General features: G+C 42.2%; 2 protein-coding genes, 1 long non-coding RNA gene and 1 other non-coding gene across 16 annotated transcripts in view; 1 reads left to right on the top strand and 3 right to left on the bottom strand.

Annotated features, from left to right (window-relative positions):
* Window positions 1-6,280, bottom strand: part of LOC137346654 (uncharacterized) — a 12,849-nt gene extending 6,569 nt beyond the window's left edge. For 3 of the 4 annotated variants that reach the window (XR_010968740.1, XR_010968742.1, XR_010968743.1), the window contains exons 1-3: window positions 6,231-6,280; window positions 476-592; window positions 81-129 (exon numbers count right to left, since the gene is read on the bottom strand). This is a non-coding gene — a long non-coding RNA (uncharacterized lncRNA). Of the gene's footprint in view, window positions 1-80; window positions 130-475; window positions 593-6,156 lie in introns of all 4 variants that reach the window. The other variant, XR_010968741.1, reaches the window with a different exon arrangement.
* On the bottom strand, window positions 319-450 carry LOC137346889 (small nucleolar RNA SNORA40). Its single transcript, XR_010968814.1, has one exon. It is a non-coding gene; the product is annotated as a small nucleolar RNA SNORA40 (small nucleolar RNA).
* Window positions 6,281-17,440: 11,160 nt separating the features above from the next.
* LOC137346652 (TATA box-binding protein-associated factor RNA polymerase I subunit D-like) lies at window positions 17,441-34,138 on the bottom strand. Of its 7 annotated transcripts, XM_068010297.1 has the most exons (7): window positions 33,536-33,988; window positions 32,606-32,674; window positions 32,111-32,469; window positions 28,852-29,245; window positions 24,539-24,711; window positions 21,915-21,972; window positions 17,441-19,531 (listed from the first exon to the last, which is right to left on the bottom strand). In XM_068010297.1, the coding sequence occupies exons 3-7, from the start codon at window positions 32,407-32,409 to the stop codon at window positions 19,346-19,348; spliced, it is 1,110 nt and encodes a 369-aa protein (XP_067866398.1). In that variant the 5' UTR covers window positions 32,410-32,469; window positions 32,606-32,674; window positions 33,536-33,988; the 3' UTR covers window positions 17,441-19,345. The 7 variants fall into 7 exon arrangements, with proteins under 7 accessions (XP_067866398.1, XP_067866397.1, XP_067866396.1 ...); XM_068010296.1 differs by lacking the exon at window positions 33,536-33,988 and adding an exon at window positions 34,045-34,138 and having other exon boundaries at window positions 32,111-32,674; XM_068010295.1 differs by lacking the exon at window positions 33,536-33,988 and adding an exon at window positions 34,000-34,023 and having other exon boundaries at window positions 32,111-32,674.
* Window positions 34,139-35,763: 1,625 nt separating this feature from the next.
* Window positions 35,764-55,358, top strand: c30h11orf54 (chromosome 30 C11orf54 homolog). Of its 4 annotated transcripts, none has more exons than XM_068010289.1 (8): window positions 35,764-35,871; window positions 37,033-37,131; window positions 42,133-42,206; window positions 43,124-43,225; window positions 48,309-48,485; window positions 50,735-50,884; window positions 53,136-53,249; window positions 54,612-55,358. In XM_068010289.1, exons 1-8 carry the CDS (start codon window positions 35,811-35,813, stop codon window positions 54,783-54,785), a joined length of 951 nt encoding a protein of 316 aa, XP_067866390.1. In that variant the 5' UTR covers window positions 35,764-35,810; the 3' UTR covers window positions 54,786-55,358. The 4 variants fall into 4 exon arrangements, with proteins under 4 accessions (XP_067866390.1, XP_067866393.1, XP_067866392.1 ...); XM_068010292.1 differs by lacking the exon at window positions 54,612-55,358 and adding an exon at window positions 53,416-54,601; XM_068010290.1 differs by lacking the exon at window positions 35,764-35,871 and adding an exon at window positions 36,598-36,750.
* The last annotated feature ends 15,936 nt before the right edge of the window (window positions 55,359-71,294 follow it).

The raw sequence follows: 71,294 nt of genomic DNA, 5'->3' as shown, positions 1-71,294 counted from the left end.
GCTTTCTAGTAACTTTTAGGTGAAAAATGCATATATAAATAAAATCATCCTCCAACTTTATAGGATAGAAATGTCCACACCTTAAGTTATCCTGTTGCAAGGCCAGTCACTTGTGCTCGAGTCCACATTCTGTTTTTAAATAGAGGAAAAGAAAATGCATCAGGTTTTATGAAGAATTTGCATGCTAGCCCCACTCAGCAGACAGGTTATGATCTGCCAATTTTTGGGAAAGATTTTACATCAACTACACTAGAAAATTAATTTTTTTAAAACCTAGAAAGTTTTAATATGTAGTATGTTAAAGGAATGCAGCTAAATCATGTCCCTTCTTAATAGTAACACAACTGGTGAATTGTGACCAGTTATGGGTTGCAAAGAAGAGTTTACTTTCAGCACTTAACTCCAGGTTTCTGCCCATTTAGATAAAGACAAAACCTTGATCGATGTGCTGATCATAAAATCCTGAAGCTCTCACCTGCATCTTATTTTGGTTATCACCATTGCTCAGTTTCTTACAGAAATTGGTCTTGTTCAGGTACATGAATTCAACCATTTCCTGTTCAGAGAATTGTTGAAGTCCAAGTCCAGCAAGCTGAAATAAGATACAACCTCCATCAGCTTTCAGAAGCAAATCTAATGTTCAAGCATAATTAATCTCATCTTTCAGAAGAAAGCACCCATCATGAAGCTTGACACTATCCAGAACAAAAAGTCAACTTGATTGGCACCCATCGACCACCTTAAAAGATTTACTCCCTCCACCACCATGTCTGTAGCGTGCACCACTCCAATGGGGACTGCAACGGCTCAGGAAAGGGGGTGAACAAACAGCAGTAGCAGGAGAGGACTGCTACCCGATCTGCAGACAGAGAGTGTGATGACATCACCGCATGCAGGTGCAAACCAGTAAACAGCCAATAAAGTCAGCAGCAGGAGAAACTGACAGATGCAATGCTAGCCAAATACACATGTGCAAAGATGCTTGGCTGATTGGCATCAGGAGTTAGTGTCCTTGAACAAGCATCACATTTGCTACTTTCCAATCCTCTGGAACCTCCCCTGTATCTAGGAAGATTGTAAGATTATGGCAAGCTCTTCCACCATCCCCACTCCCCTTAGCAACCTGGGATGCAAGACATCCAGACTAGACAACCTACCCACTCAAAGCACACAGCCAGTCTTTCCAGTACATCCAGTTTTCACCCCATCCCTTACTTTGAACATCTCCACTGCATGATATTTTGTCAGCATCTATTTCCTCAGCAAACAAAGTGCTTACATATTCCAGCCTTGCAACTCAAGCATACATCACCCTCTTTGCCCCTAAAGAACAAACCCCATCTCTTACTACATTTACATACTGGGAGAAGATTTGTTTCCTTTTCTGTTAAAGGCCATTTTATTCTCATTCCCTTTGAGTGTCTAATTTTCCTCTTCACTTCCCCTCTCAATCTGGCCTGGGTCTCATTTGAAGAATTCACCTGACATGCATCTTTCCATTTCATCATATTCTCTATCTACCTCACCAGCCAAGGGGAGATCTGACTTTAGTCCCACTATTTTCCTCTTTATTGAAATGTACTTGATCACAACCTTAAAACATCACCCCCTTGAAGAGAATCATTGTGCCATCAGCTTTTCCTGTCAAACCTTTTGGTTCCATTTTACCCTGGCTAGATTTCATCCCACTGAAGTTAGCTCTCTTCCAACTTAGAAGTTCTAAGTCAGATTGTCCCTTGCTCTTCTAAACGTGAGATGTTCCAAGACACTTTGTACGTTGGAAACAGGATGTGCTTGAGGGGGTGGTGATCCATTTGGTTTGAGTTGAGAAACAGTATGATTGTGCTACTGGGGGTATTCTATAGTCTGTAATAGTGATCGAGATGGAAGAGTAAATCTGCAGGGAAATTAGATGTGCAAGACCTATAGAGTGGTGTTAGTGGGGGACTTTATCCCAATCGGAATTGGAGTAATGTTAAAGGGTAAGGAGAGAGGCATTTCTGAAATGCATTCAGCAGAACTTCTTTGCCCAGTGTTCTCAATCTGACGAAGGAGGCATTACTACATTAGGTGCTGGGGAAATGGGTGGACCATGTCTTCCCTAATCAGTACTGCCACCCCACCTTACTTTCCTATCTTTTCTGAAATACTCTGTATCCTTTATTAAAGTGCCCAGTCCCCATCATTTTTAAGCCATTTTCATTACTGCCACTACATCACATTCCACATGACTATCTGTGCTTGTAGCTCACCAAGCTGATTCACCTTTGTGCACTTACATGCATGGTAAGCCAGTCTTTGTATTCCCCGAAGTCTGCTCCTATCCAATATGGTACTTCCTTCTCGCTCACTCCTTAATTCACCTTATTTCTCTTTTCTACTTCTATATGCTGGTGTCCCCCCAATTTAGTTGAAATCCTCCCCAACCACACTAGTGGTGAACCTCCCCATTAATATTGGTCCCAGTCACATTTATTTGCAATCAATCCATTTTGAATAAGTGCCTCATGCCTCAGAACTCAGCGATTTAACATCCGCAGCACTTAAAGCAGCCAGAAGTACTGCACAAAGAACAGCTAGGCGTTGCGCAAACGACTACTGGCAACACCTATGCAGCCATATTCAGCTGGCCTCAGACACCGGAAACATCAGAGGAATGTATGATGGCATGAAGAGAGCTCTTGGGCCAACCATCAAGAAGATCACCCCCCTCAAATCTAAATCGGGGGACATAATCACTGACCAACGCAAACAGATGGACCGCTGGGTTGAGCACTACCTAGAACTGTACTCCAGGGAGAATGCTGTCACTGAGACTGCCCTCAATGCAGCCCAGCCTCTACCAGTCATGGATGAGCTGGACATACAGCCAACCAAATCGGAACTCAGTGATGCCATTGATTCCCTAGCCAGCGGAAAAGCCCCTGGGAAGGACAGCATTACCCCTGAAATAATCAAGAGTGCCAAGCCTGCTATACTCTCAGCACTACATGAACTGCTATGCCTGTGCTGGGACGAGGGAGCAGTACCCCAGGACATGCGCGATGCCAACATCATCACCCTCTATAAAAACAAAGGTGACCGCGGTGACTGCAACAACTAACGTGGAATCTCCCTGCTCAGCATAGTGGGGAAAGTCTTTGCTCGAGTCGCTCTGAACAGGCTCCAGAAGCTGGCCGAGCGCGTCTACCCTGAGGCACAGTGTGGCTTTCGTGCAGAGAGATCGACTATTGACATGCTGTTCTCCCTTCGTCAGTTACAGGAGAAATGCCGTGAACAACAGATGCCCCTCTACATTGCTTTCATTGATCTCACCAAAGCCTTTGACCTCGTCAGCAGACGTGGTCTCTTCAGACTACTAGAAAAGATCGAATGTCCACCAAAGCTACTAAGTATCATCACCTCATTCCATGACAATATGAAAGGCACAATTCAACATGGTGGCTCCTCATCAGAGCCCTTTCCTATCCTGAGTGGTGTGAAACAGGGCTGTGTTCTCGCACCCACACTTTTTGGGATTTTCTTCTCCCTGCTGCTTTCACATGCGTTCAAATCCTCTGAAGAAGGAATTTTCCTCCACACAAGATCAGGGGGCAGGTTGTTCAACCTTGCCCGTCTAAGAGCGAAGTCCAAAGTACGGAAAGTCCTCAGAGAACTCCTCTTTGCTGACGATGCTGCTTTAACATCTCACACTGAAGAATGCCTGCAGAGTCTCATCGACAGGTTTGCGTCTGCCTGCAATGAATTTGGCTTAACCATCAGCCTCAAGAAAACGAACATCATGGGGCAGGATGTCAGAAATGCTCCATCCATCAATATTGGCGACCACGCTCTGGAAGTGGTTCAAGAGTTCACCTACCTAGGCTCAACTATCACCAGTAACCTGTCTCTAGATGCAGAAATCAACAAGCGCATGGGTAAGGCTTCCACTGCTATGTTCAGACTGGCCAAGAGAGTGTGGGAAAATGGCGCACTGACACGGAACACAAAAGTCCGAGTGTATCAGGCCTGTGTCCTCAGTACCTTGCTCTACGGCAGCGAGGCCTGGACAACGTATGCCAGCCAAGAGCGACGTCTCAATTCATTCCATCTTCGCTGCCTTCGGAGAATACTTGGCATCAGGTGGCAGGACTATATCTCCAACACAGAAGTCCTTGAAGCGGCCAACATCCCCAGCTTATACACACTACTGAGTCAGCGGCGCTTGAGATGGCTTGGCCATGTGAGCTGCATGGAAGATGGCAGGATCCCCAAAGACACATTGTACAGCGAGCTCGCCACTGGTATCAGACCCACCGGCCGTCCATGTCTCCGTTATAAAGACGTCTGCAAACGCGACATGAAATCGTGTGACATTGATCACAAGTCGTGGGAGTCAGTTGCCAGCATTCGCCAGAGCTGGCGGGCAGCCATAAAGACAGGGCTAAATTGTGGCGAGTCGAAGAGACTTAGTAGTTGGCAGGAAAAAAGACAGAGGCGCAAGGGGAGAGCCAACTGTGCAACAGCCCCAACAAACAAATTTCTCTGCAGCACCTGTGGAAGAGCCTGTCACTCCAGAATTGACCTTTATAGCTACTCCAGGCGCTGCTTCACAAACCACTGACCACCTCCAGGCACGTATCCATTGTCTCTCGAGATAAGGAGGCCCAAAAGAAGAAGACCTCAGAACTGGTCCTAATGACCCCAAGAATCTGAAGCCCTCCCTCCTGCACCATGCCTCAAGGAATGCTTTGATCCTCCCTAGCTTCCTACTTCTACTCTCACTGGCAAACGTCACTATCAGTAATCCAGAGATTACTGCCTTAGAGTTCCTCATTAGCTCCTCAAAGTCTGACTGAAGGACCTCAATACATGCCCTCTGACATTGATATGGACATATACCGCAACTGCTGATTCACTCCTTCGCCCTGCAGAATATTCTACACCCCGTGCTTCCTTCACCTTGGCACCATGTGGGACTTACGACGACTGTTACAGAAACATGTTCTTCCACCTAACTATGGAATCTCAACTGCATTTCTGCACTTTGCCATTTTCCCTCCTGTGCAGTCCCTCACCCATTGGCACCATAGACTGAACTGCACTTCAAGGTGTTGTCACACCCAGCAATTTATGTAGGTACTGGTTTGAATGTGGCACACACTCTGAAGACTCCTGTACTTCGTACCCTTTCAGATGGCCACCCATCTACTGTCCTGAATTCTCACTGCCTGTGGGGTGGCCACCTCCTAGAATGTACAATCCAGGAAACAATCATCCTCCCTGATAATTTGCAGTGACTCCAGCTGCCCCTCAAGCTCAGGCAGCTGGAGACACCATACACACGTGGGCATGAAAGACATCGGACATGTCCTGAAGTTACCACGTGCAGCAGTAATTGCAAGCTCAGCTGCTCATCCACGATCTAAAACATTGAAGCTTTTAATTTCACCCAATGTCCTTGATTAGAGAGAAAAAAAAAATACAAAATTCCGAAAGTTAACAGCAACCCCGGCGCTGGAGCCAGCGGAACAGGCGGGACTCTGGATTTGTTACAGGCCTCATTATCATCAATGCAATAACCAGTCTGCAGAGATGGAAGCAGTGCCTGTCTTACTATCGCCGCGCTCAAAGGAGGAACCGTGTCCTTTAACAGACGCGACCCTGAAGCTAAAAAGACGCGGCCTCGATCGCGATAATAAAGCACCGCCGCGCCCCCGGAACAGAAGCCGGGGCTTGCTGAAAGGAGAGTAACCGCGGCTGGTGCAGGAATGGCCAGGAGGTCGAGAACAAAGGGACACGCGCGGAGCCACCGATCGCCTCGTGTCTAACGGAGACGCTCTCTCTCTCCCTCCCATCCCCCCGTGGTCGCCATGGAGACCCTCTCTTCCTCCCCCCCCCCCGTGGTCGCCATGGAGACCCTCTCTTCCTCCCCCCCCCGTGGTCGCCATGGAGACCCTCTCTTCCTCCCCCCCCCGTGGTCGCCATGGAGACCCTCTCTTCCTCCCCCTCCCCCCGTGGTCGCCATGGAGACCCTCTCTTCCTCCCCACACCCAATTCTCTCTTCCCTCCGTGGAGACTCCCCTTTACCCGGTGAGATAGGGACGGGAAGCACCAGCCGCAGTCACGGAGTTGAGAATTTGCCGCAGTTGCGGGTTATAAACACCGTGGTCTCACTCTGCACCGGAAGATGCCTCTCGGACTGGGCCCGGGAATCAGGCCGCTTGCTGGAAGCTCCGCTCCACACTTACCATCCACTCCGCCGCCGCCCGTAGTGAGAGAGAACGTGAGGAGCCGCCTCCGGCCCTTTTATAGCCGCATGGAGCCGCCCAGTCTCCGCCTCCAAACCGCCGTGCCCCGGTATTTTACTGTTTTATCATTAAAATCGCCCAGGCCCAGGCCCCAAGCCCGCATTTTCATCCTTAAAACTCTTTTTATTTTTTCTAAAAAAAACCAACATGTTTTATGTGCTACTCTCACCCGCCCCTTTCCCGCGCAGCCGCACTTGGCTGAATTCAGCCAATGCTGGATGTTTGTGCTGCCTGTGGAGATTTAATTTCTCTAAAGATAATTCTCTTCAATCATCCTACATATGCCAACTTAGAAAAACTAACACGGAGCCAAAAAACCCCTCAAAAAGTAACCTTGATGCCACAGTTCAACTGAATGTGCTGTAATTTAGTCAACATTTGGATACTTTATTGCAGACAAGGAAACTTAGAAGTATTCAAACCACATAGTTTTAAAGTTTCATTTAATTTATAAATTAGTGAAAGGAGATTTGCTGAAGGAATAATATGTTTCCAGCAAGGTCTGCTGAGGCACGCCTAATATCATGAAAAAAATGATTTTGATCCTTTATTTGGAGCTTTTGCAACATTACCATTCAAATGTTGTAATGTCTTGCATGCCAAAATACTCCCCTGGAATTGTTGCCATTATTTTAACTATGGAAATAAAAGCAGTTGTTGAGGTGCAATGCAAATTTGCAGGGTGCAATCTCTCTCATTGGTGAAATATGGTTAATTTATGAACTGAAAATTTTCACCACACACATCCAAACTAGACATTTTTACAAAGTAAATTTGTTTTATGCATATTTAACTATTTTTATTTTTAAGTAGCTAAGAGAGATAAATGTGAGTCAATGCAAGTGAATAAAATAATCAAGTTCAGATAATAAATCACTAAACTTTGAACAATTTGCTGTGCATTTCAAACAATCTTTGTTTCTTTAAGAGTTAAAAAACATGATTAGAAGTTACTGTATTAGAGTCCCTACAAATACTTTCATTTCCATGTTTGAAATCCCTTCCAGGAAAGACAGTTTTTGTTATAAAATGCTTGGGGGTTAGAATAATAGCCAGTTAATATTTCTGCTAAAATAGCAATAGAAAAATGACTTACAAACTCCAGTTTGAGCTGATTAGGTCAAATGGCCTGTTTCTGTGTTGTAATTTCTTTGAAATGATCAATGACTGATTTCGAGCGTACACTGTTCTTTTGAGCACCAAGCCACATGAGGATATATTCGGACAGATGAGGTAGGTTTTAAGGAGCGTCTTAAAGGAGGAAAGAGAGGTTGAGGGAAGGAATTCCAGAGTTTTAAGCCTGGACAGTTGCTCTTTTTTTTAACAGGGAGTAAGAATCATTATACACATTAATCATTAAGAAAAAATGGTAAAGTACACAAGGAAGTGCTTCTTAGGAACAGGTGCAGTGTTTTATTCTGTGCTCACACATGGATTTCAATCTGTGATTTACAATATATTATACTGTTCATTTATGATTACTATCTGCCCTCCCATTTCCCTATGGAAGTTGACCACTCTAAACAGATTTAGGGCTCTCTCCATAAACTGAAAATAGCTTTCAAAGTTAGAGAACATAACAGGCTACAGGCAGGTCAATCTCCACGGTCATCCAGCTAGGTGGGACTGCACTAACCTCGTTCGATTCCAGTTTATCTAATCGTAGACAGAGTATCACTTGCAATGGCTTCTCTTCCTGCTCCTGCACTGATAGCTCTGGTGTCCCTCAAGGATCTATCCTTAGTCCCCTCCTATCTCTTGTGTACATGCTGCCCCTTGGCGACATCATCCAAAGCAAAGCATTAATTTTCACATGTCCACTGTTGACACCCAGCTCTATCTCACCACCACCTCTCTCAACTCCTCCACTGTTGCTAAATTATAACAGCAGAAATTTCCTGCAATTAAATATTGGGAAGACTGAAATCATTGTTTTTTGGTCCCTGCTTCAAACTCCGTTTCCCTAGCTACCGACTCCATCCCTCTCCCTGGCAACTGTCTGAGACAAAAGCAGACTGTTTGCAATCTTGGTGTCATATTTGACCCCCGAGATGAGATCCTGATCACACATTTGTGCCATCACTGAGACTGCCTACTTTCACCTCCATAACATTTAGATTAGAGATTAGAGATACAGCACTGAAACAGGCCCTTCGGCCCACCGAGTCAGTGCCGACCATCAACCACCCATTTATACTAATCCTACACTAATCCCATATTCCTACCAAACATCCCCACCTGTCCCTATATTTCCCTACCACCTACCTATACTAGTGACAATTTCTAATGGCCAATTTACCTACCAACCTGCAAGTCTTTTGGCTTGTGGGAGGAAACCGGAGCACCCGGAGAAAACCCACGCAGACACAGGGAGAACTTGCAAACTCCACACAGGCAGTACCCAGAATCGAACCCGGGTCCCTGGAGCTATGAGGCTGCAGTGCTAACCACTGTGCCACTGTGCCGCCCTGCTTAATTCCTGCCTCAGCTCATCTGCTGCTGAAACCCTCGTTCATGCCAACACAGTCCTGCACATTCTACTCTCCATAAATTTGAGGTCATCCAAAACTCTGCTGCCTGTACCCTAGTTGCACCAATTCCCTTTCACCTAGCACCCCTGTGCTTGCTAACCTACATTGGCTCCTGGTCAAGCACCATCGTGATTTTAAAATTCTCATGCTTGTTTTCAAATCTTTCCATGGCCTCGCTCCTCTGTAATCTCCTCCAGCCCCACAAACCTCCAAGATATCTGTCCTTATCTATCTCTTCCCTCTTCAGCACATTCGATTTTAATCACTCCACCTTTAGTGGCTGTGACTTCAGATGCATAGGCTCTTAAGCTCTGGAATTCTCTCCCTACACCACTCTGCTTCTGTACATCACTTTCCTCCTTTAAGACGCCCCTTAAAACACACCTCTTTGACCAAGCCTTTGGCCATCTGACCTAATATCTCCTTATGTGGCTTGGTGTCATATTTTGCTTCATATTGTTCCTGAGGTATCTTAGGTATTTTATTATGTTAAAGGTGCAATGTAAATATAAGCTGTTGTTATTATATAACTTCTTTGGGGAAAACATTAAATAAACACCCCTGTAGCTGTGACTCAAAAATTATCACTAACCACAAAACCTGTCTGCTTCAGGTTTATTTGCCACCAACAATGCAACAAAATAATATCTGATCCTAATAGCATCCCATCCCATCATGCATGGTTCCAACAACCTTGAGCCCCAAACTCCAAAAAATTTAGTTCTGAAAGAATCCAAAGCTGCACTCCAATTGATCTGCTTGGCTCGGACACACTCTCGTCCTGTCTTCCAACTGATCTGATTGGTATGAACAATTTCCAATCTCAGTGGAAAGCCATATTTTTATTTGATTTTCTGATATGTATACATGCTGAAAGAAGTTTATAAAATAATGAAATGGCCGGGTAGTGTGTTGATTGATAGATTATTTCAGATTGACAGATTGAGGAGGATTGAATTGTGCAAGAGACATAGAATGGATGTTAAGCAGTTCTTCTTTTTCCAGAGTAGCATTGTCAGCTGGTACTGACTGTCTACATCCCTTCAAGAGGGAGCTAGACCAGTTCTTGACTATGGCAGAGATCACATCATATAGATGGTAATTGGTTCTACAGATAACACATGATCATTGTGATCTCATGGACTGACTTTGATCGCCCAAGAGGAATTTTCCAGTGTATTTTTTTCCCCTTATAAGCCCAGGGATTTTTCTCTGTTTCTTGACTCTCCCAGGAAATTAAATGGTTTGAGGGATGGGGGAAGGGGTAAGTGTCTTGCCATGATGCTCCAGCCATCATGATTATGGACTAGCTGTTTTTTTCCCCGCCCATCATTTTTGTATGAAAAACTGACTCAATTTAGAAGACTGACAGCATGTGTGTCCTCCTGTCTCGAAAGCTCATACTCTTGCTGGATTAATGTTTCATAGATGCCAAGTTCCCTTTGGCACTTTCCAAGCATGGCCATTCTTTCCACTTGAGCCCAAAGTGTATCAATAGGAGGATATTACTGCGAAGCTCAATCTTATTCTTTGTCCTTTCCAGTTGAAGTCTCTGGACAGTAATCAAGAGCTATAACCCTGGTTGATGTTTCCCTCTCTACCACCAGAGGTGCTTAAGCTAATTATATGCAGCCTAGTTGAGACAAGTGTTACGTCTGAGGCAGGAGCTATGCTCTGTCAATTCAGTCCCATCACTCCCAACCGGAAAACAGCCAAAATAAAAACACTCGAGTAACCCCCGGAATAAAACAGACCAAACCAGGTATCTTTAGACAACAACAAATTAACTATTTATTAAAACTAAATCTTAAACACTATTAAGATAAACCTATGTCTAAATACCTTATAACTTCTTATTTTAACCTAACTCCCCCATTAACACACATACATTCAAAAATCACAGTTAACCAGTTTTAAAAGTGATTTTTAAAATTAAAATGATGTTTTAAAAGTTAGCTGTGTCTTAAGAATAAATAAATAAGTCTTTATGGGTTACATTCCTGATGGGTGAGATATCCTAGTGTGAAAATAATCAATTGCTACCCAAAGACTCCATACAGATTTGATGAAATAGTCTGTTCTCGATAAGCATCCAAAACACTTCGGCTGCAACAAGCATCAAACAGTTCTTTTAATGATGAGCACAGCAATAGGTCAACTTGAATTTTAAAACCGACAGTCGAAACTTTACTTCAGTAATACAAACGGTCTCTTCAAAGGGTTAGTTCCTCCTTAGGAAATTAACTTGGCCTGTAGCTCCTTGTAGAATTTTTGCTGGGAGCAAATAGACAGCTGTTTAGTAGCACGCTTCGCTGGTGAATCTCTCAAAATCTGGTTTCAGCCAGTTTTTGCCAGTTTTACACATAATCAAATTGTAACATTATACCATGTGACTTCTCTCCTGCTGTGGCCTAGGTAACAAATGCAGCTGGCACACTGTGCCTCAGAAATCCAAAAGCTTCTCTTTTAAGATGTATCTGGACAGATACATGAATGGGCAGGAAGCAAAGTGATACAGACCCTTAGAAAATAGGCGACATGTTTAGATAGAGGATCTGGATCGGCACAGGCTTGGAGGGCCGAAGGGCCTGTTCCTGTGCTGTAATTTTCTTTGTTCTTTTGTTCTTCTCTCTCTGTCTTAAAGGTACACTGTTTTTAACAGAGTCTTAAAGGCACATTGTTTTAATCAGAGGAGGAAAAAATACACAGATCCACGACATAAGGTAGAAACTATTTTCTTAAAATCAATATGAGGAGTTCAGAGAAGGTTTACTAGACTAATACCTGGAATGGGCAGGTTATCTTATGAGGAAAGGTTGGACAGGCTAGGCTGGTATCTGCTGGAATTTAGAAGAGTAAGAGGCAACTTGATTGAAACATAACATTCTGAGGGGTCTTGACAGGGTGGATGTGGAAAGTATGTTTTCTCTTGTGGGAGAATCTAGAACGAGGGTTCACTGTTTAAAAGTAGGCTGCATTTGCTGACAATGCTACCGCTAGGGGGCGCTGTTGTGGCACATGCGCAAATGCAGCATGTGCCACTAAAACGTCACAGACTGTGACTTTAGGCAGCTGCCAGGATTAAAGATGGCGCTGCTCAAATAATCACACGGAGGCAAACCTAACAAACACATGTCAGCACACAATGGTGGAGTGAGAGAGCGAACGAGCTGGCCGGGGAGCGGGCCTGGGAGGGAGGGGGGAGGGGGGAGGGGGGAGCAGAGCGGGCCTGGTAGAAGCGGAGCGGTCGGCGAATGGGCGAGCGAACGGCCCGGTGCAGGAGGGGAGCGGGCCTGCGGGGAGCGGAGCAGCCGGCAAGTGGGCGAGCGAACGGCCCAGTGACGGAGGGAAGCGGAGCGGCCGGAGACAGCAGCGTGAGGGGGGCGGGGGAGGGGGTGCGTTTTTCTACGCATGCGCCATAAATTTGCAACGGCCAAAGACTTACCCGCACCCGGGAACACCAAGGTCTTCGGCCGCTTGCTCCCCACGGCTCTCTACGGCCTCTCGCTTCCAGCCCTCTCCATCCAGCCGTTCTCTCCAGCTGCAGATCCCCCATCCAGCCGCTTTCTCCCCTACTTCTCAACTGTACTTCAGGCATTGCAGCTCTCTGGTCCCTGCCTTTTGCATCCCTCTCTTCAGGAGCTTCTGAATTTAACTCCCTCCCACTATCCCCCCACACCCCCTCTCTACCCCCACCTCCCCCTCACACCCCCTTCCCCCCACACCCCCTCTCTACCCCCACCTCCCCCTCACACCCCCTTCCCCCCACACCCCCTCTCTACCCCCACCTCCCCCTCACACCCCCTCTCTACCCCCACCCACCCCACTCTCCCCCAACCCCCCTGTACCCCCACCTCCCCACACCCCCTTCCCCCCACACCCCCTCTCTACCCCCACCTCCCCCTCACACCCCCTTCCCCCCACACCCCACTCCCCCCCAACCCCCCTCACCCCACTCCCCCTCCCTCTTCCCCCTCACAACCCCCTCCCCCTCACAACCCCCCCTCTCCCCCACCCCTTCACAACCCCCTCCCTCTTCCCTCTCCCCCCCACCCCTTCACAACCCCCTCCCTCTCCTCACAACCCCCTCCCTCTTCCCTCTCCCCCCCCCTTCACAACCCCCTCCCTCTCCCCCCCACCCCCTCATACCCCCCCCACCCCCTCATACCCCCCCCCCCCCCAAGGACCACACCGCAGTTGAATATCTGAAGTGCAGTTGCAAAGTCGGGAAAATAACATCAAAAACCTCAACAATTCCAGGTTTAATTATTGAGAAATTTTGTTCAGTGCATTAAACATTCGAGGCACTGTTGTGCATGGATACATGAGTGTTGTGTTGCCAGCATTCCTGTGAGACAGACAGGCCGAGTCTCTGCTGTGCAGAACTGAAGAGATTGTTCCTGGAGAGCCTTGTGGTGAATGAACGTGTGGCTCTCTATTCCACTACTGTATTGTCCATGTGAAAAAGGCAGTCACAAGAGTCTGAGCTCAGTCTATTCTTGGTGAATGTTCCCCAAACACATCCCAATGTGCACTCCCACTTCATCCATAAATGCAAGGTTCCTTTCCGTATCGTGACAAGCTCCGCAGCATGATCTAGTTGCCTTCGTTGCTTGAATGCTGACCTTAAGTCTCAAGGATTGTTTTCTCAAGGGCATGTGTTACGTGAAATGAAATAAGGAAAGAACATCAGTGTCAGAGCTTCCCTCCCTCCAATGAAATTACTGTTGAGCATGCTTTATGCTCTGCAGGATAGGCATATACTGATAACACCGCCAATGAATCACTTAGTACCCAACTCAGCTGTAGGAGTCAGGATGATGTTACTGCTCCTATCTCGTGATGGTTCAATGCTGCTCTCAGGGAAAACATGAATGATGTGAGGGTGCTGGAAAAAGAAGTTTTCAGAGCAACTGACAACAGGGACTGGAGCACATGCAATGTCCCAGACAATGGAAATATTTTCAGAGCAATTTACAACAGGGACTGGAGCACATGCAGTGCCCCAGACAATGGAAATATTTTCAGAGCAACTTACAACAGCAGAGCAACTTACCTTGGAGCAATCTCCTCTTTCTAATAAAAATGAAGCAGACTGAAATCTCCAAAACGACTAAATAATTGCGAGAAAATGCCCGACAAAACCTCTCCTCCTTCCACTTTCAGAAACTCGCGCCGAAGCTTTCACGCATGCGTGAATATCAGAAGATTGACGCATGCGTGAATACCCGTTGGCGTTGCATAAAGCGCATGAGCAGAGGCCGACCAGGCGCGTTGCCCGAAGAAGCACACGTCACGCGATGACATCATTGGTGCATGCGCTAACCAGTCCTGGCAAGCCGGAACGCAGTGCATACGCAGAGAGCAGGAGACCGTCTGCGCATGTGCGCACCGCGGCGCAGCCTGATGACGTCAGTGGCGAGCTGCGTTGTCAGGAATCACTTTGTTAAAAATAAGGGGTCGCCCATTTAAGACAGAGATGAGAAATTTTTTCTCTCAGAAGGTCGTGAGTCCTTGGAACACTCTTCCTCAAAAAGCGGTGGAAGCAGAGTCTTTGAATATTTTTAAGGCAGAGGTAGATAGATTCTTGATAAGCAAAGGGGTGAAAGGTTATTGGAGGTAGGCGGGAATGTGGAGTTGAGTTTACAATCAGATCAGCCATGATCTTGTTGAATGGCGGGGCAGGCTCGAGGGGCCGAGTGGCCTACTCCTGCTGCTAATTCGTATGTGAGTTGTAGAAAATACAGCATAAATATGACACATAATGTAAAATAAAAGCCCACTATTTAACACTTTATCCAGAAATACTCTGTATCTCACCTTAATCTGGAATGGATAATAAATGACCTGGCCAGTTCAAGATTGCAGGAGTTAGAATGAATTATTTCGAATTCGCCTAATTATCCAAATTCAAATTTCTCTAATGCGAGGAAATGATATACTCTCTCTTACAACATGAAAGGATTACTCAGGATCAAAGGAAATGATGATGACCGGATCCACCAATACCCTGCATGCCAGAATATTAAAGAATCTTTACATGTTGTCCAACTGTAAGATATTATACAGTCTAAATGGCTTAGTATTGCAGGGTAGTTAACATATTATGCAAAGGAACAAAGTTTGTAAATGCAATGGAGCGCTAAGAATCGCTAATAGGGTAATTGAGATGAAACAGCACAAGGGAAGTTTGTGTAAAGTGTAGCTAACTCTATGTATAATTAACTTGAAAAAGTATTAGAGAGGGCTAGATGCATATTAGATAATCTTAGAATTAGATTTAGAAAATCACAAGGTGAACAATGTGTAGGGATAGTGCAGAGTTAGTCAAGTAAATACATTATAATCAAAAAAATACAGCGATTAAGTTCAGTTTAACATGATAAAGAATGCAGAATTCAGTGACCATGAGAAGTATGAAAAAGATTTGGGCCCTAGTCTAGTTTGTGCTGAAAGCAGTCATGTGACTTCTGTTGAGTCAGCATGAGCAACTGTTGCAGACAAAGAAACTGTACAAATAGGTGTGTTTCAAGAACAGGTATACAGCAGGCTAAGTAGCCCCTTAGGCTAACTCCATATTAGGAACAGCCTGGAATGGTGATGCTCCTAGCCCCCGATGACTGTTCTGCTAATGAGTGTATAGATGTATCGCGTACTTGTAATATTCATGTATGCTGTCCAATAAAATCTGTCAAGTTGACCTGACATCTTGGGCTGAATTTTACCAACCCCTCGAAGTCGGGGGTCTTGGCGGGGGGGCCTGTAAAATACTTGTGGGAGTGACCCGCCACGACCTCGACGCTGAGAAGGCCCCGCCGCATTTTACTGGTGGTGGGGCCTTCATTTGAATATTAAAATTCATTTAAAAAAAATATGAAAACCAACTTACCTTGTCCTGGTGGCCGTCTCATGCAGATATTACGGCCGCAACTCACGCACCTTCGGAACTCTATTCGGAGTTCCGAGGCGAGACACTGGTGAAGAGGGTGGAGAAGTGAAAATTTCAGGGCGGGAGGGGTGGGGGAGTGGTGACAACTGATTCAATTGGCTGAGGGGATGGTGGGAAGGGGTTGAAGGGAAAAGTTACAATGTTCGGGGGGCAAAGTTGATGATTAGGAAGAAGTAGTTTTTCCAGTGTATAACTAACATTAAATGGGGAGGAGGGATCTGTGAATAAAGTTTTCCATTTTACTTTGCTCAAAATGTGACTTTAAAAATTTAAAGTACCGGTTAGGGCTCGAAGCCCTTTAAAAATGGCGCTGGCGACTGCGCGGTGGTGCCGGATGCCGTTGTGGCCGCTCTGCCCCCTCCAGTTAAATGAACCCCCACGCGAAATGTCGCGGGTTTCAGCGACGGCGCATCCGCGCCTGAAGGCCGCAGGCTTCAAAGCGCTTTGCTGTGATTTGCGGCGCGCTAATAAAATTCAACCCCTTGGGTCTTAACCTTTATTCACAGAAATGCGAATCACTCCAACAAGCACCTATCTTTAGGAAATCTTGTTTGATCTGAGCCAATCATGAATGGTAAAACTTTATTTTCCAAACATGGAGCACCGAGCAAAGGGATTGTGATCAATAACAAAGACAAAAAGCACTCTACTTTTAATGGCTGCAGTATATGCGAGGGATTAATGTCAAAACATGCATTATGCAGCACCTTTCATGTTCGTAGAATGTCCCAAAGACCTTTGCAGTCATCTGGCAAATTTCTTTCATAAGCCTCAACACCAATGGGTGACAATCACAATATTCTTCACACACAAAGGAATGAAATGGCTATTCAGTGATCAGTGATGTACTGAATATGACATCAGACTGATGAGTAGTAAAAGGATAAAAATGATTTAGCTCTTTTAAGACTTATCCGTTTTCAGATTATTTGATTAAAGCCAGTGTTGAATCTTGATTGATCTTCATAATCCAAGACTTCAGTCGATGAGACACAAGAGACCAAAATCCTTACACATAAGATCGACTGAGATTTTCACAGGTTCAGAAGAAATTCCAGCCTCTACAATGCAGGATTGATGCTGGAAGGCCAGCTCAAAAAGTATTGTAAAAGTAAAGCTTTGGGTGAAGACAACTGAGTAGGTTTGTGGTGACAGAAGGAGAAAAATGGGTTGCGTGAGGTATTGTTGTGGGAGTGCGCAGAAAGCATTTCCTGACTTAGCTTGAAATAGCAGGCTGGAAGGTTGAGGGACTGGAGGTGGGAAGTGAATAGTTTCTAGATAATTAAATAGCAACATCAAAGGCAATAGTGAAAGTCTGGCAGATGTGTGCACAGCAGTTTCAGTCAACTTCCAGAACTTTTTCTGAGGAGAGTAAATAAGTTGGGTAGAATTAATGGCATTGGATATGGAATTACAGTAGATACAGCTAAAGCAGATTGTGTGCGATTTGTGGAAAGAACAGGTTTGATGGAGCAAATAATCTTTTCTCATTCCATTAATTACTCATGTTTTCTTACTCATATTTTAACACAGGAATGCTTTATGTATAGGTGTGGAATGCCACAGAATCTCAAGAAAAAAAATATAAACTAAATAAGCACATTACACTAATCAGTATAAACAAAAAGCAACATAGCTAATCCAAAGGACAAAATTGAAACAGTTTTTTTTAAAAGTGTATATGCTTTATGGATGTCTGTACAAAAATAAAACATTTTAAACATTCACTCCCTCCACCACCGATGCACAGTGGCAGCAGTGTGTACCATCTACAAGACATACTGCAGCAACGCAAAAAGGCTCCTTCGACAGCACCTTCCAAACCTGTGGCCTCTACCAACTAGAAGGACCAGGGCAGCAGATGCATGGGAACACCACCACCTGCAAGTCCCCTCCAAGTCACACACCATCCTGACTTGGAACTATATCGCCGTTCCTTCACTGTCGCTGGGTCAAAATCCTGGAACTCCCTTCCTAACAGCACTGTGGGTGTACCTTCCTCACATGGACTGCAGCGGTTCAAGAAGGCAGCTCACCACCACCTTCTCAAGGGCAATTAGGGATGGGCAATAAATGCTGGCCTAGCCAGTGACGCCCACATCCCATGAATGAGTAAAAACAAATTATCACTTAACTATCACTTTTCTATATAAAGGCATGTGACATCTTAACAACACTCTGACACTACAACTGATATGGCTTCGTTTAAATATAACAATTCCAAATTGAAAATGTTGACAGTTGTGTACTATGTACTGCATTGAAAAGTAAACAGCTAAAAAGGAGAAAAGTATTTAGGTGGAGTCTTCAGAATTAAAATACTTCCACTCTTCCCCCACTGAGTCTCAAAACCACATTCTAAAAATGACGTCTCAGGTATAAAAGAAAGGCCCTCTACTATATTATGTGTATGATGCATACACAAATAAAAAACTCAAAAGTTAATAATCCATTTATTAATTATTAATAGACTAGGTATGGTGCTCCTCAGTAACATTCAACAAAATAAAATACAGCGTCACGAATTCAAATCATGTGGATCAGTAACAGGAGCCTGTTATCTATTGCTTTCCATCACAATGCCAGCAAAAAAAATTCCATCAATCTAATCCAATCTCCAATTTTCAGTGCCAGTTTTCAATCCAACTTCTGCCAAAATAAATCTCCTTTTGAAATCATAGTCGTCAAATATTAAATGCAAGGTCAAAATTAATTAAAATGTTAGATTTGGATCCTTAATCTCTTACATTTGCTTTTCAAGATATTAGTTTTAGGACATAGTTTTTGTTGCTACCCCTGCTTGTCCAACCTCTAGTTTGCACATCACTACATTGCATGTTAGTTGCGTATAGAGCGAGTACATTCTTCACCTTGCACAAGGTTCACTCCAGCATGACAATTATATACTTCAGTTGCACAATATTCTTACTACTACTATGTTCTCGACAATAGAATGCCCTCAAAATCAATGCAACACAACTTTTTCCAGACAGTCTAACCAACAAGAAGTTATTGATTTCAATTATGAACACCCACACATTGCATTGGCAAGCCACCTCAAGCCAGAATATTAACTGAGTGCAAACATCATATATATTCATAAACTTCTACAGTCCAGCAACTATTCTGTTCATTCTTAAATAATAGCTTATGATGGTTAGCCAGTGAAATAGTCATTCCCACTAGAATTTATTCTTTTTCTTTTTAGATAATGATAAATTTATATCATTGTTAACCTGTTCCACTGGGTCTTTCTGCTCTAGGGTAACATTTCTTGCAGAGATACTGTTATAAAGGACCTGGCGCATCATTGATTCACATTCCATTCCCTCTGAAACTTTTTTTTCCTTTCTGTGATAATGATCTGTATTCTCTGTTCTGCCACATCCTTTTTGAGTGCTTACTGGTCTTGGAATTCTTCATAAAAAAAGGAAGCCTGTGTTCTCTCATCTTCCAGTTCATCTGATGGCACACAGGTAATTTGTAGACTGGCTGGGTTAAGCAATGGACTATCTGGGGTTGCCTGGTCTGCCAACTGTTCTGGCAAAATTCATCTAGTTTTGTGCTTGAAATGCTTAAGTAGAAGGAGATTTTGCATTGCCTGGTTTTTTTAGTTGAACTGTTACCCGTTTATTTTTAGCATTGTCTTTACTTTTTCCATTGGTTATACGTTTGCCTTTAGTTTTGCCATTGGAGTTTTTTTTCCTAAGGCACTTTTTCTTTTTCTCAAACCTCTTTTCTGTTATGAAGCAGCTGTTATCCTAAAAATAAAACAAACATTATGAACATAGAACAAAATAGCTGTCCACCTACATTCCCAAATATTATCTATGAACATTAAAATTTGAGGTATTAGTGCGTCAATAGGCAGATTGAGGACCGTAAGGGATAGACAACAATATCAGGCTCGGGGATCAGGAATCAGAACCAGCTATGGAGCTTTAATGAGTGTCATTAAACTCCTACTCCTGCTCCTAATTCGTATGTTCGTATAATAATCAATCTCAAGGCACCAAAAATTGCCACAATGTTATGTGTATGATACAGGTACATTTAAATGTTTGTAAATCATCTAATATAAATATTAGCATAACTGAACATGCAGTGAAATAAAATCCAAAGTTTCTCCAGTTCAAATTGTCATTCACGAGTAAAAGTTTGCAATCTGGGACAGACTGCCAATGAACAAGTGCAGTAAAATTTAATGTAATATTTTCAACAAACATTTTTTAATTTGATGTGGCAAAATAAATCTTTGATTAAATTTTAGTTATAAACTTAATTATGCATCTATTGATTGGTATATTCTCCAGATGGTGATAACAAGTCTGAAATTTGTTATTACTCAAGTTTTGAGAAATAAATTTTCAGATGTACTTTAAGGCAATGGTTTGGAAAGTTTTCTATCGGGGCAGCCTCTTGCAACTCTCTTAGGGACTCCCATGAAAATTATACTGTGAGGGACCCTTTACCTCAAGAGTCAGCCATCTAAACACTGTTAAACAGTGCTGGAAATGTCTTTTTTCATGTATAGGCAAATAAATAAATATGGTAATAAGTCAACAAGAATAGAAGAAAAAATACAAGATACTGAATTCAAGACGTATCCAGTCTAGACAGACAGAAGTCTTAAGACCATGTGGACCCCAGTTTGAAAACATAATTTAAGATGCGATCTTGAATTTTCACAGCTCCAGTGATTATTTTATTACACTAGACTTCCAAATCAAAAGCATTTCAATATCAATTTCTTGCACTATCCTCTGACTCTTGCTTCCCCTCTTCGGATCGCCCAAAATGAGGTGAAATATTGTCGCACTCGAGAAGGTTACAGAGGTAGCAAGGGGCGAGGCCATAGCAGGATTTAAACAGAGAAATGAGAATTGTAAATTTGAGGAGTTGGGGGGAATGGGAGTAAATGCTGGTCAGTGAGGACAGGGTTAATGGGTGAACAGGACTTGCTGCAGGATGGGAAATGGGCAGCAAAGTTTGGGACGAGCTGAATGATCTTCCTGTGATGAAAGTGTTTACCAAAAAGCAGCCTTAAAAGAAATGGGGTGAAGCAAAAAAAAGTTGAGAAGCCAAAAGATTATGGGCTTGATTTTGCATTCCCGTCATTGGGAGTGGCAGTGGGCCTGGAACATGGCGGCCATCCCCCACGCGACATGGGCCGTCGCAATTATGCGACGGCCATTTTACATGTACATGGCAGCCGCCCCCCCTCCCCTCCCCCAATCGCTTGGCGGGGCGACCTTGGTAATGCCGTTCACAGCGTCACCAGTTGAAGGTGGCCTGTGCAATTTTTGAAAGGCTCTGTAAACAGCACACCATAACGCAGAGTTTACCCCTTTCCCCCCCTTACTCATTAGAATGCAAAGTTCACCCCTCCCACCCCCCCACTCATCAGAGTGCAGAGTTAACCCCTTCTCCACTTCAGTGGCGTCAGCTTTCCCTGGATGGGCAAGTGAAGGTGAGTGCCGCACATTGCGCTGAAGATCGGGAACTGAAGGTAAGCTTGCTGTGATTTAGATTTTAATTCATGCAAATATGTAATTTAAATATGCTAACTCGGGTCCCGTTGCTGAGTGGCGGAGGGGCCGCCCAGGAGCTTCCCCGCTGCTGGGTAGATCCGGCCCGGCAATCCTGGCATCAGGTTTCGTTGCGGCCGCTGCCGCTCCAAATTATTGCCATCCCACACCCCCGGAACCCGACCTCAGGCTGGGAACAAAATCTAGCCCCATGAAAGGGACAGTTCTTCAAATACAAAATTGTTCTGGCTGGCTTGCTTTGGGCCATTGTATAAAGATGACAGTGCAGAGCACTCACAGATTACATTTACTGAAACTTTGACACTGGCAGGTCTTACAAATTCCAGTACTTGAGTGTCTATTTGATGCCTTCTCTCTTGGTATGAACATTTAAATAAATGTTCTTCAATAACTTTGAGTTTTTTTTTTAAGGTGGGCGATAAAACGAAATTACAGATAGATACACTAAGGGAGTTCATTCATAAATCTGGTACATACCTTTGGTTTGAGAATACTATCCATTATTAGTCTACTTGATTTTACAAATATAATGTACCATTTGCTATTAAACTTAAAACTCCAGAGACTACGTATCCAATATAAATTATATATTTACCACAATTTTCACATCAAACTTGTCTTCATTTTCAGAGTCTTCAATGCAAGTTTCATCACTATAATATTAAAAACATTACTGTTACAGTAGTTTATCATAAAGTACATGTTAAATGACAGAATGTCTTAAAAAAAAGTTCCTTTAACTTTAAACACTGCTACTTTATTGATGGGCACATTGCTTAAAAAGTTAGCCTGAACCTAAGTGCCTTAGTCAAGCTGCGGCAGTGTCATAATTCAGGATTCTCCTTAAGTAAACCAGACCTGATAACCATAAAAAAAATTTAATCCTTGTTTCAGTGGCTGAAATAGAATGAATATTTTTAAAACTATATAAATCAAAGATTCTTTCAGTGAACTGAGATTTAATGCTTTAAATTTGAAACTCCTTCCAGTTTATCATGTGGGTTGTTCCCTGCAAATACCCATATGCTTCTGTGGACCCCCGCAAATACTGACATACTTTTGTAGCAACCTGTTTTAATTTTCAAAAAAATTAGTGTCAGCTACCCAGAATAAAAGTGCTATCATTGCAAAGTATTTTTAAAATACATTTTTACGATAAGGGAAAATAAGATGTGTAAGTCAACAAAGATGCAGCGTTGGGTTATGTCAGTCCTGAGAAAGTCCCGCAGGTGGCAGGACTCTGGGGCTGCAATTGACCGGCGGCAGTCAATTAACAGGCTGCCGTCCAATTCAGGATGGCACCGCACCCCCACCCCCCCCCCCCCCACCCTACCATATTGCCAGCCTTCCCGCCTCCCCACCTGTCTTCAAAGGGCTGGGAAAATTCAGCCCAGAATCTGACAATAGATGGAGAGATCTCCAATTGTAGTTTCTATGGAATCAGCCCGAACAAACTAGGATTCCAATATGTAAACCTGGAAATTAAAATTGGTGAGATTCACGTAAGAACAGGAGTAGGTCATTTAGCCCCTTGAGCCACTTCTGCCATTCAATGAATTACTGACATCAGTATTCAGAGTGGCCCAGTGCAAACTACAGGGGGACCACAAGCCCCACTAGAACAGAAGATGCTGGAAGGTGGGAGTAGATTGGGTGGCTAGTTTTTCTCAGCCAGCGCAGACACGATGGGCTGAATGGCCTCCTTCTGTACTCTAACTTTTCTATAGTTCTATGATTCTATCCCCAGAAATGGAAACCATCATAATTAACATATCTAATCAATACTTGGTACTCTCAGCCAGTTTTGTTAGGATTTATCAGAAATGATTGCTCCTGATGATTAAAATGATTTCAAATTGGATACAATGGAAAATATGCAGATTTAAGGATACAGATTAAAGAATGACCTGTCTATAAACAGGTTGTTTATGTACATTTGTTAAACATGGTTCACTGACTATTACCAGTGATAATGAATCCATTCCAGATATTGATAAATAAATATTTCAGGCCTCTTAACAGGAAACACCATTTTTCATCTAAGATGGCGGCTAACAACTTAAAGCCAGTCATTGGCCAGTATTACTCTTCCAACTGCCAGAATTTGTTTTGGTATAGGGATTAATCCCTCTTCTTCCCCACCCACTCAGTTCCACTGGTGTCTGAAACAGTGAATAAATACTTAACCTGCTCCACAGCTTCTACCAATATTGGTCTGAGCTGGTCTTGGGGAAAATAAGTTTCCAGATCCACTTTCCCCATCACCCTCCGACGATGTGCATAGTACATGTCCAGAATGCAATCTTAATTGCATGGGAGACTGAATTTGCATCCATCAATGCATTAATGCTCTCATAATTTGTGCTACCAGTTCAAGAGTCTTCCAAGCCAATTTAGTCCACTCCTCTCCAGGGACCATTGGCTCACACTGAAGCAAGTTCGAACAGGTGCAGTTATCCTAGTATCTCAGCCAAAAGGCTATTTTTTATTTGTAAAATTAGATGGTGAGTGTCAGTGAGCTATTCAACTGCACAGACTCCACAACTGGGCCCAATCGTCCTCATCTGACATTGCTATTTGTGCATTTCCTAGCAGAAGTCACTAGATAGTGATCAGGAGTGGGAACCTTGGGTCATTTTCGTCTCCGTGGCTCAGGGGTGGCGAGAACAATTGGATTGTTCCCATCACCTCCACGGCAAACATCAGGAAATTTAGCACAGACTAAGGGTCAGAGCTGGAACCCTCCTGCTCTGTATGACACAATTTATAATGAGAAGCAACTGAAGCAGTCTCGGAACTAATCAAGACTAGAGTGGCACAGTGGTTAGCACCGCAGCCTCACAGCTCCAGTGACCTGGGTTCAGTTCTGGGTACTGCCTGTGTGGAGTTTGCAAGTTCTCCCTGTGACTGTGTGGGTTTCCGCCGGGTGCTCCGGTTTCCTCCCACAGCCAAAGACTTGCAGGTTGATAGGTAAATTGGCCATTGTAAATTGCCCCTAGTGTAGGTAGGTGGTAGGGAATATGGGATTAATGTAGGATTAGTATAAATGGGTGGTTGTTGGTCGGCACAGACTCAGTGGGCTGAAGGGCCTGTTTCAGTGCTGTATCTCTAAATAAACAAACAAAAAATAAATAAAAACAAGTAAGACTAGCCAAAAGGACCTCTTCTGATCCGCCAGGAAACTAGGTGAGATTTTACACTTCAAAAGTACAAACTAACCTGCTTTCCGGTAAGGGCGAAATTGGTCTTTTCTCATCCAAGTACTTGTATTGTCTTATTGGGCCACAGTCTCTCTCTGTGCAGTCCACATTTATTTTTTGTAAGGACTTTATGAGGTGGTTTTGACATTTTAATTCCTTCATGTAAGTAAATAATCCACACAAAGCTGCTTGCTATAAATTAAGAGAATGTAAATGTTAGAGCATTTACCAGAATAAGCTCCAAGTCACAGGACTTGTTTTTAAAAAGCAAGCTTTTAAGTTGCACTGTGATGTTGATATTAGTAATAAATACATGAACAACTGTATGTGAAATCGTCCTCATTATTTAACAAAGTATCAGTTATTTTTAGCTTGCAATACCCTTTTAAAAATAGACAAAAACATTTCATAAGAATGCATGAACACACAAAAAGCTTGCAGTACATAGGTAGAATAGAAGGTACAAACCAGAGACATAGGCTTTGAGAGAGTTGCAGAGGTAAGGTGGCATAAAGCCATGAAATAATTTATAGACAACTATGAAATCAGTGAATTTTGAAATCAGCCTGCTGGGAGATGGGATGCCACTGGAGACTGGTGAATGACAGGACTGTTAGGTGCTTAATAGGTCTTAGTGTGAGATTGGATGCAGCTAGTGACGTTTGGGATGAGCTGGGATTTTGCATATGTTGCAGCTTTAGAAGCCTACAAGAAGAGCACTGGAGAAATTGAGCCTGGAGGTAACAAAGGCGTGAATGAGGGTTTGAGGAGTATTTCCACCATTGTGGAGATTAATGGCAGAAATATTAGAGAGGTCGAAGTAAGCAGTCTTAATGAACTGGTTGCAAGATCAGATCAGGATCAAAAAATGCACCGAGGCTATGTACCATTGGGTTTATGCTGAGCAAACAGTCTTGAAGGGGGAATGGAATCATGGGTTTAGGTGCAAAGATTCTTTCAAAAAGATGTTGAGCTGGGGAAAATTCTAGGTCATGCGCAACCTGATCTCAAACAACAGAGTAAGAGTTCAGGATAGTGGTGGAATAGGAGATGGGGAAGGTGCTGGGGAAGGAAATGGTGGATAATTTGTTACAAATTCCACTGGTCTTGTACCAGATAGTCTCTTGGACTCAAGGACAATGGTCGCTGCCATAACCATTCTTTACGATTTGGAGTACACCTTGGTCTTCTTGGGACAAAGTATAAGGGCAGAGGAGTTAGTGATAGGCATGGAGAGTGGAATGGTGAAAGAGAGCTCAAGGAAAGAACTGAAATGGCCTTGTCAGTGATTGTGAACTCAGTAGTGGCATGGCCGTGTATGACAGCTACATCAGGGAGGAATACCAGTGCTGTGGGTAGATTACATGCAAAATGAGGATGGCGCAGTGGTTAGCACCGCAGCCTCACAGCTCCAGCGACCCGGGTTCAATTCTGGGTACTGCCTGTGTGGAGTTTGCAAGTTCTCCCTGTGTCTGCGTGGGTTTTCTCAGGGTGCTCCGGTTTCCTCCCACAAGCCAAAAGACTTGCAGGTTGGTAGGTAAATTGGCCATTATAAATTGCCCCTAGTATAGGTAGGTAGTAGGGAAATATAGGGACAGGTGGGGATGTGGTAGGAATATGGGATTAGTGTAGGATTAGTATAAATGGGTGGTTGATGGTCGGCACAGACTCGGTGGGCCGAAGGGCCTGTTTCAGTGCTGTATCTCTAAACTAAACTAAACTAAAAGCAGAAAAATCACAAGTGACAAGGCAACTTAGGCGATGGTTGAAAGTATACAGGTTGAAGAGAGTCACTTGGTGCACAGCCCGAGTGAGGAGAATAGGGGAAGGACCTCAGGGAGGAAAACACAACAGAACTTGTAAGGGGTGGCGGGCAGGGTAGCAGACAATGAGGGCTTTAAGGAGAGGCAAAAGAGGATGGTAGACCATAACGTACCCAAAGAATAGTAAATGGCAGAGCAACACTGGAAGAACAAGATGGCAATTGCAGATCACCTGTGGTAACTAGGCAGAGAATCTGGTTCCACAGGTTATTTTGCCCAAATCACCGTTCGTGCATAAACCAAAATAGTGACTGCTGACAGGTTAATTATTACAGGGCTATCAAAGCAGAACCTGAGCCTGTCCTCATGAAACATTTATACTTGTGAACTCAACAGTCAGGGTGGCTGGACAGCAATATGGGGAGGAGCACTAGTCAAATTTCCTCTCTCTAACCTGACGGCACTCAGGTCAGGGTTCCTTTGCTGAGAGCAGCTAATTCAGCACAAACTGGGGATTCAATCTGGCATCATTCTGGGATTTATAGTTCAGCTACTTACTGCCTTACCTAGCTAAATATCCAAGGGAGCTAAAGTCTTTTGAATACTATACATGCTATATATAAAAAGATTTGCATTTACATAGCACCTTTCATGACCACCAGAGATCTCAAAGCACCTTACAGTCAAGTACTATTGAAGTGTAGTCATCATTGTAAGGGAGGAAACATGGCAGTCGATTTGCGTACAGCAAGCTCCCAAAAACAGCAATTAGTAATCTGTTTATGTGATGTTGATAGAGGGATAAATATTGGCCAGAATATCAGGGATAACTCTGCTATTCTTCAAAATAGTGCCATGGGACTTTTTACACCCATCTGAGAGGGCAGATTGGCCCTCAGTTTTATGTGGCATCCAAAAGACGGTAGCCTTGATTTTTATGCTCAAGTCTTAGAGTGGGACTTGAATTCGGAACCTTTTGACTCAGAGGCAAGAGTGCTACCAACTGAGCCAGGGCTGCCAAGCCAAACATGCTAACAAGGAAAGGAATGAGAGGAATAGAAAAGCAGAGCAGTTAAAAAATTTCACAATTTCCCAGTAAGTCTTGTAGCAATGAACAGCACGAGTGATCACCTAAGCATGGGAAAGGTGATCTAGACCACTGATGGGAAGCTAAAGATAATAAAGATTGTTTCCCTGGGAGCAGCATCAGAAGGTGAGGATTCAAAGCAACAAAACCACCAAATGGAGGTAAATTTGGCCGACATTAACCGGACCTATGGACAAAATGAAAATGTGTTGTGGACATGTGTGAAAAGCCCAGACACCACAAATAAGTAACTGCCCCATCCCCCCATACTCCACTGAGAATATAATTGCTCACTAGCAACATCCTCAGTAAAAATAATAGTGCTTTAAGAAACTTTGGTTCCTAAAGTTAGACCTTTTTTATGTGCACTATTTTTCTACTGTCTCTCCATTAAGCATCCCTATGCCATACGTTGTTAACTAACGAAATGAGTGCACAAAGTATCTGCTCCCAGACCTTTGTCAATGGCACGATAATCAGTTTGAGTATGAGCCAGGGTGACTGAAAGCCAACTTTGTCACTCTTTTTCTAGGCATTCACTAGAGCCACTCGAGTCTCTTGAAGATCTTTTTAACACTAGGGACATGGCATGCAAAAAAAAAATTATCTGGTCAACAGTGCACTTCTGATTAGTTTGCAGTAGGTTCTTACAACACAATTAACCAAAGAACATTAAATATTTAAATAATATAAATAAAAGGTTGAGAAAATGTTAATAGCTGTTGTGAATCAATGTGGGGAATTTTTTGCGCTCCCCGGTGTCAGGTTTGGAGGTGAGGAGAGCATATAATCGGGCGGGATGGTGGCACAGTAGCAACCCCGCCACCTTCCCACCTCCACCCAAATTAAGTCTGGGGTGGGATTGCCTTCCTGCCCCGCTGCCAATTAAATTCCTTAAGCGGGCGATTAATACCCTAACCGGTCACCTCCGGTATTAGCCCAGCGACGTCTGGGCCTGTCACCGCATAGGGAGCACACCCATGCGGGTTGCTTGCTGGCTCTGGGGAGAGGGGTTCCCTTATTAAAAGCACTTGGTGCCTGAACGAGGGAGCCCGCTGACAGCCACCCCCTTGCCCCGGTTGCCGTCCCCCCCTACACCCCACACCACGCGAAACCCCTCCCGCCCTGACTTAGCTGTGGCCTGTTTCCAGTGTCTCGGCTGAGTCCAGTATCGGCGGAAGCCACTGCCTCCGTGGTGGCGTGCTCGGGTAAAGGGCTGCTGGCCTCTGATTGGCTGGCAGCTCTCAGCAGGCATGACTTCTGCCACCCAGGTCCCTGATCCAGGGGGAGGCCTGCCGTTTTCCACTTTAGTGCCTAATTGGCATTTGATCTGGTGGGCCTCCCCAGAGGAAGCGATGCAGGGCTCTCGCTGGAGCTTTTGCTGGTGGTCGAGACCCCCGTCACCAAGACAAAATCACAGGCAATATTTCAAAAATTATAAGATGCATGACTCAAAACATTATTATATAACACACTATTTACCTCATATGTAAAAATCATCTTAAATGGCAAATGCTTCCTTCCATACTCCTTCTGCACAAATGGAAACTGCAGCCCTCGTTCTCTCAACCTCTTCCTCTTCTCTGCTGCACTTATGGATGATTGAGGCCTTCCCCTTGGGCGTCCAGATTTCTTATAGACGGAATTGTTTTTGGATCGCTTGCGTCGTCGCCGTCTTCTTACTTCACCGACCTTCACGAAATTTGGACGACCTAGGTCTTCATCTGAATCAGATGAGCTCTCAGTGTCTTCTGCAGTTTGATTCCTGATGGCTGATCTGGTTAGAAATTTTCCTGTACCCCGTCTTCTTGCCTTTCTTACTGGTATGGATGGACACTGTGTTTTAAATAAACTACTCGCCGAATCGGAGCTAGTCCTAGAAATAAAAAAATACATTAAATTATATATATTGAACAAAGACCTTCACTATACCACACAAGTATATACTCACAACAGCCCATTACCAAAAGATTTTAAAAGTAATTCCATTTCAGGAAATCTGACCGTGATTATTGTTAAACTAGTGGAATTTGTAACACTAGATATTCTCTTAAGTTCAGCATCATTGGCTACTCCCATAAACAGACCTTGCATCCTCTATGAGCAGGAGTAAACGTTTACTACCAAATATCTAGTTTAACAATTTTGTGACCTGAAGGTTGTCACATAGAATCCTTGTTGTGTATGCCAGCAACTGTAATCTTGTATGTCTCACTTTCCTGACTTTATGGAAGGCAGACTGAAAAACGCTTTTGTGGGAAAAGGCAAATCAACAAACTGTTTTCCATACACAAATTAAAACTCTACAGTTTTTGCAGTTGAGTTTCATTAATTTCCAACAGCTCCTCTTTTATAAACATAATAAACTGTGCCACTGTTCTAGGCAAAAACTGACTTACATGCTAGCTGTTCCTAAGCTACTGGATCATGCAGTCCTCTGTTATGTGCTCACCTCAAGTCTCTGTACCCAGAAAGGAAGAATGAAAGACAAAGACAGTATTATGACCCCCTCCCTTAGCTTTAAGTGCAGGGGATTGGCACACCAAGCTGTCTATTATCACCCTGCTTCCTTTTGATGTCATAGTTTAGTTTAGACCTCTGATGAGTGAATGAAAACCATTCTGCCATAAGGTCAAGAAATAAGAACAAACTTATCAATCCTCAATGTCTTAAAACGAAAGTAATATGCAAATATAAACAGTTGGATGGCTGGTCTGTCTCTTTTTGGATAGCACATTAACAAATCCAATCATTAGCCCTTCAACAGACAATGGTCAATGTCTACTGGCTTAAATATTAAATCAAAAAATGCTGAGTTAACCCTTTGTAAGTCAACACCAAATTATCGAAATTTTGTAAGTTAAAACAAATCCCATACAAACCATATAGGTAAAAGTCCCAAAATGCTAGTTATCCATTGTTGGAGAAAATCCAGATTGTGCCCAATTGTTGAACAAATTCTCCGGACTCAGACGTTGAGAACAAACACTTTATTGCATGATATCATGGGAGAACACACTTTTCCTAAAGGCGGTCCAGTGCTACTCCCAAAGAGCTACGGATCGCCGTGGATTTATATAGTATAACAGAGGCAGAGCTAACAGTTTCACAATTAGATAAACGCCCACAAGATGATCACAACACCGCCTACTTGACTGTGCACCATGCAGAGTCCGAGGTCAGCAAAACATCAGTTTCAACAATAACAAGCTAGTTCCTTAATTCAATGCCCACTCCAGACACCATATCTGGCCGTAATGTCTGATTGTGGTTAGCTGCTCTGTCTACAATTTATGACCGTTGGTTGTGGTTAGATTAGCTACAAGCTGTGTCCTGCTTTTCTGCTTCTACAAAGTTAAGTAATAATTAGCAAAGCTCAGAAAAATTTCTCCAACATCCATGATCCACCTCAAGCTTGTGACACAATCTTGTGCTCCAGAGGATATTTACAAGTATGACTTTATGTTGGAATAATTTGAGCGTTTGGATTCTGTACATTCCTGTATATAATGCAATCGTTTGATCTGAAATGAATTCACTCTGGATTATGTTCTCTCCCTGATGAAATACCCCTTTGTTACTTTAACCTCTGGAATAGGTGATGGAGCATAATTTTGATTTCGTCCTAGTTCTAACCAAAGCAGTTAGCACAATCGATAGTAGTTACCTCAAAAACAGATTAATTGTGTTAAATGCATACATGCATTCACAGTGAGAATTAGTTTGCAGAAGTATAATTGCAGTGCTTAATAAACAACTAAAACTTTAGAATAGCTGGAAGCTTATTTTTTCCTCTGCTAATAGTATTGAAGGAATAGTGGATGCATACGTTATGTAGTTTCAAGGACTAGGAAAATTTGAGTGATACTGAGTTCATCTCCGGCAGCTGTCAGCACTAGTTGGCAGGGAAAGGACAGGACTCCCCCCTCCCCCCCCATTGCCCAGTAATTCCTAGTAGAAACTGTACGTGTGTGGAATTTGGGCAACAGATCAAGCTCAGCTATGAAGCTTATCTAGAATGAATAATGGCTAGCTGAGGGAAAAAACTGCCAGCATATGTAATAATTGCCTTCAGGAGAAGATGAGAGAAAATTAGAGGAAGAAAAGCTTTCCTTTAAACTTTCAATGACCCCAGAGTCTCAAATCATATTTAATCAAAGCAGGCATTGATAACCCAACAAAATATTTCTAGTCTAGTGCACTGAGAGGTAGCCTGATCCATGTGATCAAGGGATTTAGATACCCATGTACATAAATCACTTTCCCAAAAGGCTATGGATGCTGTGTCAATTGAAATTTAAAATTGAAGCAAACGATTGTTAGAAACAAACTTTATATAATGTCTCAAAATGCTTGAAATATAGTCATTGTTGTACTACAGGAAAGGTAAGGGTATCAAAGGATATGGAGGAACGGTAGGTAAATGGAGTTGAGGTATAGATTAACCATGATCTAGTTGAATGCTGCAAAGGCCTGCTTCTGCTCCTTTGTGGATAAAGTTTTAAGCTCGATAGCCAGCCCTAATACCCATCATAAATTCTGGTTCTGTTTTAACTACGTATTGTGCTTTCTGATTCTTCAGTTGCACTGGTATTGGGGACACACTGGAAATTACATGTGGTACTTTAACCTGGGAAAATATTCACAACAAATAAACAAACCAAAAATACTTACTTCATTGCTCACTAGTTAACAATGCACAACTAAGAGTTAATTTTTTTTTAAGTACCCTGTACATTACCGATCTGATAACTCCTCTGCATTTCTTCCACTGCTGGTAGAAAGAGAAAATAAAGCGTTGCGTGCAGGTTGATAACTCAACACACTCTGCTGAGGTTCATTTTGAACAGTACCAGGAACATGATCTCCTTCTGAGCTGTGTATGGAGATGGCTGGGTCCACTTGTTCAGTAACCATTTTCATTGCCTTAATGCTAATGTTCCGCAGCAAGTGCTCAGTCTCATCCCCTTCATCCGAAAATAGCAAAACGCTATTTTCACTCTCATTCTTTGCACCCATCATATTAGTTTCGTCTTCCATTTCTTTCTGCAGTTTTCTTCAGCCTTGCTGTGCAAATCCGATCAAAACAGCCAGATAATTCTAATTGAAAAAATTGCAATTTATATAAATGAATATCAATATCATATTGCGTGACAAGGGAAACTATAGATGTCTAAATTATATTGCACAGTGGTAGGCAGATAAAGCCGATATTCTTGCAGATTGGATTGCTCACTGGTGTTTCATGGAATGATTGAATAGTTTCGCAGTTGCACTCTTTTCCTGTTGAGCTGGAGCTGGTCAACTAAAAGAAAAAGAAATTCTAATTATCACGAGTACAAGTGTGTATCAAATGTGAAAGTACATTATATTTACACATTAACACTCAACCGGTCATTTTTCTACCAACAATCCACTCCAATCCATTTTCTCATCCCAATACGTAGTTTTCTTTAGAGCAATTTTTATTAGTTATGTCGAGAAATTTACAGCTAGTTTGGTATATGTCCATGTGAACACCACCAGTGTGGATCTTGTAGTCCCCCAGTTATTGACTTGCAATCCTAAATTGGAACTAGCCTGGTTGAAATGCTACTGCTAACAACCTCTATTAAAAAAAAAGATAGGATACAATACAAGGCAAAAGCGTTAAGGCCTGTAATCTGCCTCTTTACTGGGATGTCTTACTTAAAAGGAGCGGATGTCAGAACACCGAGGGATTTTAGCATAACAGATCTGATGAAGCTATAATCTATAATAATCTTCTTTGGCCTCCTTATCTCGAGAGACAATGGGCCTGCAGGTGGTCAGAGGTGTGTGGAGCAGCGCCTGGAGTGGCTATAAAGGCCAATTCTAGAGTGACAGGCTCTTCCACAGGTGCTGCAGAAAAATTTGTTGGCTCTCCCCTTGCGCTTCTGTCTTTTTTCCATAATACTTGTAGCAATAGCATATCTTGGGAAATTAGTTAATATTCCATCAAATGCTATAACCACAGAGTATTGTAATATCATTTTGATTTATGTAATTGGGCCCTGTAATCACCCAAATGCAGATCTATCAACGTCAAATGTTTAAAGTGAGATTTATGATCACAAAGGAGGAAGCACGTTATAAACACGTGAAGCTGTGTTTACTTTTCATGAGTTAGTCAAAACTTTTTTTTTACATCAAACTGGTGCTTAGGACTTCGTTTTCCACTTCAGTTATCACCACACTTCACTGCACACAGGAACTGTACACTTTTACAATGAGTTCATTTCACCCTGTGATAGAGGAAAAGCAGCTTCTCCATTTTCTCTCAATAGCCACTGCCCTTTGCAGATGAGCCAGAAAAACCAGCCTTAGTTCACAGCAGGGCGGCTCAAAATAAATTAGGGCCAAATTAAAACTTAAAAAAAAATGTAAAAAAAATTTAAGACTTAAAAAATGAAACAATAGTTGGGCACGTTTATTGGGAGCGGCTGCTAGAGCAGGAGCTGGAGTCAAGGTCTCTTCAGCCCAGTGTGGGTCCAAGTCTGCAAGAGGCGCAGCAAAGAATGGGGCCGCGCTGATCGCTGCCACTGCCGGTATCGGTGCCTCCTCTCCCCCGTTACCGTCTCTCCCCCTCCTAAAATTCAGCCTCCACTTCACCTGCAACCCGGTCCCTTCCGAGGAAATGCACGATCGAAGTCTTACCCGACGGTTCACACTCTTCAAAGAGCACCAGACCAGCTTCCCCACACATCTCACCGGCGCTGCATTCAGCATATTAACATCAGACTTACTGCAGGTTTCTGCGTGAACGACAACGAGCAAATTGTTTTTAAAATGCTAATAAGATTTAATACAGTTTATTTTTCTATTTTCGAAATGTATAACTCGTGCTCTTGGAGACGCAAAATAACTCTTTCACCCAATCAGAAAGTTTGTCAGAAACTTGGAAATGAGTTCACTGATGTGCCCCATTTCAGCTATGCAATATGATCTTGTTAACAAAGCAGCGGACATACTGTCAATTTTTTTTAATATTCTTTCTTGGGATGTGGGCGTTGCTGGCGAGGCCAACATTTGTTACCCGTCCCTAATTGCCCTTGAACTGAATGGCTTGCTAGGCCATTTCAGAGGGCAGTTATGAGTCAACCACATTGCTGTGGGTCTGGAGTCACATGTAGACCAGACCAGGTAAGGATGGCAGATTTCCCTCCCTAAAGGACATTAGTGAACCAGATGGGTGTCTCACATTCTTGGTAATTTGAGCTTATGCTTTCAGATAAGATGTTAAACCGAAGTCCTGTCTGCCCTCTCAGGTGGATGTAAAAGATCTATTCAAAGAGGAGTGAGGGAGTTATCCCCTGTGTCCTGGCCAATTTTCATCTCTCAACCAAATCAGATTATCTGGCCATTATCTCATTGCTGTTTCTGTGAGCTTGCTGTGAGCAAATTGACTACCACATTTTTGACAGTGATTTCACTTCAAAAGTACTTAATTGGCCCTAAAGCACTTTGCTGCTTCCTTCCTCTCTCCCTCCACAGTGTAAGTACAAACACTTCACCTGCTTCCTTGTTACTTGAAAAGCAAATGTATCATACTTCTGTAACCTCAAAGCCTATGTTGCTGGGATATAGTCCATATGCTTGCATTTATATAATGCGTTAAATGTCAAAAAACATCCCAAGGTGCATAATCAGACAACACTGACACCAAACCAAAGATGAAGATGTTAGGATGGGTTACTAAAAGATTGTTTAAAGAGGTAGATTTTAAGGAGTGTCTTAAAGGAGGAAAGAGAGGGATTGAGAAAAATAAGTGTGAGATAGAGGGGGGCAAGAGGGGAGAAAGGAGAGAAAGATGTGAGTTCAGGTCTAGGGCGGGGGAACCTTAATTTGGGACGATAGGAGGCAGACACTGGCAAGTGTACACCAATTGTTTTCAGATGTACAACATCTGAATTATAATCCATCCAATTTTGCTCTCTATTAAAATGAATGGAAAATAATTTTGGGTGGGATGTAAAATGACTGTCCAACCTGAACTTCCTCTATTGCTGCTGGGCAAGTTAGGTTAAAATTGGGGTTAGTATTAATCAGATCCCCAAATTGGTCTATGCTAATCATGTGACACCAGCTGCTGATCAGATCTTTGGGCAGAAAAAGGTTAATTTGTAGCCATCATAATAGTTCTCTGTTTCGCTGCCTCTCAATTTTCCACTTTGGACATTTTATGCAATCAGCTCAACCTCTTCTCCCAGATCTACCCAAAGTGTTCTCCCTTTCCCTCTGCTCCATCCCTCCTACCAAGGACAACCCCTGAGTCCCAAATCCATTCCCTCGCTTCTATTATGATTTTGTTGCAATGACCAACATTGCTCGGAGTGGTCAAACTTGGTGTAATGAGTAACCAGCGTTCAATAAAACAGTATGTTTTTTCTGGGAAGCCTCATAGTCGGACAGGATTGAGTACAATGGCTATGAGGATTGAGAAGTCTGCATTTTATGTCCCAAGTTTGGAGGAACTTTGTGAAGGTAAAGCAAGGAGCTGTCGCAAAGCGACAATCTGCACTGTGTGTAATGTAAGAAAAGCTCCAGTGATAGTACAGTATTCTTTTGCTTTATGGGGACGCAATGCAAACTAAATTGTAACAATGCGTTATCGCATTGCACGGGTTCAGGAATCAATGGACTAATACTTCATAACACCAGCAAAAATCCCGGACTCCCAGGTGTTTAAAAATAAATGTGACGTCTCTATTCATTGGTGGTCCTGCCAGTGGTGAGGAATGAGGAAGGTCCCTGGTTCTACTTCTGGTGCAAATAGGACTGATTTGCAACCGCTTTGAGGGCTGTATTGGTTTATGGGCTGCAGGTTGAACAGCAGTGCAGCTATGGCATTATAGCTTCATAAATTTCTAATCTGGTAGACTGTGTGTATGTTTACTACTGTGACAATTTAAATGTGATTAATTATAATCAACTTTACCTAGAAATTTCAATTATAAATGGCAATGACAGCCCCACCCCCCAAACTGGCAAGTAAATTGGTAGGGTGTCAAGTGAAACAATGCAAAATTAGCTTGAACTCATAAGTAGCCACTCTGAATTAGCAGTGAGCTTTCCGAATGGCTTAACAAGATTCTCCAATAATAGTTGAGCCCAGAAAGGTTTCCATTTTGACCACTGGGTTGTGCTGTGTTAAATGATCTCAGCTAGGGCTGTGGTGGGGCACTAAAATTAGACTTCATTCCACTGGATTTTGAAGGAGAAAGTTGGGCAAGATTCACACACCCGGTAGTGATTCTGCTGGCTGTTTCATGTGGTGAATGTTGAATGAGATAGAAGTGGATTCAGTAGTGATTCACCTTGCAGTTGACTATTAAGACAGATACATGAATGCTAGCCACTCAGGCAAGGTATTTTGCTTTTATATTAAGGTATTACAGCTATTCACAAAGCTACCCCAGCAAAAGTCAGTACTTTCAGGAGGAGAGAGGGTGGTGGAGGGATTTGTCAAGAAAAAAAATCAATACTGTGATGATCATTATATGTGGCAAAGTTAATAGGTGCTAGACTGGATCATAATGAAATTGCTGGATGCAAAAGGGGATCATTTTCCAGACTACTGCAGATGTACTGGAAAAATATTTTGAAGTAAAATATGCCTTTTCAAATTTGCTGTTTCTCTTTCAGTGCTGCAGGATGGGCTGAAGAAAAACTTTGCAGAGGTTCAGGTGTCTGTTGTGGACTGCCCAGATCTTACACAGGAACCTTTCACTTTTGCTGCTACAGGTTAAGTACAACTCCTACTGCATTTGAAAGAGATGACAATTTATAAAATTCTTAACTTTAAATGCAGGAAGCAAATAACCGTGTATGTTTGAACAAAATGTGAGTTGGATGCCAAACATGCATCATAATGCTGTGGAGAATTAAACATTGAACTACAGATAAGATTGATGTAATGAGGGTGGCACAGTGGTGCAGCGGTTAGCGCCGCAGCCTCACAGCTCCAGCGACCCGGGTTCGATTCTGGGTACTGCCTGTGCAGAGTTTGCAAGTTCTCCCTGTGACCGCATGGGTTTCCGCCGGGTGCTTCGGTTTCCTCCCACAGCCAAAGACTTGCGGGTTGATAGGTAAATTGGTATTGTAAATTGCCCCTAGTGTAGGTAGGTGGTAGGAGAATTGAGGGAAGGTGGGGATATGGGATTAATGTAGGATTAGTATAAATGGGTGGTTGATGGGCCGAAGGGCTTGTTTCAGTGCTGTATCTCTCTATGACTCTAAAACACTAATAAGTATAAGTTCCTCCTGTTCCTATTTTAACAGTTGTCAGTCTGTTTACTATAAACAGATTATTAGATTTTGTTAAAATATTGAACAGAGGAATTTCACCAGAATAGGTTGTCAATTCATTGTAAGTAGCATACAAGTATTGTGTCTGGTCAGCTTGACAATTGCATGTTTTATTTTTATTTGTAACAGGGAGTAAAACTCTAATAGTTGCTATGTATAAAAGATGCATTTGTAAAAACAGCAAACTATTAAATATTTTCCTAAATCTATCCTATTTCCTTCTATATTTGGGGCTGAAATTTGTTTGGCGGCGGATATAAACAATGGCAGTCCAGCTGCATGTCGCGGAGCCGCTGTGATATTAAACATGACTGCTCATTCAAATAGCCGGAGCGGATTGCCCACCCCGATGATGTGGAGGGGGTGGGCAGTCCATCCTCGGCAATGGCATCAGCAGCCTTTGCGAGGTGCTGATGCCATTTTTAAAAGGCTTCAAGCTCTAACTTTAACTTAAATATTTAAAGTTGGATTGATTCTAAAAAAATTAAATAAATTGAACCGTGACCCTCTCCCAACCCCCAGTAACCATAGAATTAATTCCTTGCCCTCTTTCCCCCCCGCCCTACAAAATACTTACCTTGTGCTCCTGAACTTCCCCGCCCCTCCAACCAAAGTTCATAAACTCTGCACTGTAACCCTTCCAACCATCCCTTACACCAATGAGATGAGTTGAACCTACTACCCCCCCCCCCCCCCCCCACTGAAAAACTTACTTGCTCCCCCCTCTTCACCAGTGTTCCGCCTCAGATACCCGGACAGGGATCCGAAGGCACGAGGGTGCCAGTCACTGGCCTCAGTGTTGCTCCAGGACGGACGGTGAGAGCGCAATGGTGACATTCATTTTATTTAAATTATTTTACATATGTAAATTTGGCTCTCATCGCCGAGCGGCAGTGGGGCTGTCTGAAGGCCTCACTGCTGCTGGCAGTATTGGGCTGGGCCTTCCTGGCGTCGAGTCCCAGGGCGGGCCTCTGCCGGAGGCATTTTCTGCCCCCACAACCCCCCAACATCGGTTGGGGGTGGGGGGGTGGTCTGTTAAATTCACCTCTTAATGTATGCTCCCAAAGTCTGGTTTGTAGAATATTACATTCTATGGCTGTTTTCCAGGGACACTACTAAAGGTATGTCTTGATTAACCTGTCTTGAGACATGCTTGATTTAGCCCTGGAAGGGACGATTGCCACTTGTATTTGACCTATCAAAGATTGTCTTACCCTACGGGGGAGGGGTGAGTAGACACAACAGTGGGTCTGCAATTTGAATTCCGCTCTGCTAGTTGAGAATCTGTTATTCTAACACGTGGCTACTGTGTGTCTGCTCCCTTTGCTTTTTATTCCATGACATTTTGTCATTTAATCTCTACCGGCCTCTACCCTATCACAGACCTTCCCTTTTGTTCTTCCTTCCCCCTTCCAACGACATAAAACCCATCACATTTCTACCTTTGGTTCTGAGGAAAAGTCATAGCCAACTCGAAGCATTAACTCTGTTTCTCTCTCCACAAATGCTGTCAGACCTCCTGAGTATTTCTAGTACTTCCTGATTTTATTTCATTGACTTGGTTTCTCAAATTAATAGACTGCTGACTCACTCAAAATCTTTGAATCGTATGTGCTTTAACATGTTGACTAGTTTGAAAACTGGATGTCTGTTCCAATAAACTGTTAATCATTGCATGCTGTGCAAATCAGCACATTTAATCATTATTGCAAGAGGTAAATCTTTGAAACTGCTCACACTAGCTCTGATCGTGCTGCAGATTGTGCAGAATACCGATAAAAAAATTGTGAGCTGGAAATTGTTCATTTTGTAGTGGTAAATAACTTTAATGAATGTTATTGGCATACTTCTGGATTTCTCCCAGTACCTATGTCTTGTGCTCATTTGAAAAGGCAGTTCTGTAAGTGTATTGATAACTCAATGACCCAAATCTGGTGCTCTTACAGCATAGCAATAAAAAAGAAAGACTCCATTTGTATAGTGCTTTTCGTGACCACCAGATATCTCAAAGCAGTTTACAGCCACTGCAGTACTTTTAAACGGTAGGCATTGTTATAATGTAGCACTTGGTAGCCACTCACTTCTGAGTCATGAGGTTCTGGGTTCAAGTCCCACTCCAGGGCTTGAGCAAAAAACAAATCAAGGCTGATGCTGTATTGCTGATGCAGTATTGAAGGAGTGCCGTCCTTTTGGAGGTGCAGTCTTTCAGATGAGACGTTAAGCTGAGGCCCCATGTGCCAGCTTGGGAGGATCCAAGATTTTTGCATATGCCTCCGTGTATGATTCTCCAATCTACTGGAAGTGGATTGGCAGCAATCTACTGAGACAAAATCAATTGTAAACCAATAAACTAGTTTATTTTACATGGAGTGCATGATTAAGAGCTTAGGAACAATAATAGGCCATTCAGCCCCTCAAGCCATGCTATTAGGTCATGGCTGATCTGTATCTGATCTAGTGGCATGGTTTAAGGGGCTGAATGGCCTATTGTTGTTCCTAAGCTCTTAATCATGCATCCTATGTAAAATAAACCAGTTTATTAGTTTATCTGTCTTTGCTCCATATCCCTTGATACACCTATTCAACATATTTCTATTAATCTGAGTCCTGAAAATTTCCATCAACCCAGCATTCACAACCTTTTGAGGGAGAATGTTCCAGACTTTCACTGTCTTTTGTGTGAAAAAGTACTTCCTGATTTCACTCCTAAATGGCCTAGCTCTAATTTTAAGATTCCCCATCAGAGAGGAGAGGATAGATATAGTGAAAATATCCATTCCTTTTATCATTTTAAAGATCTTGATTAGATATCCCCTCCATCTTCTAAATTCAGGGAATATAAACCAAGTTTATACAACCTTACCATAATTTAACACTTTAAGCTTTGCTGTCATTTTGGTGAATCCCCATTATCCTGTGATTCGGTATCCAAAAGTGACCTCAACACTCGAGATGAGGTCTGATCACAGCTCTGTACAACTGAAGCATCATTTCCTTATTGTGTATCGCAACCCATTGAGAGAAAGGCCAACATGCCATTAGCCTTTTTGATTATAGTTTGTACCTGTACACTAGCATGGAGTAATTCGTATACATGGACACCAAAATCCTTTTGCTCTTTCACAGCATCTAGTTTCTCACCGTAAAGAAAATATCCTAATTTGTCTTTTTTTGATCATACACGTTGATGACCATACACCTCCCCACATTGAAGTCCAGCTGCCATAGTTATAGCGTCATTACAGCACAGAAGGAGACCATTTGGCCTATCGAGTCCGGCACACTTACTTAGTCTGTGTATGATTTATGTACGTAGACACACAAATCCCTTTGCTCCTCCAAAGTTCCTAATTTCTCACCCTAAAAAAATCTGTTTTGTCAATATGAAAGAGCAGAAGAGTAATGTGAAATGTAAAGAATAAATAAGCGGTAAACCTCTGAAAGTTGAAGCTTTTGTCTCATCGCTATTTATAATAATGGAATATGTAAATGTGAATAATATAGGTGTTTCCAATTTCACTGCAGATAATGAACTGAGAAAACCTTCTAAGTGAGCCGATGCGGAAAACATTGACTTTAGAATAAGTGGGTATTATAGAGCAGCAGGTCGCAGGTTTGACCCGCTGTCTTCCCCAAATGAGGAGTTCATTATTGTGGGCAAGACATTGTGTAGATGAAGTCCTTCCCTTCTAGGAAGGAGAGAAAATCAAGATGGGGACTCGCTCTAGTCTGTTCTTGCACATCTCCTAGGGATTCAATTTCATTTTGCGCGCTCACTTTTTTTTTTGCTGAAATTATTGAGATTGCAGATGACTAAAGCTTGGGAGCAGACCTGCCCTGTCAGCTGGAGTAAGATGCATTGTACCAGGGAAGAGATGAAGAGAGGAAAATTAGTAAACTCCAATTCAAGTGGAGTCACTTTTTTAATACTCTTTTTTTTTTTCTGTCTCCAGTACCAGTTTATAAATACATTCTTTAGTACAAAAAGGCTTCTTGGAATACTTATTCACGTTTGACCTCTGCTCTGTAGAGTTCAGTGCATGCTTTGCAGGCAGATTTTGAAAAGAAGCAGGAAAGTGAGTAGGCTGAGACATTTAGGAAGGCATTCCAGAGGGTGGCATGTAGTGGCTGAAAGAATTGGTGCTATTGGTGGAGTAGCAAATGAAGAATATACCAGTGTCAAAGGATTGGAAAATGGTGAGAGATCAGATCCATGGAGAAGATTAATTTGTACCTGCAATAGTATATTTATTTACCATTTTAGTTCACTTGGGGCTTCCAAACACTAAGACAAACTAGATTTCTCATTACACCTTAAAATTATTTGTTTTTCTTTTCACAAGGGTTGAAATTAGCATTTAATACATATTAAAGGTTATTTGACTTTATTGAATTTTTTAGAGCTAACCTTTATTACAATGTGCTTTTATTTTACAGGGCTCTGTGGAAAACCTCGACTAGCAGATGTGGGAGGAGTTCCTTACCTTGTACCTCTTCCACAAACTGAGAAAGTGAGGAGAATTTCCTTTTGGTAAATCTTATTCTTGGGGTTTGACATCTGATAACCCAATGTGGACCTTTCAATTATAACCACTATACGTTTAAACGCCAATACACTTACCCAAGGATACAGAATAAGTACTGATGAGGAAGGCTTTTAGGTCTACCTTAGTTAATGTATCTAGAAAAATTATTAGTCCCCTATTAAAACATCCAGCTTTCTCTTAAATGTTTTCTGTGCTTTTGCCATCACTTCCTATCCAGGACTCTATTCTAAAGGTTGATCAGATCTCTGTGTGACAAAGAACCCATCCTAACAGCACTCTGGCTGTACCTACACCCCAAGGACTACAGTGGTTGAAGAAGGAAGCTCACTACCACCTTCTCAAGGGCAATTATGGATGGGCAATAAATGCTGGCCTAGCCAGCGATGTCCACATCCCTTGAGTGAATAAAATAAAAATCGGTCATAAATTTGCCTTGAGTTTTATTACAATTCAACTTGAAGTAGTGTTCTGGTTTACCAATTTGCATATCATTATAATTCATCCCTTAGTTTTCTCCTTTCAAAGCAGTCTTTCCTTACAACTTAGTCCTCTTATTCGAAGGATCGTTCTTCATACGTTGTCCCCTTCTTTCACAGTAATACAGTATTACGAGTTTGATCTGTCAAGAGCACTCTATAAACAAGAACTTGCCTTTATATAACACCTTTGAATGCAGGAAAACATACCAAGATATAGCAGCTGTAGATTCTTAATTGACCTCCATTTACGTAACAGTTTAGTAGCCTGAAGGGAACTCAAACCCATACTTCACGTGGTTAATATTCTTGATCTTAGACAACGTACATCCTTCAACTGACAGCAAATACCACCACAGGAGGTTTTCTGTAATATAAAGGAACTTTTTTTATTTCCAATCACAGATCTATAATCTGAACACTGTCGCTAATGAAGTGGAACTGCCCAGTGCCTTCATCCTTGGAGCTGGAGCAGCGTCATTTAAAGCTGTGGGTGTGAATGCAGAGGTACAAATTATAAATATTCCTTACACGTATGATAAACACTTATTGTAACCTGATACATTAGGTTTGACCATTGAAAATGTCCCATTTGAAAATACCTCCTAAGACAATTGAATTCCATATTAAGTTTGAAAGCAATGTACTTGAGACTCTTATATGCAATGAAATGACTATAAGGGGAGAGCTGGCTCAAGTTGATTGGGTAAGTAGACTAAAAGGTATGGTGGTAAATGAATAGTGGGAAACATTTAAAGAAACGATTCATAATGTTCAACAAAAATACATTCCAGTAAAAAATACTCCGAGTAAGATGCATCCGTGGCTTACTAGGGAAGTTCAGGATAATATTAGATTAAAAGAGGCTTATAATGTTAAGAATAGTCATAAGCCAGAGGATTGGGAGAGTTTTAAAAACCAGCAAAGGGTGACTGAAAAATTGATAAGCAAAAAAATTGAATGAATAAGCTAGCTAGGATTATAAAAACAGATTGTAAAAGCTTTTACAGGAGAGTAGCTAAAGTAAACATTGGTCCTTTAGAGGCAGAGACAGAAGAAATTATCATGGGAAATGGCAGAGACGTTAAACAAATATTTTGTGTCTGTTTTCACAGTGGAAGACACAAATTACATATCAGAAATAGAGGATAACCAAGGGGCTAATAAAAGTGACTACCTTAAAGTAGTTAATATCAGCAGAAAAAAAGTATTGGAGAAACATTAAGGACTAAAAGCCGACAAATTCCCAGGACCTGATGGCCTACGTCCTAGGGTTCTAAAAGAATTAGCGGAAGCACAGGTTATGAGTTTCCAAAATTCCCTAGATTCTCGAACGGTCCCAGCAGATTGGAAGTTAGCAAATGTAACACCTCTATTCAAGAAAGGAGGGAGAAAGAAAATGGGGAACTACAGAGCAGTTAGCCTGACATCAATCGTTGGGGAAAATGCTGGATTCTATTATTAAGGAAGTCTTAACAATGCGCTTAGAAAATCATAGTATGATCTGACAGAGTCAACATGGTTTTACGAAAGGGAAATCGTGGTTGACAAATTTGAGATTTTTAAGGATGTAACTAATAGAATAAATAAAGGGGAGCCAGTGGATATAGTATATTTGGATTTCCAAAAGGCATTTGATAAAATTTGAAAGGGAGAAGTGTGGGTCTAAGACTAGTGTTTTAAACTTTAATAAAGGTAATTACAGGGATATGAAGGCAGAGCTAGCTAAAGTGAACTGGGAAACTAGGTTAATAGGTAGGACAGTAGAGATGCAGTGGCAGACTTTTAAGGAGATATTTAATAACTCTCAGCAAAGATTTATTCCAGTGAGAAAGAAAGATTCTTTGAGAAGAATGCATCATCCGTGGCTAAATAAGGAAGTTAAGGATAGTATCAAATTAAACGAAACACTGTACAAATCTGCAGAGATCAGTGGTAGGTCAGAAGATTGGACAGATTTTAAGAACCAGCAAAGAATGACAAAGAAAATTAAGAGGGAGAAAGTAGAGTATATGAGAAAACTAGCTAGTAATTTAAAAACAGATAGTAAGAGTTTCAACAACTATTTAAATAGGAAAAGAATAACTAAAGCTAGAGTTGGTCCTCTAGGGAATGAGTCTGGGAAATTAATAATGGAAAACAAGGAAATGGCAGAGGCATTGAACAGGTATTTTGTGTTTGTTTTCACTGTCGAAGACTTAGAAAACCTGCCAAACGTTCTTGAAAATCATGAGGTGAAAGGGAGGGAGGAACTTAAAATAATCACCATCATCAGGGAAAAGGTGCTGGGGAAACTATTAGACCTGAAGGTGGACAAGTCCCCAGGATCAGATGGCCTGCATCCCAGAGTTTTAAAAGAAGTGGTTGCAGAGATAGTAGAGGTTTTGGGTATAATCTTCCAAAAGTCCTGAGGTTTTGGAAGGGTCCCAGTGGATTGGAAAATAGCAAATGTAATACCATTATTCAAGAAAGAAGGAAGACAGATAGCAGGAAACTATAGGCCAGTTAGCCTAACATCTGTCATGGAGAAATTACTAGAATTCATTATTCAGGAGGTTATAGCAGGAAAATCATAATGGGATCAGACAGAGTCAGCATGGTTTTGTGAAAGGGAAATCGTATTTAACTAATTTATTAAAGTTCTTTGAGGAAGTAACAAGCAAGGTGGATAAAGAGGAACCTGTAGATGTGATGTACTTAAGATTTCCAAAAGGCATTTGATAAGGCGTTACATCAAGGGTCACTACACAAAATAAGAGCACATAGTGTAGGGGTAACATTAGAATGGATAAAGGACTGGTTAGCTAACGGGAAGCAGAGAGTAGGGATAAATGGGTCTTTTTTGGGTTGGCAAAGTGTAACTAGTGGAGAGTGCCACAGGGATCAGTGCTGGTGCCTCAACTGTTTACAATTTATATCAATAACTTGGATGAAGGGACCGAATGTATGGTAGCTAAATTTGCCAATGACAACAAGGTGGGAAGGAAAGTAAGTTGTCAAGAGGAGGTTAAGAGTCGACAAAAGGATATAGATAGGTTACGTGACTGTGTCCGCTTTGGCAGGAAGAATAGAAAAGCTAGTTAAATGAAGAGAGATTGCAGAACTCGATAGTACAGAGGGATCTGGGTGTCCTGGTAAATGAATCACAAAAGGCTAGTATGCAGGTACAGCAAGCGATTAGGAAGGTAAATGGAATGTTGGCGTTTTTGCAAGTGGAATAGAGTATAAAAGTAGGGAAGTTTTACTGCAGCTGTACAGGACCTTGGTGAGACCACATGTGGCGTACTGTCGGTTTTGGTCTCCTTATTTGAAAAAAGGATATAATTGCATTAGAAGCAGTTCAGAGAAGGTTTACTCAACTAAGCCCGAGGATGAAGGGCTTATCTTATGAAGAAAGGTTGAATAGGTTGGGCCTATACCCATTGGAGTTTAGAAGAAAGAGAGGTGATCTTATTGAAACATATAAGATCCTGAGAGGACTTGATAGAGTAGATACCGGGAGGATATTTCCTCTTGTGGGGGAGACTAGAACTAGGGAACACAGTTTAAGAATAAGAGGTCTCCCTTTTAAGATGGAGATGAGAAGAAATTTTTGTCCTCAAAGGGTCATTAATCTGTTGTCATGAAGGCCCTCACCTGCCAAGAATGAAGTATGTTAATTTTGTCATATGAACATTTATTTTAAACTGTTGCTGGAGTGAAGAAATGACTTATTTTACAAGAGATCACCAGACACTTGGCTGGAGGACGTTTGCATACTAAAAGACAGTGCTTGGAGAGACAAAAGAATTTTTCACTGGTTCAGTTAACAAAGATTGGGCTGGGCAATGGTGATCTGCATCTTGTCGAGGTGGGAGACAGCACTACACCACCGCCCCCCCACCCCACTGAGAATTTTGGAATTCACAAACGCAGGAGTGGGTAAGCCAGCTGGTCACATGACTAACCGGCTGGTCCAGGCTTTTTGAACTAGACACAGGACTGCTTGGGGTCGGACGGCAGATTGTAACTCAACCTGGAACAAGACAGCCTCTCTCTTGGCTGGCTCTCTTGCTTTCTCACGAACCTCCAGACCCGCTGAAGACACATAAACCTCAAGAGAGAAAAGACTCCTACATCGAAACAAATTAAAGCATGCACTGGGCCCCAACGAACAGCAAGATTTAGCGGCAACCAAAGACTCCACATTGAACTCAAAGGACCGTAAATAACTATCAGATATTGCCTCAAACGTTTCCCCTTTATTCCTTCTACTTTTTCTGTCTCTATCTGCATGTGTGTTTATTGCGTTTGCATGCTAGCATGGTCGCATCGTGTATTCGTAGCCGTTACCCGAATTAGAGCTTAGTTTAAGATTAAACTTCCACCTTTCTTGTTTAAATCTAAGAAAACCTGTCTGATTTCTTTGCCTTACAATTGGAAAGCAGTGAACAAGGATTCACTGAGGGGGAGCTAAAAACACGGTGTTTTTAAAATTAAACCCTGTTACGGTTAAACCAGGCAAAGGCTAAGAGGGAACCCCTAGACCCCTATCTTACTTGGTTGTAACACTGTGGAATTCTCTTCCCCAGAAAGCAATGGAGGCTGGATCATTGAATTTATTCAAGGCTGAGTTAGATAGAGTTTTGATAGGGGATTCAAGGGTTATGGGGATCAGACAGGAAAGTGAATTTGAGACCAGATCAGCCATGATCTTATCGAATGCCGGAGCAGGCTCGAAGGGCTGAATGATCTGCTCCTGATTCAAAGTCCTATGTTCCTTAAAGGTTAATAAGCAAGACAAGGGCTTATGGAGTTGAGGAAATACAATAGCATGGATGGAGGATTGGTTAATGGACAAGAAGCAGAGAGTAAGGATAAATAGGGCATTTCAGATTGGCATGCTGTAACTAGTGGAGTGCTACAAGGATCAGTGCTGGACCCTCAACTATTCGCAATCTCAAGAATAACCAACAAGGAAAACAACAACTTATACTGCATGAGAAGAGAGTGCTGATTGGTTGGCAAGTGAACTCTGATTGGGAGAGGCATTGCCATGGCGAATGCACCAGTTTACGGTGACTGACAGTTAACTGCCAAGCTTTGTTTGAAATTTAAACCAGGCAGCTTGATTCTGATTGGTCAAGGGCTGAGGAATGAACCAGCTAATGGCTGTCACTTATTTTGTTCAGCTGAAACAGGCGCAATGTTTGTACATATTCTTTCTGTCTGCAAAGAACGGGCTCTGTGTATTAATATATGTAGCTTCCAGTATACGCAAATGTGCCAAACTGCAAGCCCTACTGACCATCTTAAATTGGTTGTCAACGTAATTCTTAGCACTCGAAGGAATCAGATAAGAGATGATCAGTATTTTTGTGCATAAGGTGAGAGGAGTCCAAAAGATGTATTTGTGACAACTGTGAGGAAAGTGGAGCCTACAGCAACTACTGTTAAATTCTGACGACAAAGAAGTTCTGTTTGTGTTGAGAACTGTTCAATAAATATAGTTTACTAGTAACTTATTACAGTTGGAGTTCATTCTGTAAATCTCCTGATGTGATGTGCAAGATATTCTAATTACTGATTTATGTGGTTTGTTTTATTTTAGCTTATGCCCAATGTCTCTACCAAAGGAGATGGTAAACCTGAGGTGAATCACAGTTACAGTGCCAAAATCAACCCTGTTACGGGTGGGTGTATCCTGGAGAAATATGGTGAAAAGTACAAGACTTGTGATTTTGCACTACTGGCAAACCTGTACATTAGTGAGGGGAAACCAGGCAAGGTGAACAGAATCCTCTTGATATTTTCTGAATAAAGTATTTTATACTGTTTATATGAGTGTAAGTTCCATATCAGTGTGTATTTACTATATCAAAAACACAAACATTCTATTAAATGTTTGCCAAATTCAGATTTGACTTTTCCTAATGGAAGGGGAAATCTACGATGGTACCTTTTTATGGATTCTAAATAGTGGTTTTGAGGCAAGAGAAGCACAACAACCTGTTTACATAATGCCTTTTAATGTAGGAAAACATTCCAAGGTGTTTCACAAATGGAAGCTAAGTCAGAAGGGTGAGTTAGGAGAAGTGACCAAAATCTCAGTCAAAGGAAAAGATATTTTGAAGGGGAGTTCCAAAAATATAATCAAGGCAGCTGAATGCTCTTCCACCAAAAATGAGACAAAGGGACGAGAGGTAATGCATGGAAGGCAAGAGTTAGGGGAACAGAGCATTTGGGTAGAGATATATGTCTGGTGGAGATTGCAAAAGTATCGTAAGGAAATGCCATGGAAGGACTTAAAGGTGAGCACAAAGATTCTAAATAATGAACTGGGAGACTGGGATTCGGTATGAGTCATTGAGGAAGTGGGGTGATGGTCAAATGGGGCAGAGATTTTGATAAGTTGGAATGAATGGGTAAATAAAGACCAGGAAGTAGGTATAAATAAAGATGTCAGTGGTGGAAGAACTGAAGTAGGGGTGGTTTTGGGTAGTCTTGCAGAGGTGAAAGTCAGCAGTTTTGGTGATAGATATAGGATGTGGGGTAGAAAGCTCAGTTTAGAGTCCAGAATGATGCCAGGATATTAGATAGTCCAGTTTAACCTGAGATAGTGGCCGAGTAAGTGGATGGAGTCAGTGGGTCATGGTCATTTGTGGCGGGGACTGAAAACAGTGGCTTTAGTCTTGTTTAGCTGGAGGAAATTGTGACTCATGCAAGTGCAGGAAGTAACATCAAACATGGCCGCTTAAGAGTATAATACATGCATTTATATAGTGCCTTATCACGAAATGTCTGACAGAATAAAGTTATATTTGTATTAGTTCTTTTCTGGAAGCTCTCCATGTGCTTATGAGGACGCTAGAATAGTATAGCAGTGCTCCTGGATGTGCTCGAAGCTTTGGTAGCTTTCCTCTGATCTGTTAAAAACAACCGCTACTTAGCTTTTCAGCTCCAAGATGCAACCTATCAAATTATACATGTTTGCATTCCTGAAGTCTGATTTGTGGAAATGGGATCCCACAGTGTGATCTGGGAAGCAAAATGAAGAGTATGGGTGTAAATGGTTTGCAGGCAGTCTGTGTCCTTGTCTGGGAGTTTGGACATTTGTTTGACAGAAGGTGCAGGAGATCCAGATGGTGGGCAGGAAATGACATGTCTAAGGCAGCATCACTCTTAAAAGTGCCAATGACTCCTTGCTATTGAATTTTTATGTATACAGAAATAAAATATTCCCTCAAAAGTGGTACTTTCTATCATCAAGATCATTGAATAGCTGTAGTTTTTGCCACAGAATTTTCCATTAGTACTCTGGTTTGTGTATTGCACTGAACAGCCAATAGCTAACGCATTGTATTTTTTATATAATATATAGCAGAAAATTTGGGAAATATTCAGCAGTTCTGGCACCATTTGTAGAAAGAGAAACAGAGTTAACATTTTAGCTCTGTGATCTGCTGACAAGGATGGTGCTGTTGTCAGGCATACTGGCCTGTACTGGGCAGAGGTCAAATGCCAACTCTCGATACTTCCTCCTACCTCCCCTTGGACCATGACCCCAGCACTGAACATCAAGCCATTGTTTTTTTAAAAAAGCCAGTTCTGATGAAATGTCACAGATCTGAAATGTTAATTCTATTTCTATCTCCACAGAGGCTGCCTGACCTGCTGAAAATTTCCAGTATTTTCTGTTTTTATTTCAGATTTCCAGCATCTGCCGTATTTTGATTTTGCGTTGTATTTTTTAAATCCATTTTACTTCTTTTGTCACACTTTTTGCATCACTGTTTAGAAGTTTAGTAATGATACTTACACCAAATTGATCACCATAAAGGAATATTGACATTCTCTCTGTGTGGATTTGAAATGGTACCATGTGATATGTTAAGAAATGGGTTGATGCATTTGTGGTTAATATTGCACAGTGCGATTTCAATGCATGTATCTAAAATACATTAATGGGTTTATAATAAAATGTGTACATTTGTGTACAGGCTGATTTTTGATGTGGTATAACCTGATTGTTACTAGGTTGTTGAAGTAAGAAGCAGCAAAAGAACAGGACAGAGTAACTTTGTAAGCTGCATGAGGGAAACTCTTGAACAACACTATGGAGATAAGCCTATAGGAATGGGAGGGACTTTCCTAATTCAGAAAGGAAAAGCTAAGATTCATGTTATGGTGAGTCCCAATGCATATGGTGTTTTCAACATAGTACTGCAATTGTATATGAGGGGTAGGGCAGAAAGGGTGTGGATGGGCAAGAATACTGCAGAGACATTGAGGGTACATTTTCCTGTTCAGTGCCAGAATGTAAAAGCTTGCTGGGGCAGAGCCCTTATTGGAAAATTGGGCATAAGCCACTCAAAGAAAGGAACATCTCCCCCTGAAGGTTTATGTTACCATATGCAATTCAAGCATATAGTAAATGTTCAGAGTTTACTTAGGCAATTTAAACATATAGCATCGTCGACAGTGCTATCAAGCGGCACTTGCTTAGCAATAACCTACTCCGTGACACTCAGTTTGGGTTTCGCCAGGGCCACTCAGCTCCAGACCTCATCACAGCCTTGGTCTAAACTTGGACAAAAGAGCTGAATGCAAGAGAGGTGACTGCCCTTGACATCAAGGCAGCATTTGACCAAGTATGGCATCATGGAGCCCTAGCAAAACTGGAGTCAATGAGAATCAAGGGGAAAACTCTCCGCTGGTTGGAGTTGTACTTAAGCACAAAGGAAGATGGTTGTGATTTTTGGAGGTCAATTATCTCAGCTCCAGGACATCACTGCAGGAGTTCCTCAGGGTAGTGTCTTAGGCCCAACCATCTTCAGCTGCTTCATCAATGAGCTTCCTTCAATCATAAAGTCAGAAGTGGAGATGTTTGCTGATGATTGCACAATGTTCAGCACCATTCGCAACTCCTCAGATACTGAAGCAGTCTGTGTAGAACTGCAAATATCCCTCTTGTGGCTGACCTGATAGTTTCAAGTTCTCAGCCATGCTGACTCAGCAGTCACCTTCTGCCTTGAGGTCAGCATCTTAACAGCTAAGAGAAATTCCCTCTTGACCAAGAAGGTAACTTAGGCTAATGATCCAAGGTTTTAGTGATGGTGAACAATGCTGTTAGAACATAATTGGCATGTTGAACTATTTACATAGTTGATTGCCTTGCCTCTCCAGAGTCTATACCAATGCTGCATAGTTGCTGAGCCTCAAAGTAAGCATCATTACTGGAGGGATTTACACCACTTTTAAAGCACTAGACCCCCAAAAAATTGAAAAGAAGAGCAATGGGATGTTGGGAACGCCTCAGACAAGGCTATCCAGAAACAGAATTCTTCATTGCTCTGTACATTGAAGCTTCAGTGGATCAAACAAGCTAAGGCTTTAAAGAGCATCTTCACCCAGACAAGGATAGTTGAGGACACTCCAACTTACACTACAAGTATGTCTTAGTCAGTGAGCAGACCCATACCATGGGCACTGTTATATCTGGGTCCACAGGTAGAACATTTAATGATCCACATGCTTCCAATTTCACCAAGGTTACAAGTCCATACCTGAGAAAATAGAGGTACAATTTCTACCACCTTGCCACCAATGAGCTGCTACTTAAGATAGTAAATGAGAAACCAAATCTGAGGGGAATCATTAATGGAGTGATTGCTGAGGATGTTGACGAGTATGATAGTTGGATGGACCACAATCACTTATTGCTAATGGTTTTGTCTGCATTAAGCACAAATTTCCAATTCTTTGCCTATCCTGTTCTTATACAGAATCTTTTGAGGTCCTGCTACTAGACGCATTGAATTGATGGATTATGCGTCAAAGTTTCGTCTTGGTGCCTTCAGGATGTCCAGAGTTGTGCCCTTGCCTTTTGACCCAGTTACAGCCATGTGCCAACTCAGGAGAGGCCTTTCTGCACCAGCCTTCTGCCAAGAACTTGCCTAATTGATAAGACTTTTCAAAGTGTTGCCAAGCTGCCTTGTAGAAGCAGCGATTACAGGGCAACACTTTTCTGGAAAAAAAAATCTGTTGCTAGTGAGCTGGTGTGTTCAACAATAGGCTGACCTTATCTTTGCCAGCTAGCCCTTTACCCCCAGGGTGGGTAGACCATGGTTAAGAGGGATTACTAATAACCATTGTTACTCCCAAAATTGAACTGGTTGCTAGGTGCTGAGAGAAATCCTAGAATCTACCATGAATTCTTCCTCAACAAGGACTTCCTGTATTGGGAGCTATCCTTATCGTGCAGGGGTCCTTCTAGTTGCTAGGTCTTGAGCAGATACTGGGAGGAACGTGAAATAATTTTTTTTTTATTAAGTGCAAGGTGTATAAATATAACCAGATGTGTTTTAGTTTTAAGAGACATCTGTTGCTGTGATTGGTATCGCTTTGGTTCTCAAGTTGTTGAGTTTGTTTTTTCTAGCCTGAATTTTCTCCCTGTCCTTTGAGCAGTGATGAGGCTGTAAACAATTGGCTGAAATTCTTTGACATGAGCGCTCCTCTCATCTGCCAATCAGTGTTTGTGTCCCGGGACTTGGTAAGTATTAAAGCCTGACCAACATTTATAAATATTAGGTATTCTATGCACTTCAAGCACTTTTTAAAGTAAAGATTCAAATGATGTTTGACTACTTGATTTCTGTCTTTTAATTCAATGTTTAACACAAAATTTTACTTAAACCTGATTTATATTTTATTTTCAGGGATTATCTTGATTTAAAGACTTTCAATTTGATGTGACCTTTTATGAATGAAGAATATACTTCCTATATTTTCTTTTAGGAGGTCCTTTTGATGGTTAAATGCAGCATGTGGTATCACATAAAGCCATCAGAAGATGCCAGGCTCAATATTTGTCTCTAAAATAAAAGCAAAATGCTGCAGATTCTGGAAATCTGAAATAAAAACAGAAATGCTGGAAATGCTCAGCATGTCTGGCAGCATCTGTGGAGAGAGAAGCACCATTAATCTGAAACATTAAATCTGCTTCTCTTTCCATAGATGCTGCCAGAGCTGCTGAGTATTTCCAGCACTTTGTTTTTATTTCAATATTTGTCTCTGCTGAGTTAGCTGATCTCGGCCAAAGCAGCAGTTAGTGTACTACAGTTGGTCTAAGTGCCCTAGGGCTGTGGATAGGAATGCTGTAAGTCAGCATTCCAGCTAATTATAGCCATATACTTGCTGAAAAGTGGACATGTGTAGATATCAGTACCTCTCAGAGCTGTTTTCTTTTGGGCCTCCTTATCTCGAGAGACATGAGAGGTATATCAAAAGGAGAGGGGAGACTCCCTGCAATTAAAAGGGGGAAAATAGTATTTTTAACTAACATACTAATAATTGCAACTTTGGGAAACTTGAACTTTGTGTTGTGATAGCCTACATTTTGCTTTATGCAGCATTGTGTATATAACCTGATTAATCATCAAGCAAACAGGAGAAAAGTTGGGACTCCAAACTCTTAGGTAACCATAACTCACTCAAATTTGTTTGTGTAAAAAAGCCCATCTTATTTGAATTATATTTTGGTCTTTCAGATTGAGGTCCATCTCATAGTGTATTACTCATGGGTTTCCAGTTGATCTGGCACTCCTATCATTAGGATATATTGTTTTAGAGATAAAAACTGCAACATTAAAATCACTCAATGTTAAAATACTTCATTTTTGTTTCAATGCTTGTTTACCTTGCACTTCTTAGGGGTGATAAGAATGGCAACATGTTGCCATTTCTCTTATGGCTACAAAGAAAGATGATATTCAAGACTGTCGTGTTGCATTTTGCAATTTTCTGATAAAATACAGGAGTGGCCTGCCTAAACATTTGCTGGAGCTCATTTACGCAATTTTTATTGCTGCCCCTATTTTTAAAATGTTTTAGTTGACCTGTTTTCTTTCACAAGGGATTTGACCTTCGAGTGGAGCATACCCATTGTTTCAGCCATCATGGAGAGGGTGGGCACTATCACTATGACACTACCCCAGACACTGTGGAATACCTGGGCTACTTCTTGCCAGCAGAACACCTTTATCGCATTGACCGGCCAGAGAAAACTCACAAAATAGGACGTGATTAGTAACACTTCTAGGCAATCCTTTTGAAAATGTAGCAAGGCCTTCAGTTCCTAATTCATTCAGTAATGCTGAAACATAAGTGCTGTCAATAGGATTTCAGTAAAATGTAATGTGTATTAAATTTCCCAACTATGTCAACTTGAATTGTGAAAAACAGTCAACAGTGCAATTATGGCATTTATCTTCTATATATCTAGATTATGTTTGGAGAGAGCGTTTTGAAATGTGAGATACTTGGGTGAAATACGAGTGATTACAAGTCTATCACTGGTGATGAGAAGAATTTGAAGTAGTTATTAAACAGTATTTTTTTCAATGGCTTATTGGTATCAGCATATTGAGCTTAATGACGATACTGGACCACTGTTCAATAAAGTTCTCTAAGTTATACTTTATAATGTTCAGAATTGTGTAGAAAATTACTTTTGTGATTGTATGAAAAGGATGTGGATACACTATTTCAATTGTAAACCCGAGCCCACTTCATTATATATCGGTCAGATCTAAAATTATTATTCAACCATTTAGTCCTGTAGCATATCAAATATTCATGAATAAAAGATTGCAATAGTGGAGATCAGTGATTTGAATTTATTCTTGGCTTTTGTTACTAACTATTTTAATTTTGAAGAAATATTTGTGAAATGATAGTCCATAAAATCACTAGAGAAGATTTTGACTGAAAAAAAATTATTACTCATTATTTGTTAAATTTCCAAAATAGGTAATGAATATTTTATCTTTCACTTCATATTCAAAGAGTAGTTGTTAAATGGTTAGCAAAAACATCAAATTAAAGCTAATGGAATTGTTATAATTGTGACCTCTTTGCAAACTGGACTATAGTTTTTCCATTCAGTGGGAATTGCTGGCACAGATCTGAAATAGACTTGTGTGGCATCATTTTGGTTTTACGTACAGTACTTCTTTTAGATGCAGTAATGGGGTAATGAAATGCAACTGTGCTAGTAGAAAATACTGTAAAACATATGACTGAATCATTTAAAATGGTGCACAGATACAATAAAGTACAACAAAGGAAAAAAAGGAACACACACTATCACAGCAGGGGGAATATTATCAATTCAGATCCAGAGGATACAAATCTAACGTGCAAATTTAAATTCCTACAGAGATACAAATCTACACATGTCAAGCTAAATTAATGGAGACTACGATATTAGATTTTTCCATCTTCTGAGCAAGTGCAGCATTTGATATTGGAGGATTGCAGGAATCAAAAGACTGTAAACTTTACAATAAACCTGAGCTTACCTTGAGTTTGATGTAATCCTTTCCACTGTTGTTCCTCTGTTAGCTCTTTTATCATCTGGGAAAGCTAGTCTTTTTTTTACTGGATAAGATAGTATCCTGAATGAGAAGACAGTTTGAGGCTGCTCCAACATCAATTTTTGTTTTTCCAATGAATGTGACAGCTGTTTTTATTTTTGTTCTTAATTTGGACTTAATTTTTTCCCCCCAAAATATACTTTATTCATAAAAATCTGTTTAAAAAAAAAAACTTCACAACACAGTTCAAAACAGCACCAAGTCGACATTCCAAAAAGTGCAAAGGAAATCAGTTTTCTTCAATACAGGAGTGAGCTGCCTCACAACCCTTCCATTTTACATGCCATGTACATTTTACAGCAAACCCATATTTGGTGTATACAGCCCGAGGGGCTTCCCATGGGTCCAGCCCCTCAGTTCACTTTGGTGGGAGGACCTTACACAGTGGTCTTTCCCCATCGCACCTTTGCAGCGGCTGCCCCAAGCTTTAGTGCGTCCCTCAGCACATAGCCCTGGACCTTGGAATGTGCCAGTCTGCAACACTTGGTCGTGGACAACTCTGCGCTGGAAGACCAGCAAGTTTCGGGCAGACCAAAGAGCATCTTTCACCGAACTGATGGTCCTCCAGCAGCAGTTGATGTTAATTAACAGTTAATATTAATTAACACAGAATTACGTGTGCGTTATAAAGCTGACTTGTATGCTTGTAAAACTGGTGTTCCAATTGTTGTGTGACAATAACCTAGGCATTAAGCAAAAGTTTGGTCAAATAGATAGGCTTTAAGGACCATCTTAAAGGGGGAGAGGTAGAGAGTTGGGGTGGTTTAGGGAGGAAATTCTGGAGCTTAGGGCTTAGGCAGCTGAATGCATGGAGTGGTTAAAATTGAGGATGCATAAGATGCCAGAATTGGAGAAGCGTAGACATCTTTGAGGGTTGTATGGTGGAAGGGGTTACAGAGATTGGGAGAAGTGAGGCCATGGAGGAATTTGAAAATGAGGATGAGAATTTTAAAATCAAGACATTTCAGTGTTAATTGTATATTAATTATGTTTAAACGTATGCAAGTATTGGGCATGAACTGGGCATTCACTTGAGCTCCTTATAAATAGACACAGGCTAAAACTGTGATTGCTGGGTTAGGAGGTGTGTGCTTGTAATGTGTAATTCTGTAAATAGGGGCGGCACAGTGGCGCAGTGGTTAGCACCGCAGCCTCACAGCTCCAGGGACCCGGGTTCGATTCTGGGTACTGCCTGTGCGGAGTTTGCAAGTTCTCCCTGTGTCTGCGTGGGTTTCCTCCGGGTGCTCCGGTTTCCTCCCACATGCCAAAGACTTGCAGGTTGATAGGTTAATTGGCCATTATAAATTGCCCCTAGTATAGGTAGGTGGTAGGGAAATATATAGGGACAGGTGGGGATGTGATAGGAATATGGGATTAGTGTAGGATTAGTATAAATGGGTGGTTGATGGTCGGCACAGACTCGGTGGGCCGAAGGGCCTGTTTCAGTGCTGTATCTCTAAAAACTAAAAAAAAAAAAATAAATATAGAAGTGTGTAAAGATTGGCTCCAGTCCTATCCTTCACCAACTGGCTTTCTGGAATAGAACATTCAGGACTGGGGGCTAATATAATTGCTACAAGTATGGGCAGCAGAACTAACAGTAAGCTCAAGTTTATGGAAGTTACAAAGTAGGTCGGCCAACAGAGTATTGGCATAGTCATGTTCAGAAGTAACAAAGGCACGGCTAAGGGTTTCAGCAACAGATGATTTGAAGCAGGGCTGTAGATGGATAAAGTTTGGGACAGATTTTTAAAAATGATCTCTTCTTGCAAGAGTCTTATAACTGGTTTCAACTTCCTTTATAACCTTTTAATAATATGGAAACCAGAACTGCACACAGTACTCGGTAAGTAGGTCCAACAAAGGTTCCTTACAAGTTCAACATAACTTCTTTGCATTTCAAATCTGTTTCTATAAAAGTAAACCCTAGTGCTTTGTTTGCATTTTTATGGTCTTGTAAACTTGTGTTATTGCTTTTAATGATTTGTGAATGTGTATCACTAGATCCCTTTGCTCCTCCACTGCATTTAGACATTTAGGGCTGAATTTTACCAGCCCCTCGATGGCGGGGATTGTTTTGGGGGGCCCATATAATACCTGCGGGAGTGGCCTGCCATGACCCCCGACACCGAGAAGACCCCGCTGTATTTTACCAGCGGCAGCAAGGCCTCAGTGTGGCGACAGGGCCTTCATTTAAATATTAAAATTAATTAAAACAACATGCTAATCAACTTACTTTGTCCCGGCAGCCATCCCATGCCGATATTACGGCAGCCAAATGGAAGTCCCATGCCTTCGGAGTTCCGAGGCGTGACACTGGTGGGGAGGGGGGAGGGGAGAACTATTGTAATTGGTTGTTGGGAATATGGGAAGGTGTTGAGGGTCAAAGGTTTTGAAGTTAGGGGGGAAAGTTCACAAAATGTAAAGGTACTTTTATGGGGGTATATGTCACTGTAATACATGAGGTCTCAGTGGGGGGGGGAGAAGGTGTGGGAGAGGGGAATCTAAGTTGAAATAAAAGTGTTCAGCAAGTTCTGGTGAAGCAGCACCTTTAATTATTGAAATGAGATTGAAGGGCTTGAAGCCCTTTAAAAATGGCGCCTGTGCCTGCGTGGTGGCCCCGGATGCCGTTGCGGGGATGGACCGTCGCCCCTTTTATGTCATCAGGGGTGGCCGCTCCACCCCCTCTATTTAAATGAGACCCTGTATGAAATATCGAGGGGGGTCAGCAACGGCACATCCATGTGAGTGGACCGCCGAGATGAGAGGGTGCTGCCGCGAAAGGCGGTGCGCTCATAAAATTCAGCCCTTAGTTGCCAAGGAATATATGATTTCCTTAGCTCTCCTAGCTCACGTCACACTTATCAATATTCAAATTCATCTGCCATTTACTCGACTATTCTGGAAGTTCATTAACGCCTTGTATTTTGTTGAAGTTTTCCTCAATATCAAGAACACTCTCCAATTTGGTTTCATCCGCAAATTTTGAATTTGTATTTCCAATTCCGGAGTCCATAATGTTGATATAAATGGTGGTCCCAGCACTGATCCCTGTGAAACACCAGTTCCCATCGTCTGCTGGTCTAAGTAACTACCTGTAACCTGGTTTCTATTTTATAGCCAGCTGGGCATCCATTCTGCTACTTGTTCCCTGACTCCACATATTCTACCTTAGTTATGAGCCTAGTATGTGGAACCTTATTGAAGGCCTTTTGAAAATCTAAATATATTACATCTCCTGCATTACCCTTGCCTAGCCTTTCATTTCTTCAAAGTATTCAATAAGGTTGGTCAAGCATGACCTTCTCTTTTGAAATTAGTGTTGATTATTCTTTGCTACATTTTTGTTTTCCAGATGTTTTTGTGTTACATCGTTCAGTAAAGATTTCATTATCTTTCCGACCACTGACATTAAACTCACTCGTCTATAGTTCTCCGGATTTGTTCTGTCTCACTTTTTAAAAGTAGGAATAACGTTAACTGTCTTCCATCCCCCTGGCATGATATAATTTCCGAATGAATGTTTATAAATATATAATAGTGCCTCTATTATCTCTTCCCTGGTTCTTTTTGTATGTGTGATTATAATCCATTATTATCTATTTTAATATTAATGATTTCTTGTCTTGGGAAAAACCATAAAGGCAAGAGAGAAGAAAATGTAGAATGATAGAGGAGACAAAAAGTATGTAGTTATGGAGAATTTTTGTATTGTTTTAATTTTGTTTTAAAGATACTAGTTTGGGTACTGTGTACACATTTAACTGAGGCCTACAGCAAACAAGCAGCAATATAAATAACTTGCTTTAACAATTACATGTAACAGTAAGGGAGTTCTTTGTATTCTTTGTTTACTAGGTAGGTCTTTACAACTTCAAATACATGTAATTATTTTTCTTAATTATCCAGAACCTTTGTTAGCCTGTTCCTTGTAATTTTAATTATGCAGTTGCCAGAATACACACAGGCTCTCTTGAGGAATGGTGCCGTGCATCCAGAATGAGGACATTAGCTGCCAGGTCGGAGTCTATTACTTGCAAGTATAATGAGATAGTGACAGCAATCAGTAATTATGAGAGGGCTCTGTTTGAAAGCAAGCTAACCATAATTGATGAGGTAAAAACATGATTCATTTGTATCTTTTTTGTGAGGTACTGAATCAACTTTGTTTTCAGATTGTTCTTTACCCTTTCTCTGACACCCTGGCCAAGTATCAACTGTGACCAAAAGAACAGTCGACTCCAGTTTGCAGCTCACTGCCAATGCTCCTTTGGCCAGCCACTAAAAGAAGCAGAAGAGTGGCCTGCAGATGCTTTTCCTTTGATCTTCCCTCTCGATGAGAGAAAAACTCTTTTTTCCCTAAAAATATACTTTATTCATAAAAATCTGTAAAAAATACATTACAACATAGTTCAAAACAGCACCAAGTTGACATTTCAAAAAGTGCAAAGGAAATCAGTTTTCTTCAATACAGGAGTGAGTTGCCTCACAACCTTTCCATTTCATTTTACTTGCATTTTACAGAAAACCCATATTTGATGTATACAGCCTGAGGGGTTTCCCATGGGTCCAGCCCCTCAGTTCACTTTGGTGGGGGGACCTTACACAGTGGTCTTTCCCCATTGAGCCTTTGCAGTGGCTGCCTCAAGCTTTAGCGCATCCCTCAGTACATAGTCCTTGACCTTGGAAGACCAAAGAGCATCTTTCACCGAATTGATGGTTCTCCAGCAGCAGTTGATGTTTATCTAGGTGTGTGTCCCTGGGAACAGCCCATAGAGCACAGGCTCCTGTGTTACAGAGTTGCGTGGGATGAACCTTGACAAAAACCACTGCATCCCTTTCCACACCAGCTTTACAAAGACACGTTCCAGAAGGAGGTGGGCAGCAGTCTTTTCCCCACCACAGCCACCTTGAGGGCAGCATGTGCAGCTCCGGGCATGCAGGAAGGATCTACAAGGAGGGCCCTTCTCACCACCAGCCAAGCTAAGTCTTGGTGCTTGTCTGAAAGTTCTGGTGATGAGGCATTCTGCCAAATGACTTTGGCAGTCTGCTCGGGGAACCGTTTGTCAGGATCCACTTTCTACTTTTCCCATAGGGCCTTGAGGACATTCTGTGCAGACCACTGACTGATGGATTGGTAGTCAAATGTGTTTTTCCGCAGAATCTTTTCCACAAAGGATAGGTGGTACGGGACAGTCCAGCTGGATGGATCGTTCTGTGGCAATGTGACCAGACCCATCCTTCGCAACACCGGGGACAGATAGAACCTCAGCACGTAGTGACACTTGGTGTTTGCATACTGGGGCTCTACGCACAGCTTGATGCAACCGCACACCAAGGTGGCCATCAGGATGAGGGCGACGTTGGGTACATTTTTCCCGCCCTTATCCAAAGATTTGAATAGCGTGTCTCTCTGGACTCAGTGCATTTTGGATCTCCAGATAAAGTGGAAGATGGCTCGGGTGACCGCTATGGCGCAGGAGTGGGGTATGGGCCAGACCTGCACCACATACAGCAACAACGTGATCGCCTCACACCTGATGACCAGGTTCTTACCCATAGTGGAAAGAGATTGCTGCTCCACATGCTCAGTTTATGGTGTGCCCTGTCTACTTGCTTCTTCCATGTTTTGGCGCATGCCTGGCCCTTCTGAACCATATCCCCAGCACCTTCAGGTAGTCCGACCTGACGGTGAAGGGAATAAAGGATCGGTCAGCCCAGTTCCCAAAGAACACGGCCTCACTTTTGCTGTGGCTGACTTTGGCTCCCGAGGCCAGTTCGAACTGGTCGCAGATGCTCATCAGTCTGCGAATGGACAGCGGATCCGAGCAGAAAACGACGACGTCATCCACGTACGGGGAGGCTTTGACCTGAATGCTTCCGCTGCCTGGAATTGTCACCCCTCTTATGTCTGCATCCTTCCTAATGGACTCAGCAAAAAGTTTGCTACAGCAAACAAACAAGACAGGGGAGAGAGGACAGCCCTGTCTGACTCCAGGTTGGATCAGGAAACTTTCTGATTCCCACCCATTGATTGAGACTGCGTTACTGATGTTTGTGTAGAGCAGTTGGAGTCCATCCCCAAACCCCATTTTGGAGACCACGTCCATATGAAGGTGTGCAATATCCTGTGACACTCACTCAGAGCTTCCCTACTCTCTGCAAGTGAGGGCTTGTGGTGTGAGCAACATCCCTCTATTTCCTGTTAGCACATGCTAGTGTTCTAACGTGCTGTGCCACAACGTCAACTGATTTTTGGATTCACTTTGCTGAGAATGTTTGAATGTTCAACTGATTATACGTGTACAGAGCTCCATTTTAACATCAGTAATTTAACTTCTTCTGTTAAAAAAAAGTCTCCCTGCAGCAGCTTTGTATTACATTGTTACTGAGCCACAATTTATTTATAAAGGTGCATGTAAACCTTAAAGCTTCTCAACAACAACAACTTATATAGCACCTTAAACACAGTAACATGTTCCAAAGTGCTTCACAGGGTTGATAATGGAACAGAAATAACACTGAGCCAGACAAGGAAATATTAGGACAGATTTAGGGGCGGCACAGTGGCGCAGTGATTAGCACCGCAGCCTCACAGCTCCAGGGACCCGGGTTCGATTCCGGGTACTGCCTGTGTGGAGTTTGCAAGTTCTCCCTGTTTCTGCGTGGGTTTTCTCCGGGTGCTCCGGTTTCCTCCCACAAGCCAAAAGACTTGCAGGTTGATAGGTAAATTGGCCATTATAAATTGTCGCTAGTATAGGTAGGTGGTAGGGAAATATAGGGACAGGTGGGGATGTTTGGTAGGAATATGGGATTAGTGTAGGATTAGTATAAATGGGTGGTTGATGTTCGGCACAGACTCGGTGGGCCGAAGTGCCTGTTTCAGTGCTGTATCTCTAATCTAAAATTTGGTCAAAAAGTAGGTTTTAGTAGTGACTTAAAGGAGGAGAGAGAGGTGGAGAGGTTTATGGAGTGAATTCCAGAGCTTATGGTCCAGGCAGCTGAAGGCATAGCTGTTAATGGTGCTGGCACAATGGAGAGATCACCAGACCAGCCAAACACATTGTGGTAAATGTGATCATTTTTAAAGTGGATCTGCTATGATGTAGACACTGTGTTATTCTGCTAAATCCATTTCTCAGCTCTTTATCTAACAACTCATCTAAGTCCCCATCCAAGTGCTGCTCAAGTAGCGAGACTGCTCATTTCCTCAAGTGACCATAAATTTGTAAAACGAGATGTTCCAATTTATTCACAGTTGTCATGCTCACGCAAGGAGAAATTACGAACTATATAATGAACTTATAAAACAAACCCAAACAGACTTGAGGCTCGCACAAGTGGCCTGGATTCAAACTGAACAATCAGGGGAAAGGATTTTGACCGGCGGCAGCGGCACGTGAGTGAAGTGGCAGTGCGTTCCGGAACAATCGGAGTGGAATCAGTGTTGGTTTTAATTCAGTTATTAATTCTTAAACAATCGGAGCGGAATCAGTATTAGTTAATTCAGTTATTAAATCAAAAGTGAGAATTCCATCCATTCCAGCGAAGAGGAAGGACCCTGCCTAAGATCACCATCTTTAAACCACATGTAGGCAGAGACTGGAGTTGGCCTTGAACTTCCTACCTGAGAAATCGAACCAGGCTTTCGCCATTGAACTGTGACAGATGTAATAAGAGAAGTCAGCAACAACCCGTCCGTCCTCCCTGAACCATCCGAGTTTTTTTTCTTCAGTGCACCAGAAAAAAAAGGCAAATCAGGCCTGCACTGTTTCAAGTCTTCACCTCGGGGGAAAAAGCAAGTTTTGCGGCAAACTCTTTTTAAACCATCAGACCTAAACACATGTTATCTTTTAATCTCTATCTTTTCTTGTGTGTGTGTATCTGTATGCTTGTGAGTGGGTGAGGTTGTGTATACTTCCAGGTGTTGTATAATAAACATTTATCTTTCTTTTAAACTTATGAGAAAACCTATCCTTTGTTTGTTTGTTGACCATTAAACGCTCTGGGGTCAAAACACTTTTAAAAAAAAAAGCTGTCTTTGGTCACTTAAGAGGTAAAAAAGGGGAAACCATCCCTATCATCTCCCATCTGTCTGTAATGCAGTCATAATTTTGAGTTCCAGTGTAGCAAGCAATTGAACTACCACTTTCAAACTGCAAGCTGTATTTAGGTAATGTCTACCTTTCATGTAATTGAAGAAGCCCATATGGAACAACCCAAATTTCCTTTGCAACTGGTCAAAAACAGATGCACCTTTGAGATAGATCTAAATTCCCCTATGTAAGATGTTACCTTCCACCTTTGACAGGTTACTTTACAGTTCAGATACAAGAAGTAATCAGACTACAGTCAAAGCCCAAGTTAAACACTAATGGCTTGACTAGGTTTGGTAGGAATACCAGGTAACAATACAATACACTCATTAGTCACAAATACGTTACAAGAAATTATACCTATGATCACCTGGTGAGCAGTCACATCCCATTAATCATACTCTTCAGCAACTGGCCTAGTTGCCCGGCTGTTGCATTCCATCATTCCTTACAATGATCCTTCTTTCCAAGTTGGGCATGGATGTTTCATTGACAGGGTCATATTGTCCTATCAAAATCCACTTTAAGCTACAATTGTCCAATGATACTTTGAATTCTTTGTTTAAATGATAGGGTTAAATCCTGCCTCAATAAGGTCCACATCTCCTAAACGTTTTGGCCGGTATAACTTGCTTGTGGAATCAGCTGCTCTGCATTGCAAAAGAAGAAAAATCCTGATATCATCAATCAATATCAGCTTATGCCATTTACTCACAGCTTTCAAAACTCTCTGTACCACTTAAATCAGCCGAATTAGCATTTTTAATCATGTTCAGCCATGCCTATATTTTATCTCTGTGGTTGGGTTTTACAACCCCCCCTCCCCCACAGTACAGACATCATGTCACCATGTTCTTTGTGCCCATTCTTATCAGACTTATCAAAACGTGAAGCTTCACTAAAGTTCTATCTTTGCATCAAAGCAAAACACAGCTTTGATGTATGGCTGTTGGTTAGCTTCAGCCCTATTTATGATCTTGGGCCTTTCACAAAACATTCCATGTCTTCAAAATTATGAACATCTTCATAAACCAGTGGCTTTATTTATCTGTGAAAGAAGCAGCTGAAAATTGCCTAAAGCAAAAAGCACTTCGCGTTTTATCTGAACTGTCGATGCCCCCCCCCCCGGCTTGAATAGCTTACACAAATCTCAGCCACAAATTTCACTTAAAGCACTATCAAACTAGTTAAGAATATTACAGCCACTTTTCGATCTTCCCTGTGTCATGTAACATTCTCCAACTGAGAATCTGACAAGGCAAGTGGAGTCTTGGCCTCTTGCATTGCTGTTCTTGAACCAACCATTAGGAAGTGCGCAAGAATGGCATAGAATGACTTATCTTCAGATTTTCCACCCTTCTGTGTTTGAAAAGGAACTTCCCTCAAGGCCATGACCAATATAGGGAACATGCTGTGCAGGGAATATGGGCACACACTGGTTTCCTGCCACGGCCTCACACAGTGGGCTAGAAATAAGATTGTGCCCATTCACCTGGGCACAGGGATCACATGAAATAGGAGCTGACAGCTCATTGTTGTCAGGTGTGCAGGCAGCACTACCCACACTGCTTAATAGCTGCGCATCTGTTTGAGTGCAGGTCTGGAAATTGGGCATCTCTGATCCCTCTTAAAAGCAGCCAGCACCTCTTAAAGGTGGAGTGGGGGTGGGTGTATTCTGGCTGCAGACAGAAGGAAACGCTTGTGAACAGAAAAACTCTGTAAGAACTTTAGATCAGTTCCTCCCCTAGTTCTCCAAGTGCTGCTTTGGAGGCCCTGGTCCAGGCAGGAGGGAGATCCTGTTCCTGTTCTGGGGAGCAGAAGCCTCCAGCAACACATCATCAGTGAGTGATGGGATCAATGTGAGGAACCTAACTCTTGCAGCCACATTTTGAGAACTATTAAGGTAAGAAACGTATCTCTTACCCTAACTACACTCTGGCCACACATGTACCACCTCCAGCCTCACTACTTACTTTTGATTGGGCATCGAGCTTCCCTGTTCAGGTGCAGGGATGTTCACTGTGCCCAGTTCACAGCAGTAGATCAATACTATCCACTTTCACTTTCATTGTGTGCAATGCTGCTAATATGCAAAGTCTGTCTGGATATGAGCGAGTGAGAGTGTTTGTAAAGGGAGAACAAGAAGAATAAGTAAAAGAGGACACCAGCCTTAGTGAGGTGGCATGAAGCTGTCAAGCTGGCTGTGGCTCACGCTGTCAACCAACTCCATTCCAGCTATTTGCAGGGCAGCTGCCATATCTTGTTCTCTCCCTATATTTGTTTCCAATCTTTTCCATTCTAGCCATACAAAACGTACAGCTGTTAGCATTTTCAAGAACAGTGTTACTCCAGTTCCCAATTTACAGCCCTCCTTGTGTGAATGTACAACAAAGCAGCATGTGACCAGTTATAGGTGTCAGCCTCAAGTGCCACAAGGATGCCACAACATGCAAAAGTTACAGCTGTCAGCTGTGGCTCAGAGGTAACACACTTGCCTGTAAGTCAGAAGGTTGTGGAGTCAAGCCCTAGAGATGTGAGCACATAACCTCGGTTGTCCTCTTGGGTGGATGTAAGCAATCCCATGGCACTATTTTGAAAAAGAGCTGATGAGTTCTCCAGGATGTCCTCATAGAATCATAGAGTGGCTACAGCACAGAACGAAGCCATTCTGCCCATCATGCTCATGTTGACTCTTGGCAAGAATAATTCAACTAATCCCACCCTGACGTACTTTCCCCATAGCCCTGCAAACGTTTTCTCTTTGTGTGCTTATCCAATCTGCTTCCACCAAACTCTCAGACAGTGCATTCCAGATCCTAACAATGTGCTCTGTTAAAAAGCTTTTCCTCATGTTGCCACTGTTTGTTTTGCCATTCACCTTAAATCAGTGTCCTCTTGTCCTCAACCCTTCTGCCAATGGGACAATTTCTCTGTATCTACTCTGCCTAGACCCCTCATGATTTTGAACACCTCTATCAAATCTCCTCTCAACCTTTACCTCTCGAAGGAGAACAAACTCAGCTTCTCCAATCTATCCACGTAACTGAAGTCCCTCATCACTAGAACCACTATCGTAAATCTTTTCTGCATCCTCTCTAAAGCCTTCATATCTTTTGTTATGAAAGTGCTTATATTCCATCTGCCGTGTTCTTGCCCATTCACTTAGCCTGTCCAAATCCCTTGAAGCCTCCTAGCATCCTCCTCACAACTTACATTCCCACCTAGTTTTGTGTCATCAGCAAATTTGGAAATATTACATCTGGTCCCCACATCCAAAATCATTTATATAGATTGTGTAAAGCTGTGGCCCAAAGACTGATCCTTGCCATACCCCACTAGTAACAGCCTGCCATCCTGAGAATGACCCATTTATTCCTACTCTCTGCTTTCTGTCTGTTAACCAATTTTCAATCCATAGCAGTATATTACACCTAATCCCATGTGCTCTAATTTCGTTTACTAACCTGTGTGGGACCTTATCAAAAGCCTTATGAAAATTCAAATACACCTACATCCACTCGTCCTCCTTTATCTATGCTACAAATAACATCCTCAAAAAACTCCAGCAGGTTTGTGAAACATGATTTCCCTATCATAAATCCATGTTGACTCTGCCCAATTATACCATTATTTTCCAGGTGTCCAGTTATCAGATCCTTTATAACAGATTCTAATATTTTCCCTACTATTGATGTCTACAGTTGCTGGGTTTCTCTTGATATCCTTTTTTGAACAACAGTGTAACATTTGCAATTCTCCAGTCCTCTCACACCACCCGTGCAACTAAGGAGGATTGGAAGATTATGGCCAGTGCATATGCAATTTCCAACCTTACTTCCCTCAGTATCCTTGGATACATCCCATCTAGTCCTGGTGACTTATTAACTTTAAGCAATAAGCCTTTCTAATACCTCCTCTTTATCAATCCTTGGCAATATCCCTCAACTAACATCACCAAAACAGATTATCTGATCATTATCACATTGCTGTTTGTGGGATTTTGCTGTCCACAAATTAGTTGCTGCTTTACCTACACTACTACAGTGACTACATTTCAAACAAGTACTTATTTGGCTCTAAGGCATTTTGGGACTTCCTGAGGTTATGAAAGGCATTATATAAATGCAAGTTCTTTCATTATGTGACATTTGAAGCATTTTTGAGTATCAGGCAAAAAGTTTATTGTGCAGCAATGTGGGCATGAAAGTGCAGACAGGAAAGAGGAAATGTGTATCAGGGCTTTCTATGTTGCTTCACTGATACTGCACCAGGTTAGCAGGACAGTTTGGTGCCACATGTGTAATGATCATATACTAATTGAGTTGGCAAACTCTGGCCATACTTGCACCATCCATCTCTTAGCTCAAAGCGACATTTAAGCAGAACCAGGAACAGAAGTGCAGATTGCAATCTGAGTGTGGAGATTCGAGTTTGCTTAGTGGCGAGTTCGGTGAAGAGGGGAGGAGGTGCTCCATTTTTGTACTTTTTTTCTACTTTTTAATCCTCCAGTATTTGGTTCTTGCTTTGGTGCAGTGCAAAGAGCTGGTTGGTGAGTAACTGGTAAGTTATTCTACTTACAATAAATAGTCTGTAAAGTTAAGGTATGGCAGGACAGCTCTGCTGAGTGGAATGTACAGCCTGTGGAATGTGGGAAGTAATGGATGCACCATATGTCCTAGACAAACACATCTGCAGGAAGTGTCACCAGCTGCAGAAGCTTGAGCTCCAGGTTTTGGAACTCAAGTGGTGGCTGGAGTCACTGTTGTGCATCCGAGAGGCAAAGGACTATGTGGATAGCACATTTAGGGAGGTGGTCAAACCACAGGTTAGGAGCATGCAGGCAGATACGGAATGGGTGACCGCCAGGCAGTCTAAGAGAACCAGGCAGGTAGTGCAGGAGTCCCCTGATCTGATCTCATTCGCTAATCGGTTTTCTATTTTGGAAACTGGTGAGAGTGATGGTTCCTCAGAAGAGTGTAGTCAGAGCCAAGTTTGTGGCACCACAGGTGGCTCAGCTGCACAGGAGGGGAGGAAGAAGAGTGGAAGAGCAATAGAGATAGGGGATTCGATAGTCAGGGGATCAGACAGGCATTTCTGCTGCAGTAAACGTGACTCCAGGATGATGTGTTGCCTCCCTGGTGCCAGGGTCAAGGATGTCATGAAGCGGCTGCAGGACATTCTTCTGGGGGAGGGTGAAGAGCCAGAGGTTGTGGTCCACAGTGGTACCGATGAAATAGGTAAGAAGCGGAATGAGGTCCTGAAAGCAGATTTTAGGGAGCCAGGAAAGAGATTAAAAAGCAGGACCACAAAAGCAGTAACTTCAGGATGGCTCCCAGTCCCATGTGCAAGTGAGCATAGGAATAGGAGAATTGAGTGATTGAACAAATAGCTGGAGAACTGGTGTAGGAGGGAGGGCATCAGATTTCTGAGACATTGGGACCAATTCTGGGGCAGGTGGGACCTGATGGGTTGCATCTCAGCAGGACTGGGACTAATATCCTCGTAGGGAGATTTGCTAGTGCTGTTGGGGAGGGTTTAAACGAAATTGTCAGGGGGATGGGAACCTGAGAGGGAGCTCAGATTGGAGGGAAGCAAAACTGGTAACTTGTCAGGAGTGTGGGAACCAGGAGCAAGTATTAGAGAGGAATATCAAGGTACACAGAATACTGGGGGAGATAGATAGCACGAAAGTAGGGAATAGGTGGGGTCTGAATAAGGGAGAAAGTAATAAAGTCTGAATCAGGGTTAATGCACATGTATGTGAATGCACGGAGTGTGGTTAATAAGACTGGTGAGGTACAGGCGCAGATTGCCATGTGGAAATATGATGTTGTGGCTAAAACAATGACCTGGCTCAAAGAAGAGCAGGACTGAGTGTTAAATATTCCTGCAGACAAGGTGTTCAGGAAAAATAGGAAAGGGAATAAAGGGGGAGGTGTGGTAGTATTGATTAAGGAAAACATTGCAGTGCTGGAGAAAAAGGATGTCCCAGAGGGGTCGAGGACAACTTGGGTAGAGCTAAGGAAGAAAACAGGTGCAGTTGCATTGCTTTGTGTTGTTTATAGGCCACCAGCTAGTGGGAAGGATGTGGGGGAACTAATTTGCAAGGAAATTATAGAGAGGTGCAAAAATTATAGGGTAGCTATAACGGGGGGATTTTAATTATCCAAACATAGACTGGGATAATAGTAATGTAAAGAGCAGTGAGGTGCAAGAGTTCCTAGAGTGTGTTCAGGAAAATTTTCTACAACCGTATGTTGCTAGTCCAACAAGAAAGGAGGCACTGCTAGACCTGATTCTTGGGAATGAGGTGGGCCAAGTGGATCAAGTATCAGTAGGAGAGCATTTAGGGGATAGTGATCATTGTATCATAAGGTTTAGGCTGACTATGGAAAAGGACAAAGAGAAATCCAGGGTAAGAATAATTAACTGGGGGAAGGATAAGAATGGAGCTGGGGTGAATAAATAGATGAACAATGGGCTACCTTCAAAGAAGAGATAGTTTGGGCACAGTCAAGGCTCCCAAGATGACAAAAGAGGTAGAGATTAAGTTTAAGAAGAAAAAGTGTGCTTATGACAGATGCCAGGTAGAAAATACTATTGAGAACCAGGCTGAATATAGAAGGTCCAGAGGGGAAGTGAAAAAGCAAATAAGAGAAGCAAAGAGAGAGCATGAAAAGAAACTGGCAGCTAGCATTAAAGGAAATCCCAAAGTTTTCTATAAGCATATAAATAGTAAAAGGGTGGTAAAAGGAGGTGTGGGGCCGATTAGGGACCAAAAAGGGATTTACACATGGAGGCAGAGGGCATAGCTGAAGTATTAAATGAATATTTCACATCTGTCTTTACCAAGGAAGAAGATGCAATGCAGGCAATGTTGAAAGGGGAGGTATGTCAGGCACTAGAGTGGTTTAAAATTGATAAAGCGGGAGTATTAGATAGGCTGTCTGTAGTTACACTGGATAAAGCACCAGGACCAAATGAGATGCATCCAAAGATACTGAAGGAAGTGAGGCTGGAAATTGTAGACGCACTGGCCATAATTTTTCAGTCTTCCTTCAACTC

Source organism: Heterodontus francisci, chromosome 30, assembly GCF_036365525.1.
Source record: "Heterodontus francisci isolate sHetFra1 chromosome 30, sHetFra1.hap1, whole genome shotgun sequence".
Taxonomy (NCBI): domain Eukaryota; kingdom Metazoa; phylum Chordata; class Chondrichthyes; order Heterodontiformes; family Heterodontidae; genus Heterodontus; species Heterodontus francisci.
This window is presented reverse-complemented; position numbering and strand designations above follow the sequence as displayed.

What these genes read in the sequence shown, in the direction of transcription:
- LOC137346652 (XM_068010296.1), bottom strand. Translation starts at nt 32,409, where the DNA reads ATGGAAGACGAAACTAATATGATGGGTGCAAAGAATGAGAGTGAAAAT. An exon ending in GCAGAGGAGTTATCAGATCG is followed by an intron (nt 29,246 to 32,110) that starts GTAATGTACAGG and finishes TTTTATTTCTAG; the next exon opens with GACTAGCTCCGATTCGGCGA. An exon ending in TCGCCCTTACCGGAAAGCAG is followed by an intron (nt 21,973 to 24,538) that starts GTTAGTTTGTAC and finishes TTAATATTATAG; the next exon opens with TGATGAAACTTGCATTGAAG.
- c30h11orf54 (XM_068010289.1), top strand. Translation starts at nt 35,811, where the DNA reads ATGGCTATGAGGATTGAGAAGTCTGCATTTTATGTCCCAAGTTTGGAG. An exon ending in TTTGGAGGAACTTTGTGAAG is followed by an intron (nt 35,872 to 37,032) that starts GTAAAGCAAGGA and finishes TTTCTCTTTCAG; the next exon opens with TGCTGCAGGATGGGCTGAAG. An exon ending in TTTCACTTTTGCTGCTACAG is followed by an intron (nt 37,132 to 42,132) that starts GTTAAGTACAAC and finishes TTTATTTTACAG; the next exon opens with GGCTCTGTGGAAAACCTCGA.